The sequence below is a fragment of the Eucalyptus grandis genome, chromosome 6 (assembly GCF_016545825.1).
Source record: "Eucalyptus grandis isolate ANBG69807.140 chromosome 6, ASM1654582v1, whole genome shotgun sequence".
Taxonomy (NCBI): Eukaryota; Viridiplantae; Streptophyta; class Magnoliopsida; order Myrtales; family Myrtaceae; genus Eucalyptus; species Eucalyptus grandis.
This window is the reverse complement of record NC_052617.1, coordinates 38,445,239-38,497,051: the sequence shown is the minus strand read 5'-3', so window position 1 is coordinate 38,497,051 and position 51,813 is coordinate 38,445,239. Positions and strand designations below refer to the sequence as shown.

Genomic DNA, 51,813 nt, shown 5'->3' with positions numbered 1-51,813 from the left:
CTGATAAATCAATTTAATCACATTTACTGAAGCTGAACATCACATAAATGCATTGAGAACCCTGTCTTGTATATCGTCTCTTAATAATTCACGTGAGTTTTAGATAAATCATAATAAAATTCCATTTATTTTAAAAAATGAATATTTTGTAAAATAATCTTTCTTTTGATTTTTTATATCGTTCGAAATAATTACTTAATAATTTGGTAATAATTTATGTTTTCACGGAATAAAACATTTTTCATCAATTCGTATCTAATAAACGATTAATTTTAAAAAGATATTCTTTTCAAATCGTTTATTATACGCCAAACCCAAGCAAGGCGTTTGCCCTTTTTTTCCTCTCCCTTGATGCGTCGCCACGTGGCTTAGAAATGCGTGCTGTCACTCATCGATGCGCAGAATGCATAGAGAGCAGAGATAACTAAGCCAGCGTATCCTGCGTCACACGATGCGTCACATCACGCCGACATCCACCCATCCATACATACATACATGCGCCGCGCCACATCACATCCTGGCATGTCATGGCATGGCATGGCATGGAATCCCCGTTTGTTGGCTTTGACGGAGATGGAGGAAGCGCCGTTAGGCGTTATGGAGAAGACGAGGAGGGGGGGCGAGACCCGGAGAGGCGGCACGGGAAACTTTTTCCACGTCATACCCAAAACCCATTTATCAAATGATTAATCCCCCTCCTCCTTTTTTTTTAAAAAAAAAATTCGAGACAAGTAATTCAATATAATTAAGTTATAAAACTTTTAAAAATACAATCTATTATCATAAAATACAATCGAAAATCGTAAAATTTTTAAAAAGTACAATCAAATTCTAAAATTTATTATAAAAGTATAATCAAGTCTTTAATATAAGCACTTCATTGGATTAATTTGATAAATTTTGAGATTTGATTGTATTTTAAAAAAGTTTTGAGATTTAGTTACATTTTTATTATAAATTTTATGACTTAATTGTATTTTTGAAAGTTTTAGAATTAAATTACACTTTTGTGATTAGTTTAGGACTTTTCATGTACTTATCTTCGGAAAAAAATATTAATTTATTAAATGACGCAAGAGATTATTATCATTAAATGTGAAATCTGATCGATTAATTGACAAAATTCCCGATCAAATATAATGATTTTCTCATATGTCTTGTAAAATATGGAATTTATTAATTTATTTATATCAATCCAGCTGGACAGCCATGACCAGACCAGACCTCTTGCGTCCTTGCGTGCTCTTCTTTTCTATGGAAGATTCTGAAAAGCTCTCTCCCACTCTCTCTCTCTAGGTACCTATGTGATCATGCCCGACGCGCTCGAGCTGCGATCCTCTGCCTCGCGCGTACCTTAGAGGAATCGCGATCTCGCTTGTGAGCCGCCCGCTTGGCCGCCGGTTTCCGTTCGATGGATGAATCGGAGGGCTGAGGAAGGACAAAACTGTTGGCGCCCGCCGAATGAGGTCCCCACGAAGTGAAGGGGGAGGGGACGATGGATCAGGGTTTCATTTCATTTTCAGATTCCTTTTTTGTTTTTCCTTTCCTTTTTCTATCCCCTCTTTATTATGTGACACCAAAAATCTCAAATTTTTTTTTTTGTAACACCCAAATCCCAAACTTTTCTTAATGGCACCAAATTTTTAGGATACATATGTCATATGAATATAAATCTTGGGTTTTTGATGTTCTAAAACGAAAGTTTAACATTATTGATATTATACAAGTATAAGTTTGGGTTTTTTGGTGTTACATAAAAAAGTTTGGGTTAACGTGTCACATGAGCACAATTTTAGAGGTTTTGATGTTACAAAAAAGTTTTCATAGTTGGTAAATTTTGGGGTTCTTTGTGACTTTTTTCCTATTATAAATAATATTTTTATGAAACTTGCGATAATTATTTTCGTGGCGACTAAACTTTGCGGGAAAATTTCAAAAAAGAGCTCCAAATATTTTCATTTTATCAAATAAGGATTCGAAGTGAATATTGTTTCAAATAAGAGTATGAAGTACTATCACTTTCTCAAATAAGGATATTAAATGGATCTTATTTTAAATAAGGAATCGTGATATTGTTTGTTTCAAATAACGATCTAACTGATAATTAAGGACATTTTTATCATTTTTCTTTTTTTTCTTTCCTTTTTTCTAGTTTTTCTTCCTTCTTTATCATGGTTGTTCGGGCATCAGCGATGCTTGTACAAGGCTAGGGCAACAATCACCCTTGCTCAATCCAGTAAGGGTCACCCTCACTCAATTGGTGAGGCAACCGTTGCCTAAGGGGAGGCCGCCCCTTGCGGCCGTCAATGAGGCGATCCCAGGTGAGGGTCTGCAAGTCCTTGCCTAGGACCAACAATGGCTCGATGGCCCTCACTGGCTGCAAGCAAGGCCACCTTCCCCAGATTTGGCGAGGGTTAGCTTGCAAGCCCTTGCCCATGGCCAGTGAGAGCTCGACGGCCCTTGCTTGCTGTCGGTGATGGTCGTCGAGCCCTCGCGGGCCCTAGGCAAGGCCAACCCTATCCAGATGTGGTTAGGGTGGCCTCGCTTGCGGTCGGCGAGAGCTTGTAGGCCCTCATTGCCCTTCCTAGCGCTTGGCGAGGGCCGTTGAGCCCTCGCCGACCTTTGCTAGTAGTTGCTGGCCAACATGGAAAAGAAAAAAGAAGAAAAGATAATAAAGAAAAGAAAATTTGGATGAAAACGCCCTTGACCAATTGGAAAATTTATCTAGCTGGTGACCGGCGAGGTAAGACCCTTATTTGAAATAACTATTTTCACTTTAAGCCCTTATTTGAAATAATAATGGCCACTTCAATTTATTGTTTAAAATAAGATCCACTTTAAATCCTTATTTGAGAAAATGATGGCATTTGTAGCCATTTTTTGAAATTTTCCCTAAACTTTGCCTTTAATTTCTTAATTATTTATTTTTTATTTATAAAGAGATGTTGCTCTATCTTGATTTTTATATATAGCCACTATGCACCAAAGGCCCACCAGAAACCAAATTCTTTTCATGATTACTTGAATTCCGAGTTAATCTTGTTTAACGTGGCTGACCTTTACTTAAGCTTTTAGCGGCATCGCGTTTCTAGTAGACTATGTTGACACGCCATCTGATCTTGAGGGATCCGTCGAAGCTTTCCGCCAAACAAATGGACCTGCGCGCACTGGCAAGGGTTAAAACGTTCAAAATCTTGTATCCGATGTTTAAATTAGTATGCAGGGGACACTAAGTACTTAAAACTTAAAAGAGGTAAAAGAGAGAATGGGAATCCCTTACCGGAGCTTTAGAGATTATCATTGAGCAACTGTTGGTAGTCGACAATGTTGATGCGCCATCTAATTTTGAGGGATCTGTCAAACCTTTTTGCCAAAGAAATGGACCTACGAGCACTGACGAGGGTTAAAAGCATTCGGATTGTTATAACCGATGTTTATATTAGTATACTAGGGACACTAAGTATTTAAAGCTTAAAAGAGGAAGAAGAGAGAAAAGTGATCCTTTATCTGAGCTTTAGAGATTATCATCGATCGATTGTCAATAATCGACTATGTTGATGCGCTATCCGATCTTGAGGGATTTGTCGAAGCATTCTGAGAAAGAAAAGGACTTGTGTGCATTGGCAAGGGTTAAAGCGTTTGGATTCTTGGGTCCGATGTTTAAATTAGTATGCAAGGGACACTAAGTATTTAAAACTTAAAAAGAGAAAGAAGGGAGAATGGGAATTCCTCATCTGAGCTTTAGAGAGTACTGTCAAGCGATTGTCAATAAGTGGTGGCCTAATTGTCTAGTTGAATTATTTTTCAATCTAACCATTGAGGGCTCGTCTTAGTGGCCACCATCCACACGTGGGAATGGGAGTTAGGAAGTTCTAAACTCCTTTTCTCCGAATAAGCCGGTTTGTGAATTTATAGGATTTCCCTAGGTAGGCCCACTAAGCTATCTCATGAAAGAGCTCTAAAGTTCAGGAATAAATTTGACAAGACAATTAAAAAAATACTTTCCAATCTCACGGGAGACCGAAGGGAAGCTAATATATCCTCACAAACTTCATTATTCCAAGTAATCAATCAACAGATGCTGGTTTGCAATTAGGCCTCGTTTGATTCCACGACAAGGAATTCTCCAATGAATTCTCCCATTCAATTGTTTGGATTGCAAAAAGAATTTGGATTCAACGAAACAATACTCCTCTCCGGCAACAGCAAATGGAAACGGGCGGCCGGTAGTCAATCACCGCCGGGTTATTGGTGGCGGGGCCCGAATACCAACGACAGAGTTCGGCGATTCGATGATCTCATTGGTCATTCCATGAGATAATTACGAATAAACGTAATTAAGCGTTCTTTAAAGTCCCATAAAATCATGATCCTTTTAGAAAAGAGTCCGGAGCCGTTCGATGATCTCATTGGTCATTCAACGAAAGTCTCAATAGAGAAAGTTCACAACTTACAAGAAATACCAACTTCAGCACAAAAGCCATCAAACCCACTCTCTTCATGAGGGACGCATCTTCCTCATGCAATTTCATCATCATGGTGAGCATACCAGCTATCGTCAATCGCGCCAATACATATAAAAGCTTAGGTCCTGAGCTAACATAAAATATGATATTCTGGATCTCCAATCTCATAAAAATCATTGATTTTTTGCTTTATCATTCAAGAAAATTTTGGCAATTGGAAGCCGCGGCCTCAAGATTTATTTGTTACAACAATAAGGATGCGAATAATTCGAACAGCTATGTTTGCTTTACGTACAATCACCTTTGCGAATAATTCCAATAGTAATCATTGTATAAGATGATCGGCACGAAGTCATCATAGTCAATGACAAGTATGATAAGTATGAAGTCATGACCAAAAACACTAATAGAAAGATTCGTTGAACAACTTTACCAAAATCCTGACAGTCATAGTTGATAGAAGCGCATGCCCATCGGTTACATCACATGTCCTATGGAAAGTTATCTTCGGTGTGTCTTAGTGTTAAATGTAGAATAAATGTAACAATGGTAATACAAGACACTCAGAGGCGTTGACGGTTATTCCAGTAACTATATTACGACGCTGATGGCCACAAAAGTTCACCATAGTCAACGACAAATACAATAAGTATTAAGTTATGACCAACAGACTCTAATAAAAGAGTTCGTTAAATAGCGTTACCAAAACCCTAAATGTTTAGCATCGATTGTAGTGCATGCTAATTGGTAACATCACATACGCTACGGAAAACTCTCTTCAGCGTGTCTTAGGTTAAAAGCAAAATGAATGCAGCAACGATGATACAGGATACGCAAAATGTGCTCACGGTAAAATTAGAGATGCTTAAAACACTTCCGTGTTCAATCCTAGTAGACGACTATTGTTCTCTTGTTGCTAATTATCGAGTCAATTAGGGTTTGTTAATACGTGAAGCCCGCCTCCCCCGCAAAGGTAACGGCACTGACACAAGAAGAGACGAGGTCTAGACTCGCCTTCCACAATCCACAAGCGATTTTCTCGTTTTGGCCACGCCTCGTTTACAGAGCTCTGCTGCATATTTGCATGAATGTTTGCCACGTTCCGGCACGATCTTGAACTGCTGTTACAACGCTTACTAGCTTCCTTCTTCATCTTCTTCTTCCGTCATTGATATAAATCAAACCCCAAAGGCAGAGACTAGCTTCAACTATCTTCCAATTTTTAGGTTTCATTTGAGAAGCAAGAATGGAAAAGCCATCGTCGCCATCTGCTCCTAAGCATGAAAGGAGCTCATCCATTGACAATGGGCCCAAGACATTGACTTACGAAGAATTTGAGAAAGCCCTGGTTCGACTCTTTATTTTTTTAATCTTTATGAAGTTCTGCATTTGTTCTAGCTAGATAGTTTCTGCACGGTACATTTTCTATGATAATTAGCGAACGTCTGCATTTTAGCAGAAGGGAGCACTTGAAGTGATCAAAACCCACAGTCGAGAGGAAGCAGAGAAGATCTTCTTGGCGGTAATCATCGTTATATACATCTTATACATTCCGATGATCTGTTAATGTTTCTCAATTCATCAGGTACCCAGAATTCTGAGATGGAAAAACAAAAAGGCGACTCTACTCCATGCATAATGAACTTCTTAAAATGGTCTTTATGCATAAAAAGGCTTTGTACTTTTGGGTAACATGCACAAAATCAATATTGGCGATTCAAAGTTGTTCTTTTCAAACACGAGGAAGTCCATTTAGGAAGGAAACAGAGGCCTAATGAAAGATCCACTAATCACCTTGTGTACTAGGTAAAATAAGAGCCAACAAACCTGAGTAATGGCTTCAAAATGAGGTTGTTTATGTTAGTATAGTGGCGGCACCGAAGTATGTCAGAGAAAGTAAATTGCTCGTGGAAGCGGAAATAGGCTCCGAAGCATATAGATCACTTTTTAAAAGGTGTTATTGCCCTCAATAGTCACTATGGCAGGAGAATAATAGAAAGTAAAACACTACCAGGATACAACAAAATCTCTAAAAAGCTCTACTCTAACATTCATATCGATTAAGAGTTACATTCTTTAAATATGTGATTTTTAAGATGGAATCAACGTGATCATTGACAATCATTTTTTTTCCATCTTACATGACTCTTGGGATGTAATTAAATTGACTATTCCTAGATCACGACTTTTCATTAGATGATTATGAATATAATCATTGAAAAGCCACTCTTTCAGTGCACAACAATTGTCATTCATGATAAATTGATATCGTTACTTTAACATCTCAAACAAGTTTTCTTGATTAATATCTTCACCATATTACAATCTACTCCAACAAATTAAACCCATGTTGTGTACTTGACAAAAATTTGCCACATAATCTATACCCGAAGTATATATTTGCGATAATCTTAATCTTTGGTAGTGGCAATATTCTTTTCACAATGTATGACACAAAATGTTTTCCCTATCTGGTCGGCTTGAAAGTTTATGGCGTAGGCATACAAGCCGATCTGCGAGATACTATGGAGATTAGATCCATGAGATCTAATTTGTGATTATGAAGGCTGGTTTTGATGAGCAGCGGTTATGTGTTTTCGGAAGGCTACTTCTTAAGGTACATTTAACTCAGAGGCTGTACTTGCAGGGATTAAAACCGGTTGGAAGTGCAGTGACCGCGAAGTTCGACTCCATGGCCATTAAAGACGAAGATGATGATGAAGCTGATGACATCAATGAAGTAAAGAAACCCTAGTGTCATCTCGAAAAGATGCCATTGTGCTGCTTCTATCCATTATCAATATCATAGTTGTCTCGTAATAATGTATGATATGAACTTCATTTTCGTAGCACATTCCTAAGAGAATGTGGCGAATATTGTGGAGTTATATTTATGTTTACCATCGGATATATAGAAATATGGACAGCATGCTTTTATCCTCATCATATGTCGATCTCTCTATCGTTTTGTCTATAAGGCCAACAATCCATATCACGTCATCATATTTGTATTAATTGTTCGTGTTTTTCCTTCTATTAGCCAATGTGATTATCAATTATCTTATGTTAAAATAGATGGAAGTATATCAATTTATTATCTGCTTTCTTATGTCAACAAATTAAAGTTCCATTGTGCGCTAGTCATATCGTCCATCTTGTCAATAGTTGCCACCGGGGCGTGATTCACGTGCGCCAGCACGTGAAATGCATAAGGAAAACCATTCTCGTATCCATGGTAAATTTGTTTTGCATGTAAAATCTGTTATTCGTTTGTTTGTGAGTGTTGCATGTAAAAAGTAGAGATTCCATCATTGTTTTCTTAAATAGATCTAGAGAATAAATGATGTGTATAAATATATGAGAAGAATCAAATACAATATCATAAAAAATAAATACTAATGTGAAATGAACATACGAGGGAAGATTCTGTTTTTTGTTTCTATACTTTCACGTTTTCTCTAATCAAGTCCTATACTTTTAAATTATATAATAAAGTATTTGGACTTTCAAAATATTTGTAACGAGATAACTACACAAATGGTCCATAAACTTTGGCCCAATGTGTAATGGGGTTTCCGAGCTTTTAATTTGTTTGATGTGGTCCATAAAATTTAACCAAATATGTAATGTTATCCTTAAACTTTCAATTTGTTTGATGTAAATGTTTAATCTAATCACTAGACGATATGAAAATATCCAATGGCATCATTCCATTAGTTCGAGTTCATGGATGACATTTAATATTTACACTTAGTACACAGACTAAATTAAAAAAATGTATGGAAAGTTCATGGTTTACATTAAACAAAAAGTTAAAAGTTCATGGATGATATTGCACATGGAACTAAAGTTTAGGGACACCATTGAACAAATTAAAAATTTAGGATCATTGTATATTTGGCCAATGTTCACGGGCCATTTATATGGGAAAATTGTCTAAAAAGTCCTAAATCCATTGCACTTATGTCAATTTAGTTCTAAATTTTTCAATTTTACCAATTCAGTTTTAAATTTTTTCACTTCTTGCCAATTTTAATCGGAAATTGCTGACTTGACTAGCTAGCGTTGACGTGATGCCAACGAGGGTTGTCGGCCAACCCTCGCCGGCCATAGTCGAGGGCCAGTTGGCCTTTGCTGGCCCTAGGCAAGGGCGTTGTTGCCCTCATAAGCCCTAAATGAGGGCTGTGACGCCTGGCCTGGCCAAGGCGAGGGTGACAATGGCCGTGAGCTAAGTCGCCACCCTCGCTTGGCCAAATCCAAAGAGGGTGTTGCGGCCCTCACTAATTTTGGGCAAGGGCTCATGAGCCCTTGCTTTCGCGAGCGAGTGCGTTGTTGCCCTCTCCCAGGGCTAGCGAGTGCGGCAATGCCCTCGCCCAAGGATGGTGAGGGTCGGTTGGCCCTTGCATGTGGCTAGCGAGGGTCGACCAAGTAACCCTCGCCGGCCCTAATCGCCCCACAAAAAAAAAAAAATTAAAAATTAAAAAGTTATTAAAATATCATTAAAAAATGCCACATCAAGCCGACCAACCATGTTAGCAATTTCTAATCAAAATTGGTTGGATGAATTTAATTAGCAAGAAGCAAAAATATTTAAAATTAAATTGACAAAATTTTAAATTTTAAAATTAAATTGGTAAAAGTGTAATAGGTCTATGAGTTTTTGAACAATTTTTCCCCATTTATATAATTTTCCTATTTTCTAATTAAGTTGATCCGATACCGAATTCGATCAAATTCAGCTTACGTGACGGTAAGTACGATGGTCGGAAACTGTGCTCTGCCCATGAGATTTGTGAGCATCAATTGTCACTTAAATAGACTCTCATTTCCAAAATCTCGAAATTAAGGCCCTCCCTAAATTGGTCAAATGCGTCGACCACAATCAGTGACAACGCGCCAAAAAAGACAGCTCACGACGTAACTTCCCAAGGACGGTCAACTGCATTGCCAAGTGATCTTGTTCTCCTGCCATCTCCTCATGGTTTCCACGTTCTCTCTTCTTCTCCTTCTTCTTCAATCTCGCAGTTAATGTCATCTCCATCTCTAGTTTTTTAACATAAACCCTACTCTCCTCTCTCATTCTGATCTAGTACTTTGTTCAACCTAAAAAACTAATACATACTTCTCTCTACTATGGAGACCCAAAAACTCTCTACTCAGCCCGAGAGAAAACTGTCCATCGATTCCGAGCCACGCACACTCACGAAGGAAGAGCTGGCCAAGGCCAGAGTATGTCTCCTTTGTCCTCACATGTGTTCACATTCGCATTTATCCACCATATATGTTGAGAAGCTGTTAATTTCTTCTTCTTTTTTTGTCCTTTTCTGTTTCTTAGAGTGTGTTTATGCGTGCGTGCGATCTGTTACGTAATGCTCATTTTCATATGCACTAACGAGGAGCCTATTCATCTTCAGGCAGCTGCAGAAGCTTTCATCAGTAGGGGCGGTCAAAGCGCGGTGAGCGTTGATCTCATTATGCTGTCTCTTTCTTCTTCTTCTTCTTCTGTTTATTTCTTTAGCTCGTGTTTGAACGGAAGATGGTTTACATCAGATCAAACAAATAAATTCAAACCATCAGTTATCAATCCTTCCTTTCGCTTCTGTACCTGTAACAACGATGGGTTACTCATTTGATAATGGGTAATAAAGTTGACTTCTGTACCTGTAACTTTCAGTCATCTCCCGTCCCCGGTGAAGTACGATTTTCTTTAACTCGTCAAGATACGCTTCTCACTTTTGCTGATGTTTTCCATACTGGGCGAGCTTTCCATAATCAACTCGTCGGTCGTGTTTGCGTTGAAGAGGATTACTAATCTCCTTTTGCTTATATACCGGCACAGGGAATGAGGACGGAGGAGGGGAGCTCGAGCACTGAAGTCGGCGGCGGCAAATGTGAAAGCGGGGAAGACAAAGTCGCTGCTTAATCAGTACAATGAGATACCACCAGTCAATTCATCGTAGTGAAGGCTTGCCAATGAGCTATTTAGCTTTCTCCTAAAACTATCATTTGATCGAATCTGTCGATTCCATAGTAAAAGCAGCCATCATGGTTTTTAAATCTATTGCTCTGAGATGAGATGTGCGCTAACGATTTGCTTATATGGAGATTTTTGTTCACCAAGAAAATGGTCATTATTCAGAAAATTTTGTTTCCTTAGCACTTTAGTGTATATTTCAAGTGTATTGCAACAACCAACAAATGCTCTTTGGTCCTGTACGAATTTATATTTTATATACGGCGGATTGCATAGATAATGCGAGGGAACAAGTGAATTATAAAATTCTTGTGAGTTGGAAGTTTTGAAAACAAAAAATACTAATATAATACTTAGCGACAAAAGTCACTATCTTCTCACAAAGTGAAATCTATAAAAGGGTTACAACCTTTAAAATATAAAATTATATAAAAATTGTTTCACACGATTTTTCAAAATTAAAGTTATCCTTTCTCATATTCAATTTTTGCTGGAAAATTTGTAATTGAAAATAATAACTTATTACTGTTGGAGTGTCAAATAAGATTCCACATTTGAAAGGGAATAATTAAGTAAACCAAACCAGACTAAAATGACTACTTAACTGCAAACAAAGCATTAGAAATGACATGAAAGCCACGGACAGCAAAGTAATGTTGCCCGATGAGAATCCAGATCAAGAAGTTGTATCAACTTTCGAGTTGAAAGATGCACACTCCATGAATTCACTTGGAGCATCCTCATCGCAGTTGAGACCCACCACAGCTGCCGAATGGGACTTCAAGCCTTCTCGATAGCTTCCCATTCTGATCAATATTTATACCGCGTTAGAAATGATTATACCACAGCATGTATGAACTACATTGGTAAGATGCCATTCATAATGTAAAAACAAACTCTTTTCAGATCAAAACGTAGGACAATGATCAATAAATTGGAAGAAATCTCAAAAGAAAAAAAAAATGCAGCAGCATCAACCAATCCTCGTGAGCGAAGCTGGGAAATTTGAAGGCTTCATCTTGTCAGTTGCATCAGAGGAAGCGTTACTCCATATTTATATGTCTCGAGAACAAGATTGTTGCTCTTAATCTCGAACCCATAGGGCTTGGCTCATCGAGTGGATTGTACAGAGGTGGAACTGGAAATGCATTGGCACCCGCACTCCATAGCTGCTCCAAACTGGACGAGTCCCTAGATTGCTTATCGAGCGGCCGGTGTTCCTCTTCCAGCGGATCCTCGACGGTCTCAAGCTTCCCTGGAAGCTTGTTGCTGCCGCACGATGCAGCCCCATGATCCGCTCCAAAATCTCCAGATTTCATCGATTGCACCATGGAATCGAATCCCACCACGAACCGATGAGCAGAGTCAACTCGAAAACGAGAATCACAACCTAGCGCACGTGCCAAACGTTTGTGGAAACTGCGCGTGTCGTTTCTCGGCCGAATTCTAAATAGAAGAAAGTTCCCATTTACCCTTTCGTGGCTAAATTCTCAAGATCTCCATGTGATATTGCTTTTCAAAAATCACGACCAGACCGGTGAAACTTGCTAGCAGAAACATTATTAAGAAAAATGCTCATAATGCCTAAATGCAATGCAAAGGCCCATGGGATATGAATATTTTTTAATTTTTTTATTTATTAAGGGGTGATATTGATCCCTAAGTTTTTATTTTTTATTATTTTATGAGATGAACGACAATACTCACGTTGGCGACAAGAAGAGGAATAGAGGAATAGAGCAGTGGCGTCTTCTGTAGAGCGATGGAGAAGATGGTGGTGGCGTCACCACAGAAGAGCTTGCTTGTGTTGCCGTGGAGAGCAAAGAGGAACACGAAGGCGACGACAGCGAACCTGGTGAGCATGAACATGAGGAGGCCCAGGATTTTGGCCTTCTCCGGGCAAAGGTGAGGAAAATCATGATGTACATGGACTTGATTGGGCACCAGTGATCTACCCGTTTGTTATCAACTATCAATCGCACCCGATGGACACCCCGTGCTTTACCCATCTCGTGTGCGCCTAAAGTATACTTTACATCTCATGTCATTCAATTCTTCATTATGTACTAATCCAACGTAACAAAATGTAATGATATAATTAATTGGGATATGCTTGAGATTAAAAAGTAAATTCTACGTGTTTTGGACACTGAGTTGAGCTAGTGAGATTCTTCTACATGGGGTTCAATTCAGCTGTACAACTAGGTCCTGTAATGTGAGTGTTAAAAAGACGATGTCATTAGCTTGCGCATGAAGAGGTTTGAGTATTGGATTCACGTTAGTAGCAATTGTGGATTGCGAGCATCAGCTTCTAATAGATGAATCAAGCTCTTCGAGTGATGCTATTCTGGGAGCCGAGTGCAATCGATAGAGAAACATAAAAGGGACAGGGTAGCGAGTGCACTGACAAGTTTATCTTCTGCACCCATTTAACCAAGTTCGTGCAACTTTCTTGGCATTAATTGTCCTTCAACAAGAATAGAGCACAGTGAAAGCGACAATTGATTATTTAAGATTGATAAACGAAACTTTTCATCTTTCAACAAGGCTTGAGCAGAGTGAAAGTGACAATTGATTCTTTGACATTGATAAACGAAATATTTTGAGACAAACAGATAGATATAGCCAATGAGTAGTCTATACATTTGTAGACCACCAGAATTGAGCTAGTGCAATTTAAGATAGGGGGTTTCGGTTTAAGTGCACAACAGAGTCATGTGATGCGAGTGTTAAAAAGACGATGTCACTAATGACATATCTATCTAAACCTGCTCATCAGCTTGTTTGTTCATCAAATCGGGCTGATGCTTGGCTGGGTCACGGTCGGCATCTTTCTCCGTCTCGCCCGTCGTCTCCATAGACCCGGCGTAGTTGTGCACTTTATTCTTGGGCTCGCCTTTGTAGTTACGATAAATGAAGTACAATATCAACTGCGCTGTCCCAAGCCCACATCCAAACCCATTGGGTAACTGCCAAAATCCCACCACCAAAAATCCTCATATTCATTATAATTTGGAAATCATCGGCTAATCTATGGAAAATTATAAAAAAAAATCTAAAACTTATTGTAATTGTGTTAATTTAGTCTATCCGATTAATTTTGGTCCGTTGGTGCTAACATAGATGTTAGTTGTTCGGCCAATATTGATATGAACAATTTTAACAATATTTTATTATTATGCATGAGAAAAAAAGTAATTTCCACTAGATCAAGAAATTTCTCATTCCCCGGAATTTATAAAGGAATAGATTTTGGCAAAAAAGAAGAAGAAGAATGGTCTAAAGAAAATGGGCAAAGGGAAATAAGAACCGCTTACAAAGACGAAGATATCATTGCCAAGGAGGCCAAAGACGAACCAGGAAGTGCCACATAAGAAGACGAACAGGGACAAGAAGAAGGGCATGTACTCCACGCTTTTCGTCTTGATCACCAGCCGCTGCACGTCACAACATAAGCGGAGAGAATACGTTGAATCAGCTTATTATAGCTTAAGAATCAGAATTTTTGGAATATTTATGGAGTCTCTTTCATCCTAAGAAAAAAAAAATCTTATAAATATTGCACATGGTTTATGCATAAATTTGTCTTTATATTCTCCGCTGGAATTAGTTCATCTAACGTTCGCATCTCTTTAAATTATTCTAAGTACAAGAAAACTAGTTTACGAAATTATCTTAATTGGTATCTAAATTTTTCGATGGACCATGAAAACAATGGTCGATGATTTAAATGGGGGTAGTGTCACATGATGCTAGAACTTACCATGATTGATAGGGGCGAAGCATACATGGTGATGGAGAAGACAGTGGCGGCGACGCCACAAAAGAGCTTCCTCTTGTTACCGTGGAGAGCGAAGAGAGACACCAAGGCGATGGTGGCGAACACGGTGAGCACAAGCATGAAGAGGCCAAAGATCTTGGTCTTCTCCTTCCTGGGGGCGTAGAAGAGAAAACCCACGACATACAGGACCTCAATCGCGGCACCGGTGCCATTGATCGTCGACACCAACATGTTATTCGGCGACACGAATGGGAGGCCATACCTGCAAATCAATCGCATCGCATCATGTCAGCAAGTGAACATGGAGGATTTGTAAAACCCACCATATTGAGGAGTCAAAAACTCAAATTCCTTTTTCATTTCGCTCAAAACATTCAAAGTCTAGATAAATGGTGGATGGACACTTCCGCTTGCACCAGATTTTAACTGAAGGGAAGAAAATAAGTTCTAGAGATGCATAACGTGAGACGGCTACATGCTCTACAAGGTTCTAGTTTAAAAAGAAGTTATCATTGTATTATATAATTGAATACAAACGGGGGGCATGAGGCGAAAATCCAAAACCTAAGGGCAATATCGTCGCTCGATAATTGCGTGGCTCCACCTGCAATCGACTGCAGATGCATGGCGGACCCATCCCAATTCACAAGTAACTTCTACCATGAATGGCACCCAAAATGCAATAAGTTAAAATGACTAGAGTCGGTACAATATAAAACAGAGAAAGTGGAAGGAAAGTTGGTAGAAGAAAGGGAAGGACACGAGAAGAATTACCAAGCAGAAAGCAAGCAGTTAAGAAGGGTCATGACATAGGGAATCCCTGAGAACTTCTCTGTAGACTTGCTCTTATATATCCTTACGAATGTTATTCTGCATCATCACCACCCACAACAATTTGATCATTGCTATCGATTGAATGAACCCGAAAGAAAGGAAGAAGGAAAGTCAGTAAAAAGAGCAAAAGGTTCTAATATGAACTTTTGAAATTCAATTTAGAAAGGAAGAAGTCCTTCCCAGTTCTAGTTCTGTAACGAAGTTTAAGCAAATATTTGCATACAAAGTAGGGTTGAGCAGTTTCCACTTGAAACCTAAAACCTACTCATTTAAATAAGTTTATATTTTTTGAAACTCGGAACCTACCTTGCATACTTTGTAGCCTCAAACTTATCCTATTACAGGTTCTAAGGTTGACTCCAAGTTCTACTTGATTCCACTTTTATCATTAATTGCAGTGAATTATTACCTTTAATAATCATTACTTGCTGCTGAAATTCATTAATCACGACTTATATTTAGACACATAAATAATATAAAATATTAATAAAGTAAAAGTGTTGGTTATAAGATGGAAGTTCAGACTAGTAGTTTAGGATTATATACTTATCATCGGACATTATGAAATACTGTGGGATCGCGCAAAAATATAGACCGAGAAAATAGAAAAACTTATTTTAGGTTCTATGTTTTAGGTTTCATGTTTCAGGTTCTAAGTCAGGTTCCAAGTTCCATCTGCCTAGAACTGGAAATTTATCCGTTCAAACAGTTTCTCCAATTTTTGGAACATAAAGCCTATCTTATATTCCTTGAGATCCAGAATCGGATTCTTCGATTTCAGGTTATATTCTAGAAACAAGCTCACCCCTAATGCACAAAGTTCAAGAAAAGAAGAAAGAACAACATATTCTCTGCCCAACAATGAAAGACTTGATGTTTTCTGCGATTTGAAGGGGTTACTCACGTCGGCGCCAAGAAGAGGAACAGAGCGGTGATGTTTCCTGTAAACGAACAGAACCAGAGAGAGAGAGAGAGAGAGAGAGAGAGAGAGAGAGAGAGAGAGAGAGATTCATCAACTTGTGAAATGCAAAAGTAAGAATACAAACTAGTACAAGTTCCTAAAAGGAAGGCCGAGTTCACGAGAAAACGCGAACCCACCAAAAATGCCGAACACGGTATGCAGAGTGGCCGTGGCCATTTTCCTTCTTTTCTTCTCGAGCGGTTGTTTGCGAAACAAGGAAAATCCCCCGGGCGAGGGAACCGCTTTAGGGCCAAGAATGGTCGAGAAAGAAGAAGATGCACGAGAGATTGTGGAGGAGATGAAGCATTTTTGGGTTTATATGGAGGTCTGAATATAATAAAAAACGAGGTAACTTGCTTGACTTTTATTTAGTTTTCTCTTTATTATTTCCTGTCGCTATAGCAAAGATATCTTCACGGATGTCATTTTCGACCGAATGCGTCATGGTGCTAGAGAAAGGAGAGAGAGAAACCTTTTTCTCAAAACTCTCCCTGTAACTATAAAATCGAATGAACTTTGGATTGATGCGATGGGGGCGCAATCTCAAGTAAGGTGCAAAGAGTTGTTCCCCTTCGTTCCCTGTTCTTTTGCATTTCTCTTCAAATAAAACGTTGCAAGGGCAGGTCATGCAGCGGGTGAAGCAGAGCAACGGGCGTTGCTGATCTTTTCCCCCCTTTCCCATTGGCCAAGGAAGAGAAAATAAAGGGCATCGAGATTAAGGTCTAAACCCTACTTTCTGATGCAGGCGAGCACTCTTTTGAAAAGTTGTCGTTGCTCATGGCTCCTTTCAAAGTAAGTATTAAAATATGTTTAGGGCTTGAGCATGTGGGCTAACACGTCCAAATTAAATCGAGTAACTCTGGCCAATGTCCTTTGACTTTGTCTGTCCGTGCATTAATTACTCTTTCTCTCTCCTCTTGACGGTTTAAATGTGAAGAAGAAGTCCACTTGCACGGTGGTGGCTGAATGGTACCGCGTTATAGGCTGACCACGCAGGCATGCTATTCTTTTTCACCAATTTAAGGCTCAGCCCAATAAAACAAAATAAAGGGCTCCTATTTGCATTGAAAAGAAAAAAAGCAATTTTGGACTTTCCCTTTTGCAGCAGCACGCTTCTGGTGCAGGCCCTGCAGGCCCTCGCCGGTTTGCCGGTTTTGCTCTTATTTATTTATTTAATAAATTTAATTTATTATTTTTAATTTAATTTAATTAATATCATGGACTTCTAAGTTCTAATAAACATATCCCTGAATAAAACTTTGCCAAAGGCAGGTCATGCAGGTGAAGCGGAACACCGGGCGTGGCTCATCTTTTCTCCCTTTCCAATTGGCGAAGGAAAAGCGAAAAAAAAAGGCATCGAGATCGAGGTCTCCTTCCAATGGCAATCCTGCCTTCTGATGTAGGAGCCGTTGGATGATCTCATTGGTCATTCAACGAATAAAGAAAGCTCTTGAGAAATGCCTACTTCTATGCAAAAGCCATCGAACCCCTCTTCTCTCCATGACGGACGCATCTTCCTCATGCAATTTCATTATCATGGTGAGCACACCAGTTATCCTCGGTCGTGCCAATATACATAAAAGCTTACGTTTAGAGCTCACATAAAAGATGATATTCTAGACTCTAATCTTATAAAAAATATTAATTTTTCTTTGCTTTACCATTCAAGAAAATTTCAGAATGTAGGGTATCGACACCAATAATTCGAATAGCTATGTACGCATTACATACAATCATCTTTGCAAATAATTCCAATATTTATCATTATATAAGATGGTCGGTGCGATGTTCGTCATAATCAATGACAAGTACACTAAGTATAAAAGTATCACCAAAGGTGCTTGTCGCGACCTTCCCCAAGGTGCACCACCATGGGAAGCTAATAAGGATCCTCTCATGAGGTCATTTCCCGCATTTAGTGCAAGCCCTCTCAAGCCCTACCAATCACAACTCTATACTCAATTTAACATGCATTTAAATTTACCTATGGAGCCATCACTAATAAGTTTGGGTCGATTAGACACCCAAGTAAAATGCGACTACATTTTACTTTTGTGAACCAGAGATTTATAGACTTGATTTCGCTAGATTAATCTAATGCCCTTTTGATATTTTTCCTCATTATTTCAAAAATGTTTTGCATGCAATCTTTATTGGTTTTTATACGATGCCAATAATATGTAAGATATCACCACGAGAGCGCGCAAATAATAAAATAACATCCGATAATCAAAATCATGAATGGATCGTGGAAAAGAATTCAAGAACCTAAGCGTACACAGTACATAAATATGTTATTATTCATCATCAAAAAAGTTACTGCATTTATGATTTAGAAAAATATGCAGACGAAATGCATGCATGCTATGCATGATGATTTTGCATGAAATTCTAACTAATTAACATGCGGCCTATACTGTTTCTTTTTATTTTTTATTATCAAGCCTAATTTAACAAAAACAAGGATAAATAGTAGTCTTATATTAAAAGGAAATTGACTTATATGCACTAATTACTAAATGACAGGCAAGAATGATACGCATGGCATGAGACTAAACAATTTTAAACCTACGTGCAATCTACATGATTCTAATGACATTTTATTTGATTTTTTTTTAATGAAAACTACAGATTACCCTAAACTTATACATATTCTAATTAACATGTGTTGGCCTAACTATATATATAAAGAAAATTAAATTACGAATGTACTCTAAATTCTACACATGCGCAATACAGTGAGGTGCAATGACAATGTACGAATGAATCACATCATAAATAACAATCCACGCAAGATAATATTGGGTTAGACCTTAGTGTCTAAAGGTCCAAAAGCCGAATATGCCTTTGTTGATGCCTGGAAACAATAAAACCACAGTGACCTAAGCATTCATCGACTAAAAAGCATGTACTCAAATCACGTACTAGGACCATAAATTATTCAAACAAACCTCATCCTCACCTTGACTAGAAATAGCCCGAGGCATATGAGACTAATAGGACAAGATGTAAAGGAGCGTAGCCAGCGGGTTTGGTGTAAATCCAGCAAGGAGCACAAAAAGGCTGGTTGCAGTGAAGAAGTAGCCTCGCTATTCGAACCTTTCCGGGATGAACTGAACAACGACGGTGGAGTATCAGGGCACTCCACCGAGAATAACGGTACTGCAGCGTTCGCCAAGACAACCTGAAAGAAGTAAACAAAGCAATGGGCTACTCTGGAAGTGCTAGACGCATTGTTGGTTGTTGCTCGGCCAGCTGGAGATGCAGTAGCGTGGGCTGTCATTCCGAGGGGATCTGCCGAGATCTAGTTCTCACTGGAGACGGGAGTGGACCGGGCATGAGCATAAACTTGCTGGTGTCGCCAAGGAACTCGATGAGGATGTTAATGAGGCGATGACAGCAGGAGCTTCAGCCGTGGATGGCGCGATGGCGTGGACGTGGGAGGACACTACGATCACCACCAGATCGTTTCATTGCTGCAGGGGGGCCCGAACTCACCGGAATGACCTGCAGTGGGCTTCGCCAGGGCTGGATGGTAGCGGACAGAGAGCTGCAACGTCACCGAAATCGCAAGCGACGTTGGATTGAAGCGGCAGGGACACAAGCGCTTCTAAAGTGCGGCCTTCTCTCTCTCTCTCTCTCTCTCATTTGTGTCCTCTGAAGATAATAAGGAGGTCACCATGGAAATCTACAGAACGTGATGGCGAAGGAACCGATGGGTAATACTTTGCTTTTCTGTTAATAAAAAGAAAAAAAAAAAAAACTCCTCCCTTACAAGATTCCCATTCTATTTCACTTTGCCAATGTGCGCGTGGTGACTGAGAAACGTGAACGTGTGTTGCCTCCATCTTACGATGACTTCTTGTGAATATGCTAAGCGTTGTCAAGAGAAAAGATCGTGAGTGTGCTCGCCGAATGAGACGGAGATGTGAATCCTCAGGAGGTTGCTTAATCTGGAGAATAAACAAAAACACAATTACAATAGTTTGCATAGGAAAATGGAATCGCACACTGTCAAACTAACAAAACATGCTCGACTTAGCTTGATGATCGTCGTCGTCCATGAAGCAAGATGAAGGCGAAACTCATGAGCAACGCCAATGCCAGCACCATCATCCGTGAAGAAGTGTCGAGCATCAAAAATGGAAATGAAATAATGATGACGGTGATGGGGGTGATAGTAGTCGTGGATATCATCGGAAAGTGTTCGAGATAGTGGGCATGAGATCTTTGAAGATATCCTCCTACCTCCTCCTTTTATAATGTTAACTCATACATCCTCCTATTATAATGTTAACTCCGATGAAAATTATTGGACGTGGACATAAATAAATGTGATGTAAAATTATGCAACGCAAATTTTGCCTAGGGTCAGGTCAATCCCTAAATTTTTATACAAATAAATGACCAAATGTGGGGCCAACATTTAGGTATCAATAGTGCTCTAGTGGAAGAGTCTATTAGACAGCATTACAAGAACCCAGACAATTGCAGTTGGTTGTAATGCATGCCTCTTGGTGATCATCACATATGTTACGAAAAATTCTCTTCAGTTTGTTAGGAAAATGAATAGAGCAAACGGTAGTACGAGATATGCGAGTAAATCAACGATAATTCCAATAACAACGTTACTTACGATAATCGTTATAGAATTCATCAGTCATTGATAGGTACAATAAGTATTAAGTTATGACCAAACACACTATAGTAAAAGAGGTTGACAATCATAGTCGATTGCAACTCATCAAGCACATCACATGCAAGAAATGTATCAAAAAAGGCCATAAATCTATTGCATTAATATCAATTCAATGCAAAACCTTACAATTTGATCAATTTAGTCATAAACATTTTCACATTGGTACAAATTCAGTCAATCCAATCAATTTAGGTGAGAAATTGTTGATGTGAATGTCAGTCATCTCATGTGGCATGATCGATGCTGATGCAGACATTTTTAATAATCTTTTAAATTTTTTTGAATTTTTTAAATGATTTTTTCTTTTTTTCCCCTTCCCCTTTCTTTGCCTCTTTGTTTTGTTGGTGACGATGGTTGGCCACTAGCCATAGTCATGGTTGGTGAGGGTTGGCCTCGCCTAGGTCACTCTCGCCAACCACAGGTGAGGGTGAGTGCAGATTGTCCAAGTGAGGCCCCCCTCGCCAAGGCTAGGGTGGTCTCGTCACACCTTGCTTGGCAAGGGCTAGGGGAGGGTGAGGTCCATAGTGCCTCACTTGAGCAATGGTGAGGCTCGACGAGCCTTGCCCTCACCTAGGCGAGGGTTAGGGTGAGGCTTGTCGGGCTTGGCCATCGCCCATGCGAGATGGTAGATGCTCGCCTTTGTTTAGGTGTAGCCAACCCTTGCCGACCATGGCTTGTGGCCAGTGGCCAGCAATGGCAATTGGCAAAAAGAAAAAGGCAAAGAAAAGGAAAAGGGGAAAAAAAATAAAATAAAAATAAAAATAATTCAAAAAACATTAAAATATTATTTTAAATGTCCACATCGACGCTAGTTGTACCATGTCGGCAAATTTTAGTCTAAATTGGTTGGATGGACTGAATTAATACCAATATAAAAAGATCTATAACTAAATTGATCATATTAAAATGTTTAAGACTGAATTGATATCAATGCAATAAGTTTATGATTTTTTGGTTATTTTTCCCCGTCGCATATGCTATGGAAAATCCTCTTCAACATGTCTTAGTGTTAAAAGCAAAATAAATGCGGCAATAGTAACATGAGATGTGCAAATCTGTTAATGGTAATCCGAATAGCTATATAACCTATGATGATTGGAAGGTACAATAAGAATTAATTAACAATGTTACCAAAACCCCAAGAATCATAGTCAATTGAAGCGCATGCCCATTGGTGACATCACACATGCTATGGAAAATTATCTTAATTATGTCTTAGTATTAAATGAAAAATAAATGTGGCAACAGAAATGCGAGATGTGCATATTTGTTGACGATTATTCTAGTAGCAATGTTACGCATGATGATCATCTTAAAGTTCATCATATTCAACGACAGGTATGATGAGTATTAAGTTATGACCAAAGAGACTCTAGTAAAAGAGTTTGTTAAACAATGATACCAAAATCCTGATCAATTGCAGTGCATGCCCATTGGTAACGTCACATATGATATGGAAAATTCTCTTTAGTGCGTCTTAGGATTAAAGCCAAATTATGCACAGCAACGATATTACGAGATACGCGAAATGGGTTGACGGTAAAGTTAGATATACTACAAACACTTCCGTGTTCAATCCTAGCAGACTAGTATTGTTCTCTTGTAGCTGATTATCGAGTCAATTAGGGTTTGTTCACACGTGAACCCTGCCGCACTTGCAAGTTAACGGCACTGACACAAGAAGGGACGAGGTTTAAACTCGCCTTCAACAATCCACAGGCGATTTTCTCATTTTGGCCATGCCTCGTTTACAGAGCTCTGCTGCATATTTGCATGAATATTTGCCACCTTCCTGAACGGTCTTGAATTGCTGTTATAGCACTTACTAGCTTCCTTCTTCATCTCCTTCCGTCATTGATATAAATCAAACCCTAAAGGCAAAGGGTAGCTTCAACTAGACAAAAAGTTTTGTGTACGCACCGTCTTCCAATCACTAGGTTTCATTTAAGAAGCAAGAATGGAAAAGCCGTCGTCGCCGTCTGCTCCTAAGCATGAAAAGAGCTCATCCATTGACAATGAGCCCAAAACATTGACTTATGAAGAATTTGAGAAAGCTCCGGTTTCAACTCTTTGTTTTTTTATTGCCTTTCTATAATCCTTATGAAGTTCTGCATTTGTAATGTTTTCGACACGGTACATTTTCTTTGATAATTATCAAACGTCTGCATTTTAGCAGAAGGGAGCCCTTGAAGTGATCAATACCTACACTCGAGAGGAAGCGGAGAAGATCATCTTGGCGGTAATCATCGGTATATACATTTATACATTCCGATGATCTGTTAATGTTTTCCGATCCATGAGGTACCCAGAATTCCGAAATATGGAAAAACGAAAGGGCAGCTCTACTCCATACATAAGTAACTTCTTAAAATGGTCTTATAAAAGGCTTTGTACTTTCGAATAACATGCACAAAATCAATATTCGCGATTCAAAGTTGTTCTTTTCAAACACGATGAAGTCCATCTTAGGAAGGAAACAATGGCCCGATTAGAAATCCACTAGTAACCTCGTGGACTAGGTAAAACAAGAGCCAAAAACTTGAGCAGTGGCTCCAAAATGAGGTTATTTATGTTAGTATGGTGGCGGCACCAAAGTATGTTAGAGAAAGGAAATTGCACATGGAAGTGGAAATAAGCTCTGAAGCGTCTAGATCACTTCCTTTAAGGTGTTATTTCCTTCACTAGTCACTATGGTGGGAGAATAACAGAAAGCAAAACACTCCTAGAATACAATAAAGCCTCTAAAAAGCTCTATTCTAATATTCATATCTATTAAGAGTTGCGTTCTTTCAATATATGATTTTTAAGATGGAATCAGCATGATCACTAACAAGTACATTTTTTTTTTTCATCTTATATGACTCTTGGGATGTATTTAAATTGACTATTCGCAAATCATGACTTTTCACTAGATGATTTTGGATATGAGATGAATATAACCATTGACAGGCCACACTCTATCAGTACACAACAAATGTCATTGATGATAAATTAATATCATTACTTTAGCATCCCAAATAACTTTTCTTGATTAGTATCTTCACAATATTACAGTCTATTCCAACAAATTAAACCCATGTTGTGTACTTGATTCGGATTTGCCACATGATCTATACGAGAAGTATATATTTGCGATAATCTTAATCCTTGGTAGTAGGAATATTCTTTTCTCAATGTATGATGCGGAATTTTCACCCTATCTTGTCGGCATAACAGTTTATGGTGTCGGCATACAAGCTGATCTTTGAGACACTATGGAGATAAGATCAATGAGATCTATTTTGTGATTATGAAGGTTGGTTTTGATGAACAACGGTTGTGTGTGTTCTGAAGTCTACCTCTTAAGGTACAGTTAATTCAGATGCTGTATTTGCAGGGATTAAAACCGGTTGGAAGTGCAGTGAATGCGAAGCTCGACTCCATGGCCACTAAAGACAAAGATGATGATAGAGCCGATGACATCAATGAAGTAAGGAAACCCTAAGATGGATCGTGGTGTCATCTGAATAAGATTCAGTTGCGCTGCTTCTATCCATTACCCTTATCATAATTAACTTCCAGTTGTACTGTAATATTGTCTAACACAAACTTCATTTTCAGAGCACATTCCTAAGAGAATGTAGTGAATATTATGGAGTTATATGTATGTTGACCATCGGATAAGTAGCAATATGGACAGCATGCTTTTATCCTCATCATGTGTCGATCTCTCTATCGCTTTATCTGTAAGGCCAATAATCCATATCATGCCATCATATTTGTATTAATCATTTGTCTTTTTTCCTTCCAATAGCCAATGTGATTATAAATTGTCTTGTGTTAAAAATAGATGGAAGTACATCAATTTCTATCCGCTTTCTTATGTCAACAAATTGAAACTTCCGTCATGAGCTAGTCAATCCTGTCAAAAATTGCCACCTGGGTCGCGATTCATATGCACTAGCACCTGAAACGCATGAGATAAACCGTTTTCGTATCCATTGTAAATCTGTTTTGCATGGTAAATCTATTATTTGCGTTTTTTTTTTTTTTTTGTGCTGCATATAAAATCGTAGGGATTCCATCATCGTTTTCTTAAATAGAACTAGAGAATAAATGATGTGTATAAACATATGTGAAGAATCAAATATAATGTCATAAAAAATAAATACTAACATGAAATAAGCATATGAGAGAAAATTCTATTTTCTGTTCATATACTTTTGCATTTTTTCTAATCAAGTTCTATACTTTTAATTTATTTAATCAAGTATTTTGACTTTCAAAAAATTCTGACAGGATAATTACGCGAATGGTTTGTGAACTTTGACCAATATTTAATGTGATTTTAAAATTTTAATTTATTTAATGTGTAGTGTTGTTTTTGAATTTTTAATTTATTCAATGTAATCCCTGCATTTTTTTATAAGTATTCAATTTAATCTTTATATTATATGAAAATACCCAATTTCATTCTTCCATTAGTTCAAGTTGACCGGGATGTAATCGCTACAAAATCATCGATGAAAATCGCCTCTGTACATCAACAGTACGCTGACCACCAAGCACACACGCGAGCCGCGCTTTTCTTTGACCAAATCAGGGTCCATGATTGACTTTCCAATTTTAGTGGCCGTTGATTCCCACAATATTAGGAAAGTTAATCTCCGAAACTTAGGCTCTCTTTTTTTTTTTCCTTAATATTTTAATTTCCAAAATTGCGATTTTAACTTTAGACTAAAACTCGAGATATATTCTAACACAAAGTGTGCTTTCTCGATCGTGGGTTGGTCTTATGATAAGCAAAGGTGTTAGACAAGCACCGCTTTCAATATACCAAGTGTGAAACTTAAGCTCTCCTTTTTCAATATTCGCCTTTAAGGCCAATATATCTAGATTTCGATTTTACTACCTTCCCAGATCAACTTACGATTTGCTAAGTTACGCTTGGCCACTATGATGACCTACATATTCTGATTTATCCTCCCATCAACCGATCCTCACGAGCGTAACTTTTACCATCTTCATTTGCCTCGCGAACAAGATTGTTGATCTTCCTTAGTCTCAAGCCCAGAGGGGTTGGCTCATCGAATGGATTATACAGAGAAGGTGGGACTGGAAATGCATCGGCGCCCGCACCCCGTAGCTGCTCCAAACTGGACTGAGTCAGTCCATGGATCGCTTATTGAGCGGCCCGTGTTCCTCTTCACGCGGATCCTCGACGGTCTCAAGCTTCACCGGAAGCTTGTCGTTGTCACACAATGCAGCCCCGTGATCCGCTCCAAAATCTCTAGATTTAATCAATTGCATCGTGGAATTTGTTAAAATATGTCTTGAGTTTTGAGCCTGTTGAATGAGCCGACCTAAATTGAATTACTTGCTATGTGAAAGTTAAAAAAAAAGAATAATACATATTACATTATTACTTGCAAAATTAGGCATATCCCCAATTAGGATTTATCTCATCTAAATTTGATTTTGATACTTTGTTGCCTAATATATGTCTATCAATAGTTAATGTGCACATTTGAGTGATAGGCATATCCCCAATTAGGATTTATCTCTTGATTCGCAACCGCATATGATCTTTTTTTTTTATTTTTGATGACCCAGGGAACTTGCGCACCGTATCAACACGGATAACCCGACAGGCCCGGGGTAACCGGGGTAAACCTGGGGCGATGCTAGCGGAGGACCCACCACCCCGACGTTGCACTTAAGATCCCGTGCGGCCAGCGGGATTCGAACTTCTCTTCTCCTCGCAAAGGATCATGGGAGCCTTATCTAACTGGGCCACCACAGGCGGTGGTTATGATCTTTGATTCTATCTATAAAGCTTTAATTGGAATCATTGATTTCACCGGAATCGCTAAAATTGATAGTTTGATCTTCAACGTTTAAGATTAATTTATTGATTTTATTTGCGAAATCTTAAATGATTACTTATTGTTTTCATATTTGAATTGATTGGATCATATTAAATGATTTGAATTTTTTTATTGCTTCACTTATCCTAAAAATATAAAAAAGAAGAAGAAGAAGAAGAAGAAGAAGAAAATTATCATGTGGAGATGGAATTGTCTGATAGAATAGTTAGATACCTTTCTAATTATATTAGAATGCATATGTAGATGATATCTAGGTTAGATAGTTAAATTACATGTTGAGATAAGTTTCTAAGTTAAGACATAATTTAGGTTAGTATATTTCCTAACTTAAAATATATTAGAATGCATATGTAGATGATATCTAGGTTAGATAATTAAATTACATGTTGAGATAAGTTTCTAAGTTAAGACATAATTTAGGTTAGTATATTTCATAACTTAAAATAGATAGTATCTCATTTTAGGTAGATTTTTATTTTTAGTAATTTTTATTTACGAATTTTTATAAAAAAATAAAAAAAATATCATGTGTGTATCGGGGTAAGTACAATAAAAGAGCCAAAAAATTATACACGATACTCACTTTCATGTCAAAAGTTTCTTTTGGATCATTTAAATGTCACTTTAAAAAAAAAATGATCACTTAAGTGCCAACGCCAATCAACGTTATTAGAAATCTGATGTGGCTATATTTTATTAATTTCTTGATTTTACATGGCTCATCGGCGTGCCTAGTTAGCATATAACACCTAAACGATGCCGTGTAGACCAGTTGAAAAATGATCATTTAAGTGCTAAAAATTGTAAATATGGATAATTTGAGTGTCAATTATTATTAAAAGTGATTATTTAAGTATCGATCGTTAGTAAAAAAAGATATCTTTAATGCCAATCGTTGTCAAAAAGTGATCACTTTAGTGCTAATTTCATTTAAAAGGTGATCATTGTGTGACGTTGTTTGGAGTCGGATTGGATTTTTTAAAAAAGTGTCAAATGATATTAAAACTTTAATTTTAAATGCCACATAATCAATTTGGTCGGAATATCTCGCCGAAAGTACTTAAAGTAATCGTTTTTTTCTCTGATTTGGCATTTAAATGAGTTGATGAAAACTTTTGGCACCAAAGTGAGCGTTATACACAACTTTTGGCACTTCTAGTGTACTTACCTGTGCATATCATATAGAATTAGGTTCATTTAATGCATATCATTTAGTAATTGTTGCTAGGTCACTTAATTAAAAATGATCCGTCATTAGAATTAGGCCATTTGGTTAAATTGCATTGCATGTAGATTAGGTTTTATTAAACAAGAAAAAAAAATCCTAAAATATATTAGGTATTGTGTATTAATTAGGAATTATATCCGGGTATTGATGTGAATTCCGAGCTAACATTGTAGATACTTTCGTTGTCACAAAGTAAGTCTCATAATATATTTATTGCTTTCTTGGGTGTTAAATTGGTGGTTTGCACATTTGCATGGTCGTTGTCACAAAGTAAGTCCCGTAATATATTTATTGCTTTCTTGGGTGTTAAATTGGTGGTTTGCACATCTACATGGTCAACTCACATATCAGGAGGGTAAAAAATTAATTCAAGCTGCCTAATAAATAAGGGCATTAGAGAAATCTAGTTTAACCAAGTCCCCATATCTAAATTCTCTTGTTCGTATGAGTAAAATAATTCTTTTGTTGCTTTATTTATGTGTCTAATCGAACTACCATAAACTAAATAGTGACGACTTTATATTGAAAATGATTTGCATGTTAAGAACACAAGTCTTAAGTCGCAAATTAGTATGGATTTGGGAGTACCCGAGTTAAGTTTAGGTTTAGTAATCCATTAGCCAAACCCTAGGTGGTGCACCCAAGATTAGGTCACAACAACTGTGCTCTAAAATTCTAGTTCACCCTATCTTCAACAGGTCGTGGTGATGTTGAGGTGTCTCTTCCTGACCAACGACTCTTGGGATTTGATTCTCTTCCATCATATTTGTGTTTATCTACTCAAACATTGATTCATACACTAGAGTGCTAACCTTGTTTTAAGGTTTTCCACAACAACAACGGAGGCAACTGGTGAAAGATGTAGAAGCTTGGTTAGGAATATAGGCTCTGATACCATGTTACAAAATGAAAAAAAAAATAAAAATGAAGAGACTTGGGACAAATCTATTTTATGCATTGAATTTTACAAGTATACGCTGCTATTTATAATACGATGGACGTATAACTAAAGAATGAATAAGATCTGAAATATGAAATCAAATAAAATCAAATATAATCCTACATTGATTCTTGAAATGGTACTATAGATCAATTACGATCCCAAATTGATCTTCGTGTATCTCGCATATCTCAAACAAATTGATCTTCGCATATTTCGCATATCAAATTGATCTTCGCATATCTCCAACAAATTGGTCTTCGCATATCTCCAACATGCCGCAACTCCACCATGCGAGCAGAGTCAACTGGAAAACGAGAATCACAACCTAGCGCACGTGCCAAACGCCTGCAGAAACTGTGCATCTTGTTTCTCGGCCAAATTCTGAATAGAATTATGAAGGTTCCCATTTACCCTTTTGTGGTCGAATTATCAAGATCTTCATGTGATTGCTTTCCAAAAATCATGACCAAATTGATGAAACTTACAAGCAGAAACATTATTAAGAAAAATGCTCATAATGCCTAAATGCAATGCAAAGGCACATGGGTTTTGAATATTTTTTCAACTTTTTTATTTAAGGGTGATATTGATCCCTTAAATTTTTCTATGAGATTAACGACAATAAGAGGAATAGAGCAGTGGCGCTTTTTGTAGAGAGATGGAGAAGATGGTGGTGGCGACACCACAAAATTTAAAGTATAATTTGCATCTCATGTCATTTTATTCTTATTATATACTTATCTAAGGTAACAAAATGTAATGAGATGATTAATTGAGATATTCTTGAGATTAAAAAGCAAATTTTGCGTGTTTAGGACAAAGAGCTGAGCTAGTGAGGTTCTTCTACGTAGGGTTCAATTCGATTGTATAACTAGGTCTTGTAATGCGAGTGTTAAAAAGACGATGGCACAAGCTTGCGCATGTGGATTGACGTTAGCTGTCATTGCAGATTGCGAGCATTGGCTTCCGATAGTTGAATCAAGCTCTTCGGGCGATGCTATTTTTGGAGCCAAGTGCAATCGATAGAGAAACGTATAAGGGACAGGGTAGCGAGTGCATTGGCGAGTTTATCTTCTACACCCGAGTTCGTGCTACTTTATCGGCATTAATCGTCCTTCAACAAGAATAGAGCACAGTGAAAGCGACAATTGATTCTTGGAGATTGATAAAAGAAACTTTCCGAGACAAACAGATAGATATAACTGATAAGTAGCGTTTGCATTTTTAAAATATCAGAATCAATTCAAGGGCATAATAAGATCATGTGCCACGAATGTTAAGAAGACGATGTCACTGATGATACATCGATCTAAACCTGCTCATCTGCTTTTTTGTTCATCAAATCGAGCTGATGCTTGGCTGGGTCACCTTCGGCATTTTTCTCCGTCTCGACCTTCTCCTCCACACAGACGACGTCGTGCACTTTATTCTTGGGCTCGCCTTTGTAGTTACGATAAATGAAGTACAATATCAGCTGCGCTGTCCCAAGCCCACATCCAAACCCATTGGGTAACTGCCAAAATCACCACCAAAAATCCTCAAATTCCTCATAATTTGGAAACAACCGGCTAATCTACCCGAATCAATGACAAAATTATAAAAAAATATAGCATCTAAAAATCTCATTTTTATTTATTTATTTTAGTTTTTGTTTTAGGAAGATTGTTGAATGGTTATAATGTATCCAACCATGGATCCTTCTCATCACGCTCATCGAAAAGAGAGGTCCTTTTCATTGGCTGTGACAAGTTGAATGATCCGATTTTGCCAGGAAAAAAAAATAAAAATTCAAGTCCCTCTTGTGATCAAGCACTTCTCTGTTGGTGAACAAGCAACAGCTTGAGAGCATCTTGTTCATCGAATTCAATGGTAACAACTTTTTTTTCCCTGTTTTAGGCTATGGAATGGTGATTTTATGCATGAGGAAAAAAGTAATTTCCACTAGATCAAGAAATTTCTCATTCCCCGGAATTTATAAAGAAATAGATTTTGGCAAAACAGAAGAAGAAGAATGGCCTAAAGAAAATGGGCAAAGGGAAATAAGAACCGCTTACAAAGACGAAGATATCATGGCCAAGGAGGCCAAAGATGAACCAGGAAGTGCCGCATAAGAAGACGAACAGGGACAAGAAGAAGGGCATGTACTCCACGCTTTTCGTCTTGATCACCAGCCGCTGCACGTCACAACATAAGTGGAGAGAATACGTTGAATCAGCTTATTATAGCTTAAGAATCATAATTTTTGGAATTTTTATGGAGTCTCTTTCATCCTAGGAAAAAAGAAAATTCTTATAAATATTGCACATGGTTTGTGCATAAATTTGTCTTTATTTTCTCCGCTGGAATTGGTTCATCTAACATTCACATCTCTTTAAATTATTCTAAGTACAAGAAAACTAGTTTTTACGAAATTATCTTAATTGGTATACAAATTTTTCGATCGACCATGAAAACATGGTCGACGATTTAAATGGATAAGTGTCACATGATGCTAGAACTTACCATGATTGATAGGGGCGAAGCATACATGGTGATGGAGAAGACAGTGGCGGCGACGCCACAAAAGAGCTTCCTCTTGTTACCGTGGAGAGCGAAGAGAGACACCAAGGCGATGGCGGCGAACACGGTGAGCACAAGCATGAAGAGGCCAAAGATCTTGGCCTTCTCCTTCCTGGGGGCGTAGAAGAGAAAAAACACGACATACACGACCTCAATCGCGGCACCGGTGCCATTGATCGTCGACACCAACATGTTATTCGGCGACACGAATGGGAGGCCATACCTGCAAATCAATCGCATCGCATCATGTCAGCAAGTGAACATGGAGGATTTGTAAAACCCACCATATTGGAAGTAAAAACTCAAATTCCTTTTTCATTTCGCTCAAAACATTCAAAGTCTAGATAAATGATGGATGGACACTTCCGCTTGCACCAGATTTTAACTGTAGGGAAGAAAATAAGTTCTAGAGATGCATAACGTGAGACGGCTACATGCTCTACAAGGTTCTAGTTTAGAAAAAGAAGTTATCATTGCATTATATAATTGAATACAAACAGGGGGCATGAGGCGAAAAATCCAAAACCTAAGGGCAATATCGTCGCTCGATAATTGCGTGGCTCCACCTGCAACCGATTGCAGTTGCATGGCGGACCCATCCCAATTCACAAGTAACTTCTACCATAAATGGCACCCAAAATGCAGTAAGTTAAAATGACTAGAGTCGGTACAATATAAAACAGAGAAAGTGGAAGGAAAGTTGGTAGAAGAAAGGGAAGGACACGAGAAGAATTACCAAGCAGAAAGCAAGCAGTTAAGAAGGGTCATGACATAGGGAATCCCTGAGAACTTCTCTGTAGACTTGCTCTTATATATCCTTATGAATGTTATTCTGCATCATCACCACCCACAACAATTTGATCATTGCAATCGATTGAATGAACCCGAAAGAAAGGAAGAAGGAAAGTCAGTAAAAAGAGCAAAAGGTTCTAATATGAACTTTTGAAATTCAATTTAGAAAGGAAGAAGTCCATCCCAGTTCTAGTTCTGTAACGAAGTTTAAGCAAATATTTGCATACAAAGTAGGGTTGAACAGTTTCCATTTGGAACCTAAAACCTACTCACTTAAATAAGTTTATATTTTTTGGAACTTGGAACCTACTCTGTATACTTTGTAACCTCGAACTTATCCTGTTATAGGTTCTAAGGTCGACTCCAAGTTCTACTCGATTCCACTTTTATCATTAATTGCAGTGAATCATTACCTTTAATGATCATTACTTGCTGCTAAAATCTATTAATCACGACTTATATTTAGACATATAAATAATATAAAATATTAATAAAGTAAAAGTGTCGGTCATAAGATGGAAGTTCAGACTAGTAGTTTTGGATTATACACTTTATCATCGGACATTATGAAATACTGTGGGATCGCGCAAAAATATAGACCAAGAAAACACAAAAACTTGTTTTAGGTTCTACGTTTTAGGTTTCATGTTTTAGGTTCTAGGTTAGGTTCCAAGTTCCATCTGCCTAGAATTGGAAATTTATCTGTTGAAACAGGTTCTCCAATTTTTGGAACATAAAACCTATCTTACCTACCTTGGAACTCAAAATCGGATTCTTCGATTTCAGGTTATATTCTAGAAACATGCTCACCCCTAATATACAAAGTTCAAGAAAAGAAGAAAGAACGACATCTTCTCTGCCCAACAATGAAAGACTCGATGTTTTCTGCAATTTGAAGGGGTTACTCACATCGGCGCCAAGAAGAGGAACAGAGCAGTGATGTTTCCTGTAAACGAACAGAACCAGAGAGAGAGAGAGAGAGAGAGAGAGAGAGAGAGAGAGAGAGAGAGAGAGAGATTCATCAACTTGTGAAATGCAAAAGTAAGAATACAAACTAGTACAAGTTCCTAAAAGGAAGGCCGAATTCACGAGAAAGCGCGAACCCACCAAAAATGCCGAACACGGTATGCAGAGTGGCCGTGGCCATTTTTCTTCTTTTCTTCTCGAGCGGTTGTTTGCGAAAACAACGAAAATCCCCCGGGCGAGGGAACCGCTTTAGGGTCAAGAATGGTCGAGAAAGAAGAAGATGCGCGAGAGATTGTGGAGGAGATGTGGCATTTTATAGAGGTCTGAATATAATTTTTTTTTTTAAAAAAGGAGGCAAATTACTTGACTTTTAATTAGTTTTCTCTTTATTATTACTTGTCGCTATAACAAATATATCTTCACGGATGTCATTTTCGACCGTATCCATCAGGGTGCTAGAAAAAGGGAAGAGAGAAACTTCTCAAAACTCTCCCTGTAACTGTAAAATCGAATGAACTTTGGTTTGATGCTGATTGGGGCACAACCTCAAGTGACGCGCGGAGAGTTTCTCCCCTTCGTTCCCTGTTCATTTGCATTTCTCTTCAAATAAAACCTTGCCAAGGCATGTCATGCAGCAGGTGAAGCATAGCAACGGGCGTGGCTGATCTTTCACCCTTTCCCATTGGCCAAGGAAGAGCAAACAAAGGGCATCGAGATCGAGCCCTACTTTCTTGACGTGGGCGAGCATTCTTTAAAGAATTATTGTTGCTCGCGGCACCTTCTGAAGTAAATTGTTAAAATATGTCTCTAGTTTGAGCCTGTCGAGCAAAAACTATCCAAGTTAAACCGAGTAACTCTCGTGAACGTCCTTTGACTTTGTTCGTCCGGATGGTTTACATTTGAAGAAGCCCGCTTGCACTTGCATGGAGAAACAATTAGGTGGTTGCATGGAACCACGCCAGACGCTGACGTCGCCGGCATGCTAATCTCCTCCACCAGTTTAAGGCTCAGCCCGAAAAAACAAAAGAAAAGGGCTCTTGGACTTTCCCTTTTGCGGCTGCACGCTTCTGTGCAGGCCCTGCAGGCCCTCGCCGGTTTTGCCCTTTTTTGTTGTTTTTTTTAAAATAAAAAAATACTTTTTAAGTTTAGTTTATTTTTTATTCTAATTTTATTAATATTTTTATTGAAATTCATTTTTGGGCTAAAACGACGTCATTTTGGGTTATCTTTTTTTATTTTAGTCACATCAACGCTACGTATAAAAAAAAAAAAAAAAAAAGCAACGTCAGTATTTTTCATTAGTCAAATTAGATAGAATTAATGAAAAAATTTGATTATCAATTTCACAAGTTTTAAAATTTGATTATACTTTCTGAAAAATTTTAAGATTCAATTGTATTTTCGTGATAAGTTTTATATTTCTAACATCTCTCGAATAAAGCTTCGCCGAGGCAGGTCAGGTGAAGCGGAGAAACGGGCGTCGGTGATCTTTTCCCCCTTTCCCATTGGCGAAGGAAAGCGAACAAAGGGCATCGAACGAAAGTCTCAATAGAGAAAGCTCATAACAAATGCCAACTTCAGTACAAAAGCCATCAAACCCTATTCTCACCACAAGGGACGCACCTTGCTCATGCAATATCATTATTGGTGAGCATATCAGTTGTCCTCAGTCGCGCCAACATACATAAAAGCTCAGGCTTAGAGCTAACATAAAAGATGATATTCTAAATCTCTAATCTTATAAAAATAATTGATTTTTTTGCTTTATTATCCAAGAAAATTTAGGTAAAGTGCAGCCTCAAGATTTCTTTGTTTCGACAATAAGGACATGAATAATTTGAATAGCTATGTCTGATTTACTTACGACCATCTTTGTGAATAATTCCAATATTTGTCATTATATAAGATGATCAGTGCGAAGTTCATCATAGTCGATGACAAGAACATTGTGGTAGGTCAAAACACATGCCTCTTGGTGATCATCCATATGTCACGGAAAATTTTCTTCAGTTTGTCTTAGTGTTGAAAGCAAAATGAATGTAGCAAACGATAGTACAAGATACGCGAGTGTGGTGATGGTAATTCCAAGGGAAAAGTGTCAAAAAAAGTCTTAAGTCTTTTGCATTTATGCCAATTTAGTCCTAAACTTTTTATAGGTATCAATTCAGTCATAAACCTTTTGACTTGGTACCGATTTAGTCCAAAACCTTTTAATATGGTGTCAATTCAATCCTTCCAACTGGTCGGCTAACATGGCACGGCCGGTATTGACTAGACAATTTTAATAATATTTTAATATTTTTTCAAATTATTTATTAATTTATCTCTTTTCTTTTAATTTTCTCCTCGTTCTTCCTCTAGTCGGTCGTCAAGCGAGGGCCATCAAGCCTCGCTAGCCATTGGCAAGGCTCGAGCCCTAGCCAGCGGTAGTGAGGATGGCCTCGCACTAGGCGGGCAAGGCAACAGAAGGCCCGGCCTCACCAAATCCGACGAGGCCCGAGCCCTTGTTGGAGGTCACTTTTGCGAGTTTTCGAGCCCTCACTAGATTTGGCAAGGGCAAGCCTCGCCCGCCTAGTGCAAGGCCATCCTCGCAATCATTGGCGTGGACTTGAGCCTTGCTAGTGGTCGGTGAGGCTCGCCAAAGGCCGATGAGGTTGACCTCGACCTCGACCTCGCTAGCCCTTGCCTTTGGTTGGTTGCCCATCCAACGACCAAATGGAGGAAGGACGAGGGGAAGAAAAAAAAAAAAAAGAAAAAAAAAAAAAAAGAAAAAAAGAGAAAAATAAAATAAAATAAATTAATTAACAAATAATTTGAAAAATATTAAATTATTATTGAAAATTGTCCACATCGCGCCGGTTATGCCACACTAGCAATATTTGGTGAAAATTAGCTGAAATGATTGAATTAATACTAGATTAAAATTTTAGGATTAAATTTATACCGATAAAATGTTTATGACTAAATTGGTTCCAAATCAAAAGATTTAAGACTGAATTTGGACCGATAAAAGATTTATGATTAAATTGGCACAATTGCAAAAAAATTAAGACTTTTCTAACACTTTTCTTGTAATTCCATTAACTATATTACGATGATCGCTACAAAGTTTATCATAGTCAATGATAGGTACAATAAATATTAAGTTATGATCATGCGTACTCTAGTAAAAGTTGTCGTTAAATAGTGTCACTAAAACCCTGACAATCATGGGTGATTGTAACTCATCAAGGACACCACTTGCGCTATGGAAAATTCTCTTTATGACATATGCAAATCTATTGACGATAATCCGAATAGCTATATTACCTATGGTGTTTGGTGGGCAATAAGAATTAAGTCATGACCAAACACGCTAATAAAAAGGATTCGTTAAACAATGTTACTAAATTCCCGACGATCATAGTCAATTGAAGCGCATGCCCAAAGTGACATCACATATGTTATAGAAAATTATCTTCAGTGTGTCTTGGTGTCAAATGCAAAATAAATATAGCAACGGTAATGCGAGATACTTAGATGTGTTGACAATTCTTCTAGTAGCTATGTTACGTATGATGATTGCGACAAAGTTAATCATAGTCAGTGAAGGTATGATAAATATTAAGTTATGACCAAACAGGCTCTAGTAAAAGAGTTCGTCAAATAGTGGCATCAAAACCCCGATCCTTGCGGTGCATGCCCATTTGCGACATCACATATGCTATGGAAAATTTAGGGTTAAAACCATGCGGCAACGATATTACGAGATATGCAAAATGGGTTGATGGTAAAGTTGGGATAATTACCAAGAAAGACTTAAACATATTGTAATTATGTCAATTTGATTCTAAACTTATTTTCTTGACCAATCGAGTCCTAAATCTTTTGCAATTGTGCCAATTAAGTCCATCCGGCCAAATTTGACTAGTCAGCATTAACGTGGACATCGTCTGGCCGACATTGACATGGATAATTTTTTTAATAATATTTTATTTTATTGAATTTGTTATTTATTTTTTCTTTTTCCTTCTCCCCATCGTCCTTCTCCCTCCAGTTGGTGTTGCCAAACTAAGACAACCTCCTCGGCTAGTGGCGAGGCTCGCCTAACCATTAGCAAGGTGAGCCCTTGCCAGATCCAACAAGGGCGACCCTCGCTAAAGGCTGATGAGGTCGATCTCCCTAGATCTAGGAGAGGCGAGCTCACCACTAGCCAGTGAGGTCGCCTAGCTAGTCTCCTCGGTTTGGCAATTGGCTAGAGGAAGAAGGAGGAAGGAGGATTTTTTTTTTTAAATGAAAGTATTATTAAAAAATTGTCTACACTAGCGTTGGCCAGACGGCCGTGGCCGGCGTTGGCCAACGTCCATGTCAACACTTATTGGCTAAATTTGGCCAGATGGATTGAATTAATACAATTACAAAAGATTTATGACTCAATTGGTCAAAAAAATAAGTTTATGACTCAATTGGCATAATTGCAATAGATTTGTGACATTTTTTTTGTAATTTTCCCTAGTAAAGTTAGATATACTAAAAACACTTCCGTGTTCAATCCCAGAAGACTAATATTGTCGTAGCTAATTATCGAGTCAATTAGGGCTTGTTCCTACACGAACCCAGCCGCAGTTGCAAAAAAAGGAAGAGGGAAGAGAAGGCTGAGGCGGAAGAGGTCGAGAGAGAGATAGATTTTCTCTATTCAATTGTATTGAGAATGTACAGGATTGTACAATTAATGGAAATAAAGAATTCCATGTATCAATCTATATCAATCTAGATCTAAATCTAATCCTTAATTGATGTACAAAATCATAATCAAATCAGATCATAAACTACCAAAAGCTGCATATCTTCTAACACTCCCCTCAAGCCGATGGCTTGTAGATGTCCAAGACACCCAGCTTGCTTAATAGATATGCATGCTGTCTATGACACAGAGGTTTGGTAAAGATATCCGCTGGCTGCCCGTTGTCCTAATTCCTTCGGTAAGTCATAGTCGATTGAGCTTTCCGACAAGTCTTTGATATCCTGATGGATCTCTGAGAATGGGATCATCATTTTGAGATATGCCCTTATCATATTCTGCAGTAGTCAACTTAGTGTTCTATTCAATAAGAATAACGGCTGGCTTGCATCCTAATAAACCCGCTTCGATATGATATCTAACACAAACTTTCACCGACTAAGGGAAATTCCTTGATCGACGAGCAATTTCAATTCCAATGAAATATTTAGGTGCCCTAAATCTTTAATGTGAAAGGTGGCATGTAAATATTCCTTGAAATTATCTATAGCAGATTTATCATTTCCCATAACAAGTATATCATCGACATATATCATCAAATAAATAGATGACATACCTTCGCCCGTGTGAATAAAGCATAGTCATATTTAGACTTGAAGCTCTTTCGCAAGAGCATTTGCAAATTTGGCGTACCATTGTCTGGGATGCTTGCTTCAATCCATAAAGGGATTTGCGGAGACGACATACTCGATTCTCCCCTGTCTCCGTAAGCCTTGAGGAATATCGGCACTGACCCAAGAAGAGACGAGGTCTAAACTCGCCTTCAACAATCCACAAGCGATTTTCTCATTTTGGCCATTCCTCGTTTACAGAGCTCTACTGCATATTTGCATGAATGTTTGCCACGTTCCTGCACGATCTTGAATTGCTGTTACAGCACTTACTAGCTTCTTTCTTCATCTCCTTCCTCCGTCATTGATATAAATCAAGCCCTAAAGGCAAAGAGTAGCTTCATCTAGACAAAAAGTTTTATGTACCCACCATCTTCCAATCATTAGGCTTCATCCTAAGCATGAAAAGAGCTCATCCATTGACAATGAGGCCAAAACGTTCACTTGTGAAGAATTTGAGAATGCCCCGGTTCAACTCTTTCTTTTTTTCTATAATCCTCATGAAGTTCTCATTTGTTCTAGCTAGCTAGTTTCTACATGGTAAATTTTCTTTGATAATTAGCGAACGTCTGCATTTTAGCAGAAGGAAGCACTTGAAGTGATCAATACCCATACTCGAGAGGAAGCGGAGAAGATCTTCTTGGAGCTAATCATCGCTATATACATGTATAAATTCCAATGATCGGTTAGTGTTTCTCAATTCATCAGGTACCCAGAATTCCGAAATGGAAAACATAAGAGCAATCTACTCCATGCATAAGTATCTTCTTAAAATGGTCTTTAAGCATAAAAGGCCTTGTACTTTCGAATAACATGCACAAAATCAATATTCGCGATTCAAAGTTGTTCTTTTCAAACGCAAGGAAGTCCATCTTAGGAAGGAAACGGTGGCCCGATGAAAAATCCACTAGAACGTCGTGGACCAGGTAAAATAAGAGCCAAAAGCCTAAACAGTGGCTCCAAAATGAGGTTATTTATGTTAGTATGGTGGCGGCACCGAAGCATGTTAGACAAAGTAAAATGCATGTGGAAGAGCAAATAGGCTCCGAAGCATGTAGATCACTTCCTTTAAGGTGTTATTTCCTTCATTAGTCGCTATAGCGAGAGAATAATAGAAAGCAAAACACTCCCAGAATACAACAAAAGCTCTAAAAAGCTATATTCTAACATTCATATCTATTAAAAGTTGCGTTCTTTCAATATGTGATTTTTAAGATGGAAACAGCATTATCATTGATTAAGTACAATTTGTTCATCTTATATGCTCTTGGGATGTAATTAAACTAATTATTCGCAAATCATTACCTTTCACTGGATGATTTTGGATATAAGGTGACTATAACCATTGGGAGGCCACGCTCTTTCAGTACACAACAAAGGTCATCAATGATAGATTTAGATCAATACTTGAACATCCCAAATGACTTTACTTGATTAATATCTTCACAATATTACAATCTGCTCGAACAAATTAAACCCATGTTGTGTATTTGACGAGGGTCTACCACATAATACAAACCAAAAGTGTAAATCTACAATAATCTTAACCCTTGGTGGTAGCAATATTCTTTTCACAACGTATGACGCGGAATGTTTGTTGGCTCAAAAATTTATGGCATAGGCATACAAGCTAATCTTCAAGACACTATGGAGATCAGATCAATGAGATCTAATTTGTGATTATGAAGGCTGGTTTTGAGGAACAACGGTTATGTGTTTTGTGAAGGCTACTTCTTGAGGTACAGTTAACTCAGAGGCTGTATTTACAAGGAAGTGCAATCAACGCGAAGCTCAACTCCATGGCCAATACAGAGGAAGACGATGACGAAGCCGATGACATCAATGAAGTAAAGAAACCCTAATATGGATCGCAGTGTCATATCGAAAAGATGCCATTATGCTGCTTCTATTCATTATCAATATCATATCTCTACTGTAATATTTCTGATGTAAACTGCATTTTCATAGCACATTCCTAAGAGAATGTGGTGAATACTGTGGAGTTTTATGTATGTTTACCATCAGATATGTAGCAATATTGACAACATACTTTTATCCTCATCATATGTCGATCTCTCTATCGGTCTATTTATAAGGCCAATAATCCATGACGTGTCATCATATTTGTATTAATCATTCGTGTCATTTCCTCCCATTAGCTAATGTGATTATCAACTATCTTGTGTTGAAAGTATATAGAAATATATCAATTTCTATCTGCTTTCTTATGTCAACAAATTAAACTTCCATCGTGCGCTAGTCATATCTTCGCATTTTGTCAAGAATTGCCACCTGGGTCATGATTCATATACACCAGCACGTAAAATGCATATGCAAAACCATTCTCGTATACATGGTAAATTTTCATATGTAAAACCATTTTCATATACATAATAAATCTATTATTCGTTTGTTTGTGTGTGTTGCATATAAAACCGTAATGACGTGTATAAATTGATGTGAAGAATCAAATACAATACCACAAAAAAAAGTAGATACTTTTGAAATATACATATGAGGGAAAATTCTATCTTTCGTTTACATGCTTTCACCTTTATCTCTAATCAAGTCCTATACTTTTAATTTATCTAATCAAGTACTTGGACTTTCCAAAAACTTTCTAGTGAAATGGTCACTGAACTTTAGTTCAATGAGTAATGTGGTCCATGAATTTTTAGTTTGTTTAGTACGATCCCTAAATTTTAACCTAATGTGCAGTATCATCCCTAAGTTCCAATTTATTCAAGGCGATCCCTGAACTTTTGGTAAATGTTCAATTTAATTCCTAAACAATATGAAAATATCCAATGTTATTATTTCATTGATTCAAGTTCAGAGACAATATTGAATATTTAAATATAGTTTAGGGATTAAATTAAAAATGTATCAAAAGTTCATGGTCCACGTTGAACAAAAAATTAAAAATTCATGGACGACATTGCACATGAGACTAAGGTTCATAGACACCATTAAATAAATTAAAAGTTTATGAATATTGCATGTTAAGTCAATGTTTATAAACCACTTATATAATTTTTCTAATTTCTAATTGAGATCCAATACTGAATTCGACCAAATTCAGCTTACTGGCCGTAAGTACGATGGTCATAAACTATGATCTGCTTATGGGATTTGTGAGCATCTCCGTCTCTAGTTTTTTTTTTTTTTTTTTTTAACATAAACCCTAGCCTCCTCTTATTCTGATCTGGTAGTTTGTTCAACAAAAGACCTAATACATTCTTCTCTCTACTATGGAGACCCAAAAACTCTCTAATCAGCTCGAGAGAAAACTGCCCATCGATACCGAGCCACGCACACTCACGAAGGAAGAGCTGGCCAAGGCCAGAGTATGTATCCTGCGTCCTCACGTGTTTACGTACACATTTATCCACCCTTTATGTTGGGAAGCTGTTAATTTTTATTTTTTATTTTTTCGGTTTCCTTTCTCTGTTTCTGAGAGTGCGTTTATGTGCGCATGTGATCTGTTACGCAATGCTCAGTTTCGTATCCACTAACGAGGAGCCTCTTCATCTTCGGGGCAGCTGCAGAAGCTTTCATCAGGAGGGGCGGTCAAAGGGCAGTGCTGGCTCTTTCCTCTTCTTCTCCTCTTCCGTTTAATATTTTAACTTGTGTTTGAACGTAAGTTGGGTTATATCAGATCAAACAAATAACTTCAAAACATTGTTTATCAGTCCTTCCTTTCATTTTTGTACCTGTAACAACTTTGGGTTACTCATTTGATAATGTGTAATAATGTTGAGTTCTGTACCTGTAACAGTCAGTCGTCTCCCGTATCCAGTGGGAAGTCGAGTCCGATTTTCTTTAAATCTGTCAAGATATGCTTCTCACTTTTGCTGATGTTTTCAATATTGGGCAAGGTTTCCATAATCAACTCGTTGGTCATGTTTGCCTTGAAGAGGATTACTAATCTCCCTTTGCTTATAAATATGCACAGGGAATGACGACGGAGGTGGGGAGCTCGAGTGCCGAAGTCGGTGGCGGCAAATGCGAGAGTGGGGAAGACAAAGGGCGTGCATGGAAACTTTCCAAAGAAATGTTTCGGAACACTTCATACGGATTTTGTTCTCGGGAACAAAAAAAAAGAATAAACGCGTTTGGTTGCATTTCTCTTTTTTTGTTTTTTTGTTCCCTAACAAAATAAGAACAAAAAATTGTTGTTTCTTGTTCCAGAAACAAAAATGAAGAAACGTCTCTTCTCTCTCTTTCTTCTTCTCTTCTTCTTTTCTTCTTCTTTTTTTCTTCTTTTTCTTTCGCTGGTCACCGGCCTCGGCCATGGCCGGCGACCGGCCGTCGAGGGCCGGCGACGCCGTCGAGGGTCGACGACCTTGCCGAGCCTCGCCGGCCCCGACGAGGCCGAGCCTCGCCCGCGCCGCCGAGGCCGAGCGTCGCCTTGGCTGGGCGAGGCCGAGCTCGCCTAGCCAAGGCGAGGCCGCCGGCCGTCGGCGTCGCCGCCGCCGAAAAAAGAAAAAAAAAAAAATAAAGGAAAAATGAAAAATAAAATAAAAATGTTTAAAAATTAAAAGAAACAAAAAAAAGAATAAAATTTACCAAACGTGTTTCTATTCATTTTTTATTCCCCGAACAAACGTTACCAAACGCGTTCTTTTGTTCAAAATTGTTCTCGCAAGGAATGAAACATTTTTTTTTTTTTGTTCCCCGAAAAAAAAAAAGAATGTAAACGTTACCAAACACGCTCAAAGTCGTTGCTTAATCAGTGCAATGACACGTCATCAGCAATTCACTGTAGTGAAGGCTTGCTAACGAGCTATTTAGCTTTCTCCTGAAACTATGATGTGATCGAATCTGTTGATTCCACGGTAAAAGCAGCCATCATGGTGTTTAAATCTATTGCTCTGAAATGCGCGCTAACAATTTGCTTATATGGAGATTTTTGTTCACCAAGAAAAATGGTCATTATTTAGAAAATTTGTTTCTTTAATACATTATTGTATATGTCAAGTGTATTGCAACAACCAACAAATACTCTTTGGTCCCGTACAAATTCATATTTTATATTGTTGACACCTAATTTAGGATAATTTTTTTTTTTAGAAAATAAAATGGAGGATAATAAATAAAATAAAACATTTGGGCTTGTGAAGGGAAATTTTTAAAAAAAAATTGAATAATGAAGCATTTTTTTTTATTGAACACATATCTTCATTTCAAAATTTTAAAAAATTCGGTTGTGATTTTGAAGCCTTTTTACTGTTGGATGATTGAGTAAATATTTGCAAATCTTCAACAACTTTGAGCGTTTTCACTATAAAATGCGAGGCTGCGTAACCGAGCAGGGTTGGGGGCCTGCTTTTCGTCAAAAAATTGAAAAGTGAAAAGAGAGAAAACAGAGGAGAAGGTTTCAGTTTTTGAGGGAAAAAAAGAAAAATCAGAAAAGAAGTGAAATGGGGGCTTCTCTTCGTCTTTCATCGAAGGAAAAAATAGAAATCTGAAGAGAAGGAAAAAGTGTGGGGGCGAATTCTCTTCGTCGAGAAAAAAAGCTTTTGAGGTAAAAAAAAAAAAAAAAAAAGAAAGTTGCAGCAAGAGCAAAAGGGAAAACAGCAGAAAAGTTCTGCGGAAAGTACAAGGAGAGAGAGAGAAAACAACCGTGGGAGACGTGAGAGTGACCGGTCAACAGAAAAAAGAGAGAGAGAGAGAGAGAGAGAGAAAAGGAGGGTCTGTTTGTCTCCTTCGCTGGTTTTCGCCGGAGCTTCACGCCGCACCGCCACGTTCGCCCGGCTCGTAGCAGCTGCATCGCCTGCAAACCAACGCCGACCCTCCGCGCGACGCCAGCAGACCGCCTCCGCGCGACGCCAGCAGATCGCCTCCCGCGACGACCCGAACCCCACGCGTACACGAGTTCCTCCACCGCAGCCTCTGCTCTGTTCCGGGTCCCCTCGCCTCACTTGCAACCCGCGAGACCGGTGAAGCCGCGGCTCCCCTGCTCTGTTCCGGGCTCCCCTGTTGTCCGATCTCAGCTGCCGCCAGTCACTGCGCCTCTCTGGAGCTCCGAACCCGTGAGCCCCTTTGCCGGCCACCTCCCTACGACGCTGCTACTACCGCCGGCCCACGACTCGCCCGCTAACTACTCAGCCTCGCACCTGACTCCTCTGCCGCTCTCCCTGCTGCGATCGTTGCTGTATCTGCCCCCCTCCTTCCGGCGAATCCACGTCTCCGACATCGCGCACTAGCACCCGCAAGCCTCGCCGCGCAGCAACCTGCGACCCGCAGCAACTCGCGCCCAGCACCCGACGATCCCCCGAGACGCTGCAGCAGCCCGAGAACCCGCGCCGGCCATCGCGACCTGCTACTGCCCAGCGCGACGCCGGAGCTCCAAAGCCCGCCGCTCCTGACCTCGCCGCGCCACCATCTCTGCACCGCCCGTCGCCGCTCGTCTCCCTCCGCCTGAGCCCACTGTCAGTCGCGCGCCTGCACCTCCGCCCAGCAACACCGACGCCGCGAGCACCCAAATCCGACGCCGCCTCTGTTGCTTTTGTAGCACCGCCACTCGGAGCCCGACGCCGCCGCGACCTGTTACTGCCCAGCCCTCGCCGGAGCTCCGAAGCCCGCCGCTCCTGACCTCGCCGCGCCACCGCACCGCCTCCGCTTGCGATCCGCTTCCCCGTCGACGCCACTGTCCTCTCTTGAGCCTTAGGCGGTTTATTTATTTTTTATTCATTTATTTGTTTATATTTTAAGTTTTGTTATTATTATTTAAGTTAGAACATGGTATATTAATGTTAATTATTTGTATTGTTTAGACATTATCCTTAAGGCTTTGTCCAAGATTTTTGTGATTATTAATTTGATCCGAGAGACATCGGATCATTTTTTTGATTATATTAATTTTTGGGCTTTTTGGTAAAATTTTAATTGTTAAATCATTATAATTATTAATTTGATCCATAAGACTCCGGATCATATTTTTAATTGTTTTGAACTCTTTGTCATGATAATTAAGATTAGGATAATCGTAATTTGACCTCGTGAGATAACATGTTATTTTTTCGATTATTTTAATCATTTATTTTGTTGATAGTTTAGATTTAATATTTATTTATCTTTTAAAAAAAACTAAAAATCAGAAAATCAAACAAATCAAAATCTTGCATTAGAGCATAATAGGTTTAATTAGAATTTGCTTATTAGTAAAATATTGTCATATCTAGAACTTAGGTTTTAGGTTCATACACATTTCATATTAAAGTAACACACCTAGATATTTTTAGATTAAGTCAATTTTCATTTAGTAAAACAAAAAGAGGAACAAAAAATGTTATGCATGCCATATGAGTTATAGTTTAATTTTTTTTTTAATAAAAAGGAAAATGCTAAAAGATGATCATTGCACCATTAAGTTATTTTCTTTTCAATAAAAAACATTATGTCATTAAAAAAGAAAGAAAAACTAAAGATCATTTCCTTGGTTAGTTAATAGGTTAATTCATAATTAATCTTAGGGATGTGCAACCGGACGGGGTCAACCCTTCCGGATCGGCCCACCCGGAAAACAGGGTCGGAACCCGTTCGGTTGAAACCGGTCCGGGGGAACCGGTTCCGATTGAAACCGGTCCAGAACCGGTTCCCAAAGTTCGGACCCGTTTGAACCGGTCCGGAATCGGTTCGAGGGAATACCCACCCGGAACCGGTTTTCGAGGCGTAAGACTAAAACCCTATTCGTTTCTATCTTTACTCTCGCGCTTTGATCACGCTCGTCGCTCTCGGCCTCTCACCTCCGCCGATCCATCCAAGCGCCGCGCCACCGACGCCGGCCTTCGCCGCACACCGTTGACTCCTCGCGGTGGCCAACACGGTGCTCGACTCCACCCCGTCGCGATCTTCACCGTCGACAGCGTCCTCCTCCCCACCGATCTGTTCGGCAAGTCCCATCTCCCTCCCTCTCTCTCCATTGTCCGTGGGGGTGGCCCGCCTGCTTCGATCTGATCGAGGTGATCATCTTCTCGAATTCCCTTCGCTTCTTCTCTCGTGTGGTCCGCTGATTCGTTGCCCGCTAGTGAATGTCTTTCCGGGTCAATGCTGTTTTGCGCTCGTGTCCTCGTGGACTTTGCTTGTCCCGAGGAAATCGTTTGTTGCTTGCGTTCTCTTTCGCTTTGTTGTCGTGTATGCTCTATTGGGTCTCTTCTTCTGTTGGTCGTTGGATGGGTCGTTCGTCGATGACGTCGCAGCAGCTGAATTCGGGCCTACGTCATCGAGTTGGAGTGTGTATCTGTGTCGATCTTTGTTGTTCGTGCGTACTCATGGTTGGTGGAGCGGTGATTTCAGCTGTGATTGCTTGAATGTGAGCTTTGCAATGCCGGGCGTGTGTATTTCTTATTGAAGGTTCTTTTTTTTACCCCCGGGGGTATCTCAAAGTTGTCGTCTATGGGATCGATTACTTGGGTTGGCGATGAAGTCAGATGATTTGGGGGTTTTTGTGATTTTAGGGTTTTGGACTAATGATCTGTAAGAATCGCAGGTCGTTGCCTTTACAATACGATAGAAGAGAAAGAGAGTTGGTTGGCAGTTGAAGTTAAATTTTTTTTTCCTGCGACCTCCTTTGTTAATCTCTTTTCTACTTTAGGAAACCAACGTATGTCTAATGATATTAGACTGTGTCTACTGGTACCACATATGATGACTTGCTTTCTTGAACAATGTTGTTTGCATCCACCCTTATACGAGATGGATTCTTGTTCTTCAATCTTTATCACATGAACACATGTTATTCTTTTCTTTACTAGTTATACAATGAAGATGTAGCCATTATTTTCAGCGTTGAGTTATCAACAAAAGGCAGGCTTTTTGCAAAACATGTTCCAATATAAACAGGGTCAACCCTATTCCCGGACCGGAAAAACAGGGTGGATCGGGAACATGGTCCAATGCAAACAGGGTCGGGAACAGGGTCCAAAAAAAGAGGTTATAACAGGTCGGGTACGGTCCAGTCTAGACCCTACCCACCCTGGAATCTCATTTCATATCATCATTATTTAGCATAGGTTGCATATATGCATTAAAAAATGAATCATCATAAAAAAAAAAAATCATAAAAGAGCATGCATGTAGAAATACCATGTCATATCACGTAGCACATGCATATTTAAGATTATATAAATTAGATTACATATATATAGTGATAAGTTTAAATCATACCATATGAATTGCATCTTGCATGTCATTAAAATAAATTCATGCACAAATTAAGATTGCATATAATTAACATTTTTAAAAGAAAAAGAAAATTTAGGTGTCATGTCATTTAGAAATCATGTTTATGACATGCATTTTTATTAACATTTTTTTATTTGAATGTTATTTTATTAATTGTGCACCCGCATGACCACAATTTGCATGTTAGTAACTTAAGTTTAAATTAATCAACATTGCCTGCAAAATATTTTTAAAATTAAAATAAAATGTACCGAAAGGGCGTTAGATTAATCTAGCATAACCATGTCCCTAGACCTATTGAATCTCTGGTTCGCAATAGTAAAGTATTCTTCCATACTTTACTTGGGTTTCTAACCAACCCTAATTGGTTAGTAGCGGCTCCAAATTGAGTATAATTGCATGTTTGAATAGATTAATTTCTTAACATCAAGTCGAGATTGGTAGGACTTCAGAGGGTCCGTGCCAAGTCTTCGGACTTAGTAATCCATTAGCTTTTCTTTGAATAATTCACTTTCAAAAAAATTCAGGAAGGTAGCGACATATAGACAGTAGGTTGCGTAAACAATGACGCATAATCAAGTGAATTATAAAATTTGAGTGAATTAAAAGTTCCAAACACAAAGAGTACTAATACGATACTTAGCGACAAATATTGCTATGTTTTCTCACAAAGTGAAATCTATAAAAGGGCTACAATCTTTAAAACTTAAAATTATACATAAATTATTTTACATGATTTTTCGAAATTTAAGGGAACGCTTTTTCAATTTCAAATTTTGAAGGAAAAATCGCAACTGAAAGAACCAACTTATTGTTGTTGGAGTGTGAAATAAGATCCTAGTTTGAAAGGGAAATGTTTAAGTAAACCAAACAAAAATAACTACTTGACTACAAACAAAGCATTAGAAATGACATGAAATGTATGAAACAATAAAATAATATTGCCTGATGAGAATCAAGATCGAGGAGCTGTATCAACTAATGAGTTGAAAGATGCATACTCCATCCATTTACTTGAGCTGTCGAATGGGACTTCAAGCTTCTCGACAGTTTTCCATTATGGTTAAGATTTATACCGTGTTAGAAATGATTGTGCCACGGTATGTATGACAGCTACGTTGGCAAGATACCATTCATAATGTAAAAGTAAACTCTCTTCAGATCAAAACATGGGACAACGATTAACAAATTGGTAGTGATGGTTTTATGTGATGGGCCTAAGTTGGCCCGTCCGCCCATGTTGGGCCTAAAAGCCCAGCCCACAAAATTATGGCCCATGGATGGAGGGATATGATGAAGGGGTACGTTTCTTTTTTGGAGGGAACGTATAAGGGAGGAAAGAGAGGGAGAACGTACCTTTTGGCATATTAAACGTACGTTCCTCTCCCTCTCACCCTCCAAAAGAAAAACAAAAGAAAAAGGCGAATCCATCTTCCCTTCAAGGCCAATTGATGTCATTGGATTGAACATGATCAGTTTTCTCTTCCTCATATCGGCATCGGTGTTTAATCTGTGGCTAACAAGGTACGCTCAATTCCGTGGTGTACTTTAGGATCGGTGATACATGTGAATTTCTCGGGCTCGTCTTCCGCATTCGTTTTAGGGGTTCGATTTAGTGTCGAATCCGGTTTTTGAGAATCCGATATTCCCAACATTGGTATCAGAGCCCTAGTTCATGTTTTCCCGACCCATTTCATGTTTATGAATGATTTTTGATTGATTTTTCGTGAAAATAATCAGCCGACACGGATCGGGGCGAAAAATCCCGACACCCGAGCATTGTTCATCCATTTTTTCGAGTTTCTGTAAGTCAAAATCGATTTCTAATGGCATAGGATGAAAGAGCTTGTCGAGACGAGTTTGTCAATGGGTCGAACGTCGCCGGGAGACGCCGGACGTGCCCACACGTGCGGCCAGAAGCTGCTGCGCGTGGGCGCCATGCGCTTGAAGCGCTAGCACAGCTAGCGCATGCGCCACATGCGTCGGTTGGCGAATCGGCACTTGCGTGATGGCGCCGGCCGGCGAACCGGCATGCGCTGATCGGCGAACCGATGCTTGATGACGTCACCATGACGTCACCCAATGGTCAGTAACCGCTGGGATGACGTCATCGCAGGCGACAGTTGGCCGGCCGGCGACCCTACCCGATTGGCGAACCGACCCGACCCGAGACGCGACCCGACCCGAGATCACGTGCCGGGTCGCTCGCGCCGACTGCCCGACCGGCCCGTGTCGGGTCCGTTCATCCGACAACCGGCCCGACCGTGACCTTTCCGACTCCCGACCGGTTCGACTTCGACCGTAGATCGTTGACTTCGACCGTTGATCGTTGACTTTGACCATTGATCGTTGACCAAAAAAATAAAAAAGAGGAAAAAAATGTGTTTCTTTTTCAATTAAGTCTATATGGATTATATGTGATCCCTTATTTGTTCTGCATTTGTTGTAGGAATAATGCCTCCCTTAAGGTTGCGCACACCTATTCGCGCAATTATCGATGAACAAAAGGAAAGGCTTTCTAAGTTGATAGCTGAGATGACGGATCATCAATGGGAGAGTGGTGACTTAATTGATCACGTCCTTGAAGTCAACGGAAAATTCAAAAGGTCATATGGAATGGTCGTTCCTATGCCACAGTCTAGATGGTGCGATTTTTCATGAACACCCTTCCACCGTAATGGCAATGAGTGTTGAATCGCATATGGGATATCAATAGAGCTGCTTCATATAAGAAAATTGTGATGGATTTTATAAATGAATATTACTGGATTGTTACAAGGGAAAAGATCAAGAAATTGAACAAAAGAGGATCTTTCCAAGTTCGTGTATTGACTTGGTGTTAGATGTATTGGCTGATCTTTGTTAAGTGTGCTTTGTGGACATTTTATGTAATGTTTACTACCTGATTGTTGTTGATGTAACAACTGATATGTTAGTTGTATTATGTGAAAGCATTATTATTTTATTGGATGTCAAATATTATTTGCTTTATGTTATTGTTGATTACTGTGGGTAGTTCATAGAAGTTTTTATAGCTTCAAAGAATTTATTTTGCATAAGACAATTATATTAATAATAGTTTTAAGTTAGGATTTTTGGAGGATGATTGGAAACATAATGACATTTTGATTTTGAAACCTTACTTGAAATTGTTCATTGATATGATGAGTCCGTGCAAAGTGGATGCATAAATGATAGGCATTAATTATTCGTGCATATATGTCTAATGTGTTCAGATCGATGGTTTCAGCAACTAAGAACATAATTGCTGATATGAACGGCAACAATTGTGAAATATTGAATATGAAGATTCAATATGTGCTAGAAAAGCAAGAAGCATTAGAAGCTCTTGACCATATTATGGAAAATCTTGAGGATGCTGTGCGCCACCTTGAGCTAGTAAAGGACTGCCTATCGGCATTTGAGTCGAAAATACATATTTGAAATGCTAGTTCTAGCTCAGAAAGGGCTTTGAGCTCTAAGCGCAAGCGTATTGATTCGTTCAATATGTGGGAATGCAAATGATCGAGTCCTTATTGCAAGAAATCAAGAGTTAACCAACACAAGAAAGGAAAACGTCATCAAGTGAAGAAAATATCAAGGGTGAGGTATTACAATTATGACAAGAAAGGTCACTATGCTCGCGACTGTCGTGAGCCAAAGAAGGCAAACACCTCTTGTACATTTGAGAACTTTGCTTATGTGTCAAGTTCTGTATTATTGGATGAATCCAATCCTTTGTGGACTGTAGATTCAAGAGCAACAGACCATGTAGCGAAGGATAGAGAATTCTTCATGGAATTCTGACGAGTACCAACTGGAACTAAGTGGATCTTTGTGGGATATAACTCCAGAGATGAAGTTAAAGGGATTGGCATCTACCAATTGAACATGCGTGGTGGACGCACCTTGTTCCTACATGATGTTCTATATGCTCCGGAGATTCGTCGAAATTTAGTGTTTGTTTTAGTGTTAGTTAAGCTTGGTTTTTGTGTGAACTTCCATAATAACGGTTTAAATTTGTATTTGGATACAAACTACTATGGTTGTGGTCATTTTCTGGATGGTTTTATTGTACTAAATGTTGACTGTGGTGATGTCAATGTTTGTTATTCCATTTTTACGTCTTCTACTTCATATGATAATGATGTGAGTGTGTGGCA

The 51,813-nt window shown here is 38.7% G+C and overlaps 2 protein-coding genes across 2 annotated transcripts; both read right to left on the bottom strand.

Moving 5' to 3' along the window:
* Positions 1 to 13,036: 13,036 nt before the first annotated feature.
* Positions 13,037 to 16,279, bottom strand: LOC104451968 (bidirectional sugar transporter SWEET1). The gene is made up of 6 exons (XM_010066510.3): positions 16,154 to 16,279; positions 15,960 to 15,996; positions 14,996 to 15,091; positions 14,204 to 14,483; positions 13,758 to 13,877; positions 13,037 to 13,409 (listed from the first exon to the last, which is right to left on the bottom strand). Exons 1-6 carry the CDS (start codon positions 16,191 to 16,193, stop codon positions 13,203 to 13,205), a joined length of 780 nt encoding a protein of 259 aa, XP_010064812.1. The 5' UTR covers positions 16,194 to 16,279; the 3' UTR covers positions 13,037 to 13,202.
* A 13,665-nt stretch (positions 16,280 to 29,944) lies between these two features.
* LOC104451967 (bidirectional sugar transporter SWEET1) lies at positions 29,945 to 33,319 on the bottom strand. Its single transcript, XM_010066509.2, has 6 exons — positions 33,212 to 33,319; positions 33,014 to 33,050; positions 32,049 to 32,144; positions 31,256 to 31,535; positions 30,808 to 30,927; positions 29,945 to 30,266 (listed from the first exon to the last, which is right to left on the bottom strand). Exons 1-6 carry the CDS (start codon positions 33,249 to 33,251, stop codon positions 30,063 to 30,065), a joined length of 777 nt encoding a protein of 258 aa, XP_010064811.1. The 5' UTR covers positions 33,252 to 33,319; the 3' UTR covers positions 29,945 to 30,062.
* Between the last annotated feature and the right edge of the window lie 18,494 nt (positions 33,320 to 51,813).

Excerpts from the sequence above, each read along its gene's own strand:
- LOC104451968 (XM_010066510.3), bottom strand. The coding sequence starts at position 16,193 with ATGGCCACGGCCACTCTGCATACCGTGTTCGGCATTTTTG. Across the intron at positions 15,997-16,153 it reads TACCGTGTTCGGCATTTTTG|GAAACATCACCGCTCTGTTC; the intron begins GTGGGTTCGCGT and ends GTTCGTTTACAG. Across the intron at positions 15,092-15,959 it reads TTCCTCTTCTTGGCGCCGAC|AATAACATTCGTAAGGATAT; the intron begins GTGAGTAACCCC and ends GTGATGATGCAG.
- LOC104451967 (XM_010066509.2), bottom strand. The coding sequence starts at position 33,251 with ATGGCCACGGCCACTCTGCATACCGTGTTCGGCATTTTTG. Across the intron at positions 32,145-33,013 it reads TTCCTCTTCTTGGCGCCGAT|AATAACATTCATAAGGATAT; the intron begins GTGAGTAACCCC and ends GTGATGATGCAG. Across the intron at positions 30,267-30,807 it reads GCCATGATATCTTCGTCTTT|TTACCCAATGGGTTTGGATG; the intron begins GTAAGCGGTTCT and ends TGATTTTGGCAG.